Source organism: Lolium perenne, chromosome 4 (genome assembly GCF_019359855.2).
Source record: "Lolium perenne isolate Kyuss_39 chromosome 4, Kyuss_2.0, whole genome shotgun sequence".
Lineage (NCBI taxonomy): Eukaryota > Viridiplantae > Streptophyta > Magnoliopsida > Poales > Poaceae > Lolium > Lolium perenne.
This window is the reverse complement of record NC_067247.2, coordinates 72,193,423-72,265,511: the sequence shown is the minus strand read 5'-3', so window position 1 is coordinate 72,265,511 and position 72,089 is coordinate 72,193,423. Positions and strand designations below refer to the sequence as shown.

The 72,089-nt window shown below is 43.4% G+C and overlaps 2 protein-coding genes across 2 annotated transcripts; one reads left to right on the top strand and one right to left on the bottom strand.

The window, feature by feature from the left end:
* The first annotated feature begins 36,559 nt into the window (after positions 1-36,559).
* LOC127348446 (bisdemethoxycurcumin synthase) lies at positions 36,560-37,870 on the top strand. Its single transcript, XM_051374472.1, has 2 exons — positions 36,560-36,768; positions 36,847-37,870. The coding sequence occupies exons 1-2, from the start codon at positions 36,591-36,593 to the stop codon at positions 37,842-37,844; spliced, it is 1,176 nt and encodes a 391-aa protein (XP_051230432.1). The 5' UTR covers positions 36,560-36,590; the 3' UTR covers positions 37,845-37,870.
* Positions 37,871-52,400: 14,530 nt separating this feature from the next.
* On the bottom strand, positions 52,401-53,978 carry LOC127292955 (uncharacterized). Its single transcript, XM_051322506.2, has 4 exons — positions 53,496-53,978; positions 53,316-53,393; positions 53,086-53,185; positions 52,401-52,980 (listed from the first exon to the last, which is right to left on the bottom strand). The coding sequence occupies exons 1-4, from the start codon at positions 53,907-53,909 to the stop codon at positions 52,664-52,666; spliced, it is 909 nt and encodes a 302-aa protein (XP_051178466.1). The 5' UTR covers positions 53,910-53,978; the 3' UTR covers positions 52,401-52,663.
* Between the last annotated feature and the right edge of the window lie 18,111 nt (positions 53,979-72,089).

Here is a 72,089-nt window from a genome sequence, read left to right as displayed (position 1 = left end):
GATCGCATTTCGGATTTCTCGCTTTTGATTATTCTCAACTTAGACATCCATACCGGGACAACATGGACAACAGATAATGGACTCCTCTTAAATGCACAAGCATGTAGCAATGATTATTATTCTCATATGAGATTGAGGATATATGTCCAAAACTGAAACTTCAACCATGGTTCATGGCTTTAGTTAGCGGCCCAATGTTCTTCTCTAACAATTTTGCATGCTCCAACCACTAAAATGATAGACCTTCAGACAAGACGGACATGCATAGCAACTCACATGATATTCAACAATAGTTGATGGCGTTCCCCAGAAGCATGGTTATCGCACAACAAGCAACTTAATAAAAGATAAAGTGCATAAGTACATATTCAATACTACGATAGTTTTTAAGGCTATTTTGTCCCATGAGCTATATATTGCAAAGGTGAATGATGGAATTTTAAAGGTAGCACTCAAGAAATTTACTTTGGAATGGCGGAGAAATACCATGTAGTAGGTAGGTATGGTGGACACAAATGGCATAGTGGTTGGCTCAAGGATTTTGGATGCATGAGAAGTATTCCCTCTCGATACAAGGTTTAGGCTAGCAAGGTTATTTGAAGCAAACTCAAGGATGAACAAGTGCATCAAGACTCACATAAAAGACATATTGTAAACATTATAAGACTCTACACCGTCTTCCTTGTTGTTCAAAACTCAATACTAGATATTATCTAGACCTTAGAGAGACCAAATATGCAAATCAAATTTTAGCAAGCTCTATGTATTTCTTCATTAATGGGTGCAAAGCATATGATGCAAGAGCTTAAACATGAGCACAACAATTGCCAAGTATCACATTATCCAAGACATTTTTTTTTAGAATTACTACATGTAGCATTTTCCAATTCCAACCATATAACAATTTAACGAAGAAGAAACTTCGCCTTGAACATTATGAGTAAAGCCTAAGGACACATGTGTCCATATGCAACAGCGGAGCGTGTCTCTCTCCCACAAAGTGAATGCTAGGATCCATTTTACTCAAACAAAAACAAAAACAAAAACAAACCGACGCTCCAAGTAAAGAACACAAGATGTGATTGAATAAAAATATAGTTTCAGGGGAGGAACCTGATGATGTTGTCGATGAAGAAGGGGATGCCTTGGGCATCCCCAAGCTTAGACGCTTGAGTCTTCTTAGAATATGCAGGGGTGAACCACGGGGGCATCCCCAAGCTTAGAGCTTTCACTCCTCTTGATCATAGTATATCATTCTCCTCTCTTGACCCTTGAAAACTTCCTTCACACCAAACTTCAAGCAAACTCATTAGAGGGTTAGTGCATAATTAATAATTCATACATTCAGAGGTGACACAATCATTATTTTCACTTCTGGACATTGCATAATGCTACTGGACATTAATGGATCAAAGAAATAAATCCAACATAGCAAAAGAGGCAATGCGAAATAAAAGGCAGAATCTGTCAAAAACAGAACAGTCCGTAAAGACGAATTTAAAGCTGGCACCAGACTTGCTCAAATGGAAAAACTCAAAACTAATGAAAGTTGCGTACATATCTGAGGATCACGCTCGTAAATTGGCAGATTTTTTCGAATTTTCTACAGAGAACTGTGCCAAGATTCGTGACAGACAGCAATGCTGTTTCTGCGCAGCGATCCCAAATATAACATCAACTATGACATAGAAACTTTACTTGGCACAAAAACATGATAAGGAGAGGTTGCTACAGTAGTAAACAACTTCCAAGACTCAACAAAACAAAAAATTGCTGTAGTAAAAACATGGGTTGTCTCCCATAAGCGCTTTTCTTTAACGCCTTTCAGCTAGGCGCAGAAAGTGCAAATCAAGTAACATCGAGAGTAGAAGCATCAACATCATAACTTGTTCTAATAATAGAATCAAAAGGCAACTTCATTCTCTTTCTAGGGAAGTGTTCCATACCTTTCTTGAGAGGAAATTGATATTTAATATTACCTTCCCTCATATCAATAACAGCACCAACAGTTCGAAGAAAAGGTCTTCCCAACACAATAGGACAAGATGCATTGCATTCGATATCCAAGACAACAAAATCAACGGGGACAAGGTTATTGTTAACCGTAATGTGCACATTATCAATCCTCCCCAAAGGTTTCTTTTTAACATTATCGGCAAGATTAACATCCAAATAACAATTCTTCAATGGTGGCAAGTCAAGCATATCATAAATCTTTTTAGGCATAACAGAAATACTTGCACCAAGATCACATAGAGCATTACATTCAAAGTCATTGAATTTCATTTTAATGATGGGCTCCCAACCATCTTCTAACTTTCTAGGAATAGAAGTTTCAAGTTTTAGTTTCTCTTCTCTAGCTTTTATGAGAGCATTTGTAATATGTTTTGTAAAGGCTAAATTTATAGCACTAGCATTAGGACTTTTAGCAAGTTTTTGTAAGAACTTTATAACTTCAGAGATGTGGCAATCATCAAAATCTAAATCATTATGAGCTACAGCAATGGGATCATTGTTCCCAAGGTTGGAAAAATTTCAGCAGTTTTATCACAAGCAGTTTCAAATAGCTTTAGCAATTTCAGGCAGTTTTGTACGCTTTGCACTAGAAGTAGAAACATTGCCAACACCAATTATTTTACCATTGATAGTAGGAGGTGCAGCAACATGTGAAGAATTAGCATTACTAGTGGTGGTAATAGTCCAAACTTTAGCTACATTATTCTCTTTAGCTAGTTTTTCATTTTCTTCTCTATCCCACCTAGCACGCAATTCAGCCATTAATCTTATATTCTCATTAATTATAACTTGGATGGCATTTGCTGTAGTAGTAATCTTATTATCAATATCATTATTAGGCATAACTTTCAATTTTAAAAGATTAACATCAGAGGCAAGCCTATCAACTCTAGAAGCAATAGTATCAATTTTATCAAGCTTTTCCTCAACAGATTTGTTAAAAGCAGTTTGTGTACTAATAAATTCTTTAAGCATAGCTTCAAGACCAGGGGGTACACTCCTATTATTGTTGTAAGAATTCCCATAAGAATTACCATAACCATTACCATTAGCAGAAGGATATGGCCTATAGTTATTACCAGAGTTGTTCCTATAAGCATTGTTGTTGAAATTATTATTTTTAATGAAATTCACATCAACATTTTCTTCTTGAGCAACCAATGAAGCTAAATGAACATTATTTGGATCAACATTAGATCTACCATTCACAAGCATAGACATAATCACATCAATCTTATCACTCAAGGAAGAGGTTTCTTCAACAGAATTTACCTTCTTACCTTGTGGAGCTCTTTCCGTGTGCCATTCAGAGTAATTTATCATCATATCATCAAGAAGTTTTGTAGCCGCCCCCAATGTGATGGACATAAAGGTACCTCCAGCAGCTGAATCCAATAAATTCCGCGAAGAAAAATTTAGTCCTGCATAGAAGGTTTGGATGATCATCCAAGTAGTCAGTCCATGGGTTGGGCAATTCTTTACCAAAGTTTTCATTCTCTCCCATGCTTGAGCAACATGTTCAGTATCTAATTGCTTAAAATTCATTATGCTACTTCTCAAAGATATAATTTTAGCGGGAGGATAATATCTACCAATAAAAGCATCTTTACACTTAGTCCATGAATCAATACTATTCTTAGGCAAAGATAGCAACCAATCTTTAGCTCTTCCTCTTAATGAGAAAGGAAACACTTTCAATTTAATAATATCACCATCTACATCTTTATACTTTTGCATTTCACAAAGTTCAACAAAATTATTGAGATGGGCAGCAGCATCATCAGAACTAACACCAGAAAATTGATCTCTCATAACCAAGTTCAGTAAAGCAGGTTTAATTTCAAAGAATTCTGCTGTAGTAGCAGGTGGAGCAATAGGTGTGCATAGGAAATCATTATTATTTGCATTTGTGAAGTCACACAACTTAGTATTTTCAGGGGTATTCATTTTAGCAACGGTAAATAAAACAAACTAGATAAAGTAAATGCAAGTAACTAATTTTTTTGTGTTTTCGATATAGAGAGCAAGACAGTAAATAAAGTAAAACTAGCAACTAATTTTTTTGTGTTTTGTTTAGGTGCAGCAAACAAAGTAGTAAATAAAATAAAGCAAGACAAAAACAAAGTAAAGAGATTGAGAAGTGGAGACTCCCCTTGCAGCGTGTCTTGATCTCCCCGGCAACGGCGCCAGAAAAAGAGCTTGATGGCGTGTAACTCACACGTTCGTTGGGAACCCCAAGAGGAAGGTATGATGCGCACAGTAGCAAGTTTTCCCTCAGAAAGAAACCAAGGTTTAATCGAACCAGTAGGAGCCAAGAAGCACGTTCAAGGTTGATGGTCGCGAAATGTGATGCGGCGCAACACCAGGGATTCCGGCATCAACGCGGAACATGCACAACACAACCCAAGTACTTTGTCCCAACGAAACAGTGAGGTTGTCAATCTCACCGGCTTGCTGTAACAAAGGATTAAGCGTATCGAGTGGAAGATGATTGTTTGCAAGAAAACAGTAAAAACAAGTATTGCAGTAGATTGTATGCTATGTAAAGAATAGGACCGGGGTCCGCAGTTCACTAGAGGTGTCTCTCCCATAAGATAAAAGCATGTTGGGTGAACAAATTACAGTCGGGCAATTGACAAATAGAGAAAGGCATAACAATGCATATACATGATATGATAAATATAGTGAGATTTAATTGGGCATTACGACAAAGTACATAGACCGCCATCCAACTGCATCTATGCCTAAAAAGTCCACCTTCAGGTTATCATCCGAACCCCATTCAGTATTAAGTTGCTAAGCAACAGACAATTGCATTAAGTATGGTGCGTAATGTAATCAACAACTACATCCTTAGACATAGAATCAATGTTTTATCCCTAGTGGCAACAGCACATCACAACCTTAGAACTTTCTGTCACTGTCCCAGGTGTCAATGAAGGCATGAACCCACTATCGAGCATAAATACTCCCTCTTGGAGTTAAGAGTAAAAACTTGGCCAGAGCCTCTACTAATAACGGAGAGCATGCAAGATCATAAACAACACATAAACAATAGATTGATAATCACCATAATCATAGTACTCTCTATCCATCGGATCCCGACAAACACAACATATAGAATTACATATAGATGATCTTGATCATGTTAGGCAGCTCACAAGATCCAACAATGAAGCACAACAAGGAGAAGACGACCATCTAGCTACTGCTATGGACCCATGGTCCAGGGGTGAACTACTCACTCATCACTCCGGAGGCGATCATGGCGATGAAGAGTCCTCCGGGAGATGAATCCCCTCTCCGGCAGGGTGCCGGAGGCGATCTCCTGAATCCCCCGAGATGGGATTCGCGGCGGCGGCGTCTCTGGAAGGTTTTCCGTATCGTGGCTCTCGGTACTGGGGGTTTCGCGACGGAGGCTTTAAGTAGGCGGAAGGGTAGGCCAGGGGGCCACACGAGGTGCCCAGGGGGTAGGGCCGCGCGGCCAGGGCTTGGGCCGCGCCGCCCTGTCCCCTGGCTGCCTCGTGGCCCCACTTCGTTGACTCTTCGGTCTTCTGGAAGCTTCGTGCAAAAATAGGACCCTGGGCGAAAGTTTCGTCCAATTCCGAGAATATTTCCTTACTAGGATTTCTGAAACCAAAAACAGCAGAAAACAGCAACTGGCTCTTCGGCATCTTGTTAATAGGTTGGTTCCAGAAAATGCATAAATATGACATAAAATGTGCATAAAACATGTAGGTATCATCAATAAAGTAGCATGGAACATAAGAAATTATCGATACGTTGGAGACGTATCAACCATCATTATCAAGCACAGCAGAAGCATCATCACAATTATGAGAGGAATTTTCAGATTCAGCAGAAGTACCAGCATTTGAAGCTTGTGGTGGTGAAACAAGTTTACTTATCACAGATGGTGAATCAAGAGCAGCAGAGGTACTAAGAGTTGTACCTTTTCTTGTAGTGGATGGTAATATGGCAATCTTAGTATCGCGAGGTTTACCCATGATGGAGAATTTGCAGCGAACAATATCAATCCAAGTGAACTTCCAAATAAAGCTATGCTCCCCGGCAACGGCGCCAGAAAATAGTCTTGATGACCCACAAGTATAGGGGATCGCAACAGTCTTCGAGGGAAGTATTACCCAATTTATTGATTCGACACAAGGGGAGACAAAGAATACTTGTAAGCTTTAACAGCGGAGTTGTCAATTCAGCTGCACCTGGAAACAGACTTGCTCGCAAGAGTTTATCAGTAGTAACAGTTTTATAGCAGTAGAAGTAGTGAAATAACAGGGACAGTGAAATAAAGACAGCAGTAGTGATTATAGTAAACAGCAGGATTAAAATACTGTAGGCACAGGGACGGATTAACGGGCGTTGCATGGATGAGAGAAACTCATGTAACAATCAAAGCAGGGGCATTTGCAGATAATAATAAAACGGTATCCAAGTACTAATCAATCAATAGGCATGTGTTCCATATTTAGTCGTACGTACTCGCAATGAGAAACTTGCACAACATCTTTTGTCCTACCAGCCGGTGGCAGCCGGGCCTCTAGGGAAACTACTGGAAATTAAGGTACTCCTTTTAATAGAATAACGGAGCAAAGCATTAACACTCCATGAACACATGTGATCCTCACATCACTACCATCCCCTCCGGTTGTCCCTATTTCTGTCACTTCGGGGCCATTGGTTCCGGACAGCGACATGTGTATACAACTTGCAGGTAAGATCATAAACAACGAATATCTTCATGAATCAATAACATGTTCAGATCTGAGATCATGGCACTCGGGCCCTAGTGACAAGCATTAAGCATAACAAGTTGCAACAATATCATAAAAGTGACATCTACGGATACTAGGCACTATGCCCTAACATCTTATGACTATTACATGACCAATCTCATCCAATCCCTACCATCCCCTTCAGCCTACAGCGGGGGAATTACTCACACATGGATGGGGGAAACATGGCTGGTCGATGGAGAGGCGTTGGCGGTGATGGCGGTGAAGATCTCCTCCAATTCCCCGTCCCGGCGGAGTGCCAGAACGGAGACTTCTGGCTCCCGAGACGGAATTTCGCGATATGGCGGCTCTCTGGAGGGTTTCTGGCGACTTCGACTTCTCCCCGTGCGTTTTTAGGTCGAACCCGATAAGTAGTCCGAAGGGGGGCGTCGGAGGCCGACCGAGGGGGCCACACCATAGGGCCGTGATACGTCTCCAACGTATCGATAATTTCTTATGTTCCATGCTACTTTATTGATGATACCTACATGTTTTATGCACATTATATGTCGTATTTATGCATTTTCTGGAACTAACCTATTAACAAGATGCCGAAGTGCCAGTTCCTGTTTTCTGCTGTTTTTGGTTTCAGAAATCCTAGTAACGAAATATTCTCGGAATTGGACGAAATCAACGCCCAGGTTCCTATTTTGCCCGGAAGCATCCAGAACACCCGAGAGCCGCCAGAGGGGGGCCCTGTGGGCCCCAGATGACATGGTGGCGCGGCCAGGGCTGGGCCCGCGCCACCCTATGGTCTCGTCGCCTCGTTGACCCTCCTGCGCCGCCTCTTCGCCTATATAAAGCCCCTGCATCGAAAACCCTTACAGAGAAAGCCATGATACGAGAAAAGTTCCAGAGCCGCCGCCATCGCGAAGCCAAGATCTGGGGGACAGGAGTCTCTGTTCCGGCACCCTGCCGGAGCGGGGAAGTGCCCCCGGAAGGCTTCTCCATCGACACCGCTGCCATCTCCACCGCCATCTTCATCACCGCTGCTGCTCCCATGAGGAGGGAGTAGTTCTCCATCGAGGCTCGGGGCTGTACCGGTAGCTATGTGGTTCATCTCTCTCCTATGTAGTTCAATACAATAATCTCATGAGCTGCCTTACATGATTGAGATTCATATGATGATGCTTGTAATCTAGATGTCATTATGCTAGTCAAGTGGGTTTTACTTATGTGATCTCCGGAGACTCCTTGTCCCACGTGTGTAAAGGTGACAGTGTGTGCACCGTGTGGGTCTCTTAGGCTATATTTCACGAAGTACTTATTCACTGTTGAAGAGCGTAGTGAAGTGCTTATTTATATCTCTTGATGATTGCAATGTGTTTGTATCACAATTTATCTATGTGCTACTCTAGCAAAGTTATTAAAGTAGTTTTATTCCTCCTGCATGTGTGCAAAGGTGACAGTGCGTGCACCGTGTTAGTACTTGGTTTATGCTATGATCATGATCTCTTGTAGATTGCGAAGTTAACTATTGCTATGATAATATTGATGTGATCTATTCCTCCTACATATGCATGAAGGTGACAGTGTGCATGCTATGCTAGTACTTGGTTTAGTCTTTTGATCTATCTTACACTTAAGGTTACTTAAACATGAGCATTATTGTGGAGCTTGTTAACTCCGGCATTGAGGGTTCGTGTAATCCTACGCAATGTGTTCATCATCCAACAAAAGTGTAGAGTATGCATTTATCTATTCTGTTATGTGATCAATGTTGAGAGTGTCCACTAGTGAAAGTGTAATCCCTAGGCCTTGTCCCTAAATACTGCTGAGTTACTACTGCTTGTTTCTTGTTTCTTTGCGTTACTACTGCTGCAATACTACCACCATCAACTACACGCCAGCAAGCTATTTTCTGGCACAGTTGCTACTGCTCATATATATTCATACCACCTGTATTTCACTATCTCTTCGCCGAACTAGTGCACCTATTTGGTGTGTTGGGGACACAAGAGACTTCTTGCTTTGTGGTTGCAGGGTTGCATGAGAGGGATATCTTTGACCTCTTCCTCCCTGAGTTCGATAAACCTTGGGTGATCCACTTAAGGGAAAACTTGCTGCTGTTCTACAAACCTCTGCACTTGGAGGCCCAACACTGTCTACAGGAAAGGAGGGGGAACGTAGACATCAAGCACTTTTCTGGCGCCGTTGCCGTGGAGGAAAGGTAAAAGGTACTCACACTCCGGATCTTGGCTACTAAGCTATTCTCCGGCGCCGTTGTAAGTACTCGAAGCTATTTCCTTTAGACTCTGCAATTGCGACATTTGGTTTCTTGTTTACACTAGTTAGGCATAATGGAAAACAACAAAAATATGAGAGATCTTTATGAACTTTATCTTGAATTAGGACATGATGTGTTTGAAGAGAGAATTAAAAAACCCATGGAACTTTATATGCAAACTAATGGGAATGTTATTAATATGAATGCTTTGAACACTATTGTTGCTAATGCTATGGAAAATTCTAAGCTTGGGGAAGCTGGCTTTGATGAGCATGATATTTTTAGTCCCCCAAGCATTGAGGAGAAAATTTACTTTGATGATACTTTGCCTCCTATTTATGATGATTATAATGATAGTAGTCTTTTGTTACCACCTGTTATGGAGGATAAATTTGATTATGATTACAATATACCTCCTATATTTGATAGCTACTTTGTTGAATTTGCTCCCACTACAACTAATAAAAATGACTATGCTTATGTGGAGAGTAATTATTTTATGCATGAGACTCATGATAAGAATGCTTTATGTGATAGTTATATTGTTGAGTTTGCTCATGATGCTACTGAAAGTTATTATGAGAGAGGAAAATATGGTTGTAGAAATTTTCATGTTACTAAAACACCTCTCTATGTGCTGAAATTTTTGAAGCTACACTTGTTTTATCTTCCTATGCTTGTTACTTTGCTCTTCATGAACTTGTTTATTTACAAGATTCCTATGCATAGGAAGCATGTTAGACATAAATGTGTTTTGAATTTGCCTCTTGATGCTCTCTTTTGCTTCAAATACTATTTCTTATGAGAGCATTATCATTAAAACTGCTGAGCCCATCTTACTGGCTATAAAGAAAGAACTTCTTGGGAGATAACCCATGTGTTATTTTGCTACAGTACTTTGTTTTATATTTGTGTTTTGGAAGTTGTTTACTACTGTAGCAACCTCTCCTTATCTTAGTTTTGTGTTTTGTTGTGCCAAGTAAAGTTTCTATGTCAAAGTTGATGTTATATTTGGGATTGCTGCGCAGAAACAGCATTGCTGTCTGTCACGAATCTGGGCACAGGCCTCTGTAGAAAATTCGAAAAAATCTGCCAATTTACGAGCGTGATCCTCAGATATGTACGCAACTTTCATTAGTTTTGAGTTTTTCCATTTGAGCAAGTCTGGTGCCAGCTTTAAATTCGTCTTTACGGACTGTTCTGTTTTTGACAGATTCTGTCTTTTATTTCGCATTGCCGCTTTTGTTAAGTTGAATGAGTTTCTTTGTTCCATTAACTTTCAGAAGTTTTGTGCAATGTCCAGAAGTGTTAAGAATGATTGTGTCACCTCTGAACATGTGAATTTTTTATTATGCACTAACCCTCTAATGAGTTTGCTTGAAGTTTGGTGTGAAGGAAGTTTTCAAGGGTCAATAGAAGAGGGTGATATAATGTGATCGAGAAGAGTGAAAGGTCTAAGCTTGGGGATGCCCCGGTGGTTCATCCCTGCATATTTTAAGAAGACTCAAGCATCTAAGCTTGGGGATGCCCAAGGCATCCCCTTCTTCATCGACAACTTATCAGGTTTCTTCTAGTGAAACTATATTTTTATTCGGTCACATCTCATGTACTTTACTTGGAGCGTCTGTGTGCTTTTATTTTTGTTTTTGTTTTGTTATCTTAGTTCTCTGAATAAGTTCATCCTTGTGTGGGAGAGAGACACGCTCCGCTGGTTCGTATGAACACATGTGTTCTTAGCTCATAATATTCATGGCGAAGTTTCTTCTTCGTTAAATTGTTATATGGTTGGAATTGGAAAAATGCTACATGTAGTAATTGGTAAAATGTCTTGGATAATGTGATACTTGGCAATTGTTGTGCTCATGTTTAAGCTCTTGCATCATATACTTTGCACCTATTAATGAAGAAATACATAGAGCTTGCTAAAATTTGGTTTGCATAATTGGTCTCTCTAAGGTCTAGATAATTTCTAGTATTGAGTTTGAACAACAAGGAAGACGGTGTAGAGTCTTATAATGTTTACAATATGTCTTTTATGTGAGTTTTGCTGCACCAGTTCATCCTTGAGTTTGCTTCAAATAACCTTGCTAGCCTAAACCTTGTATCGAGAGGGAATACTTCTCATGCATCCAAATCCTTGAGCCAACCACTATGCCATTTGTGTCCACCATACCTACCTACTACATGGTATTTCTCCGCCATTCTAAAGTAAATTGCTTGAGTGCTACCTTTAAACATTTCAAAATTTATCACCTCTTATTTGTGTCAATGTTTTATAGCTCATGAGGAAGTATGTGGTGTTTATCTTTCAATCTTGTTGGGCAACTTTCACCAATGGACTAGTGGCTTCATCCGCTTATCCAATAATTTTGCAAAAAGAGCTGGCAATGGGATTCCCAGTCCCAAATTAATTAACAAAAATAGATACTCCTCCATGGTATGTGATTGTTGGACGGCACCCGAAGGATTCGGTTAGCCATGGCTCGAGAAAGCAAAGGTGGGGAGGAGTGTCAACATAATAAAACTAAAATAAAAAGGCACTCCTTCATGGTATGAGATTGTTGGCAGGCACCCGAGGATTCGGTTAGCCATGGTTTGTGAAAGAAAGGTTGGAAGGAGTGCCACCCAAAAATAAAATAAAATGGGAGCCGCTCTTTGAAGGTTTGTCTGGCAAGGGGGTTAGAGTACCCGCTACCATTCGTTGACAACAACAAACACCTCTCAAAACTTTACTTTTATACTCTCTTGATGTTTTCAAAATAAAAGCTCTAGCACAAATATAGCAATCGATGCTTTCCTCTTTGAAGGACCATTCTTTTACTTTTATTGTTGAGTCAGTTTACCTATCTCCTCCCACCTTAAGAAGCAAACACTTGTGTCAACTGTGCATTGATTCCTACATACTTGCATATTGCACTTGTTATATTACTCTATGTTGACAACATCCATGAGATATACATGTTACAAGTTGAAAGCAACCGCTGAAACTTAATCTTCCATTGTGTTGCTTCAATACCTCTACTTTGAATTATTGCTTTATGAGCTAACTCTTATGCAAGACTTATTGATGCTTGTCTTGAAGTACTATTCATGAAAAGTCTTTGCTTTATGATTCATTTGTTTACTCATGTCATTGCCATTGTTTTGATCGCTGCATTCATCTCATATGCTTACAATAGTATGATCAAGGTTATGATGGCATGTCACTTAAGAAATTATCTTTGTTATCGTTTTACCTGCTCGGGACGAGCAGAACTAAGCTTGGGGATGCTGATACGTCTCCAACGTATCGATAATTTCTTATGTTCCATGCTACTTTATTGATGATACCTACATGTTTTATGCACATTATATGTCGTATTTATGCATTTTCTGGAACTAACCTATTAACAAGATGCCGAAGTGCCAGTTCCTGTTTTCTGCTGTTTTTGGTTTCAGAAATCCTAGTAACGAAATATTCTCGGAATTGGACGAAATCAACGCCCAGGTTCCTATTTTGCCCGGAAGCATCCAGAACACCCGAGAGCCGCCAGAGGGGGGCCCTGTGGGCCCCAGATGACATGGTGGCGCGGCCAGGGCTGGGCCCGCGCTACCCTATGGTCTCGTCGCCTCGTTGACCCTCCTGCGCCGCCTCTTCGCCTATATAAAGCCCCTGCATCGAAAACCCTTACAGAGAAAGCCACGATACGAGAAAAGTTCCAGAGCCGCCGCCATCGCGAAGCCAAGATCTGGGGGACAGGAGTCTCTGTTCCGGCACCCTGCCGGAGCGGGGAAGTGCCCCCGGAAGGCTTCTCCATCGACACCGCTGCCATCTCCACCGCCATCTTCATCACCGCTGCTGCTCCCATGAGGAGGGAGTAGTTCTCCATCGAGGCTCGGGGCTGTACCGGTAGCTATGTGGTTCATCTCTCTCCTATGTAGTTCAATACAATAATCTCATGAGCTGCCTTACATGATTGAGATTCATATGATGATGCTTGTAATCTAGATGTCATTATGCTAGTCAAGTGGGTTTTACTTATGTGATCTCCGGAGACTCCTTGTCCCACGTGTGTAAAGGTGACAGTGTGTGCACCGTGTGGGTCTCTTAGGCTATATTTCACGAAGTACTTATTCACTGTTGAAGAGCGTAGTGAAGTGCTTATTTATATCTCTTGATGATTGCAATGTGTTTGTATCACAATTTATCTATGTGCTACTCTAGCAAAGTTATTAAAGTAGTTTTATTCCTCCTGCATGTGTGCAAAGGTGACAGTGCGTGCACCGTGTTAGTACTTGGTTTATGCTATGATCATGATCTCTTGTAGATTGCGAAGTTAACTATTGCTATGATAATATTGATGTGATCTATTCCTCCTACATATGCATGAAGGTGACAGTGTGCATGCTATGCTAGTACTTGGTTTAGTCTTTTGATCTATCTTACACTTAAGGTTACTTAAACATGAGCATTATTGTGGAGCTTGTTAACTCCGGCATTGAGGGTTCGTGTAATCCTACGCAATGTGTTCATCATCCAACAAAAGTGTAGAGTATGCATTTATCTATTCTGTTATGTGATCAATGTTGAGAGTGTCCACTAGTGAAAGTGTAATCCCTAGGCCTTGTCCCTAAATACTGCTGAGTTACTACTGCTTGTTTCTTGTTTTCTTTGCGTTACTACTGCTGCAATACTACCACCATCAACTACACGCCAGCAAGCTATTTTCTGGCACAGTTGCTACTGCTCATATATATTCATACCACCTGTATTTCACTATCTCTTCGCCGAACTAGTGCACCTATTTGGTGTGTTGGGGACACAAGAGACTTCTTGCTTTGTGGTTGCAGGGTTGCATGAGAGGGATATCTTTGACCTCTTCCTCCCTGAGTTCGATAAACCTTGGGTGATCCACTTAAGGGAAAACTTGCTGCTGTTCTACAAACCTCTGCACTTGGAGGCCCAACACTGTCTACAGGAAAGGAGGGGGAACGTAGACATCAGGCCGCGCGGGCCCCCCTAGGCCGCGTCGCCTTATGGTGTGGGGCCCTCGGGCCTCCACCTTACTTGTCCTTCTGGCTCCATCAGTATTCTGGGAAAATAGGGCCTTCTGCATAAATTCCGAGGATTTTCCCGAAAGTTGGATTTCTGCACAAAAACGAGACACCAGAGCAATTCTGCTGAAAACAGCGTTAGTCCGTGTTAGTTGTATCCAAAATACACAAATTAGAGGCAAAACAATAGCAAAAGTGTTCGGGAAAGTAGATACGTTTTGGACGTATCACAACCCTGGTGTCTCGATCCGCCGTCTCGTGACCTTGCTGTTGTGGTGATGTGCTGCTGGTGGTGGCATGGTGCTGTGATACTGGTGATGGTTTGTGGTGGTGGGACTGGCATGATGGAGCTGCTGCTGTTGCGACGCCTACATTTCCTTCGGCACCGATGGGACGGTTCTGCGACGCAACCCCGGCGTCAACTACTGCTCCTACTCTCGACTGAACTCACCGTGAGCTATACCTCTGCCCTCTCTGTCTATGATTACAATGTGGTGTTTTGACCTGTGAGCCATGGTACATCTTGTTGTGATACCTGGCATGATTTGCTTGTACAACTAGGTTGAAAATGGTCTGAACTAATCCCCTGTCTATTGTTGGAATTTAAACGGTAGTGATTGTGGACAGAAGATGATATCGTATTAGCACATGGCTCGAGATAGACAAAATACACATGTAGGGTTTATCTTAAGTAGTGTAGTTGTTTTTCCTTGATTTAGAAATCTGGTATAGGAATTCCTAGATGCTCTTTACAAGATATCCTTTCTTATTAATTTTTCATAGGAATATATATCAAGCAATGGTTATGTTTCTTTGAATTTCTAGTGATCATATGATCACATATGTGTAAGAAATATGCCTTATGATCACGGTACTCTGGTGCAAGGTGCTCCTTTAAAACTATATGCCCCTGACGTAGTGACAGTGGAGCTAAATGTTGTGATCTAGTTTATTATGTCCTGGTGGTTAAAGTTGCTTGGGCAGTCACATGATTCCTGTTGGTTGTGTGGTAATTACATGATGGTTTAAACACTGTTGCTACTAAGGTTACTTGGTTGGCCTGATAATAATACCCGGACCCTAAGTAAATTCCTATAGTATACTTAGTAATAACTGGCTGCTCTACAGGTTGCTATATATTGATGATGCCCCTGTTTGGATGATTCCTTCATCCAGGCATGCATTTTACTATAAGATGTACCTTTGATAAGAACAGATACTTGTGCTTGATTTGTTGCCTAGCCAGTGATCCATAAATTGAGGCACAGATTTAAATAAGAACAGATACTATGGTGCCTAAAGTTCTCTAGGATGAATCTTGCATAGCACTTATGTGCAGATCTGAGAGAATCACTTCTCATGACTTAAACTGATGATTTATAGTTCGATCTTTGTCTATTTCATTGCTTGCAAATACTACCCATGTGCTATCTACTAGGATTTAATACTTTCTGTGGTGCCTCCTAAGAGTGTGCACAGGGATGTTTATTACTTAGTAAGATTTGTGTTGTTGGTAGTTATGCAGGGTGATTTATTAGGCTTGGATCGTACTATGATCAGATGATGTTAAAATCATCACAACAATTTATGTTTGATGAACTATTTGATTTGGATGAGATGATGCTATTTGGGAATGGATCTAAATAATATGCTCCATGATTTTGGTATACCTCTCTCCTACTTCAGTATGTAGCTTTGCTTGATGTTGTTCTGATTTTTCTGCTGGTCCTGGTGATTAGAGCTTGTCCTCCCCTCCCAGATCCAGATATGCCCCTGATCTTCTTGCTTCTGCTTCTGATTTGTGGTTTGATTTGACTGTTGGAATTTTCTGGTTTATTTCCTGGAGATGATCTGGTGGTTTAACTGAAGAATATATGCTGTTCTTTGGTGTTCTGGTTCGGTCAGTGAATGTGAGAAACGTGTAGTGCTTAGCAGCCCTTTAATCTGCAAGAAACTTGCTTATATATGGTGTCCTAATGCTGCCTTTGGTCGACAGCACAACCATGTATTGTGTAAGCTGCCTGTGTGGCTGCTGGTTGCTTTGCTTCTAAGCAAAGTTGGATAGGCTTGGACGAAAAGATCTACTTCTACTTTACCTCTTTTATTTTTAATCCCCTGCCGTTTGGCATTACCATTTGTTTGACTTTTTTGTGCAGGTTTCAATTTGAGAAGAAGATGATGATCAAGACTTAGTTTAGGCTGTTACTTTTGTTTTTCAGAACTTGTAATTCTAGTTGTAATATTCTTTTATTTATTTATTTATTTATTTATTTATTGATTTGTAAAGACATTGTATTATTGTGTTAATATCAATAAAGAACTATTTTGCTTTTTGTATAATAACTTTATTATTGAATTGCTTGTCTTGTAAATATTGTATGACTATAAATGTATTCAAGTGTTAAGTATCTATTTCAAGGTTTATATTTTGTTTTGATTATATTATGTGGCATAATGGCTTAGAATTCAAATTCCAATTTATATTCTTATTTGAGTTTCTATCTTTCATATTCGAATTTGATTTCAAATTGTTTCCCCCAAAACACATGACTACACAAAGGTCATGCTGAAATTTGTCGCACTCACATCGATGACTAACTCAATTCCACCGATGCAAGAGAAACCTCGATCACTTTGACACTTTTAAATAAAAGCGCGAAAATTCCCCGGATTTTCTATGCATGAATGCAATGCACATATCTGTTTCCTCTATTTTTGTAACCCCAAATACTGGGATATTACACTAACCTATTAACAAGATGCCGAAGTGTCAGTTGCTATTTTCGGCTGTTTTTGGTTTCAGAAATCCTAGTAAGGAAATATTCTCGGAATTGGACGAAATCAACGCCCAGGGTCCTATTTTTACACGAAGCTTCCAGAAGACCGAAAGGGAAACGAAGTGGGGCCACGAGGCGGCCAGACACCAGGGCGGCGCGGCCCAGGCCCTGGCCGCGCCGGCCTAGTGTGTGGGCCCCTCGTGACGCCCCTGACCTACCCTTCCGCCTACATATAGCCTTCGTTGCGAAACCCCCTGTACCGAGAGCCACGATACGGAAAACCTTCCAGAGACGCCGCCGTCGCGAATCCCATCTCGGGGGATTCAGGAGATCGCCTCCGGCACCCTGCCGGAGAGGGGAATCATCACCAGAAAGGCTCTACATCATCATGCCCGCCTCCGGATTGATGCGTGAGTAGTTCATCCTTGGACTATGGGTCCATAGCAGTAGCTAGATGGTTGTCTTCTCCGCTTGTGCTATCATTGTTTAGATCTTGTGAGCTGCCTAACATGATTAAGATCATCTATTTGTAATGCTACATGTTGTGTTTGGCGGGATCCGATGAATATAGAATATTATGTTGAGTTGATTATCAATCTATCATATATGTGTTGTTTATGTTCTTGCATGCTCTCCGTTGCTAGTAGAGGCTCTGGCCAAGTTGATACTTGTAACTCCAAGAAGGGGTAATTATGCTCGATAGTGGGTTCATGCCTCCATTGAATCTGGGACAGTGACAAAAAGTTCTAAGGTTGTGGATGTGCTGTTGCTACTAGGGATAAAACATCGATGCTTTGTCTAAGGATATTTGTGTTGATTACATTACGCGCCATACTTAATGCAATTATCTGTTGTTTACAACTTAATACTGGAAGGGGTTCGGATGATAACCTGAAGGTGGATTATTTAGGCATAGATGCATGCTGGATAGCGGTCTATGTACTTCGTCGTAATGCCCTGATTAAATCACATAGTAATCATCATTGATATGTATTGAATCTTTATTTGTCAATTGCCCACCTGTAATTTGTTCACCCAGCATGTTAGTTATCTTATTGGAGAGACACCTCTAGTGAACTGTGGACCCCGGTCCATTCTTTTACATCCGAATACATTCTACTGTTTTTACTGTTCTTTGCAAACAAACACCATTTTCCACTCGATACGCTTAATCCTTTGTTTTCAGCAAGCCGGTGAGATTGACAACCTCACTGTTACGTTGGGGCAAAGTACTTGATTGTGTTGTGCAGGTTCCACGTTGGCGCCGGTTTCACTGGTGTTGCGCCGCACTACATTCCTCCACCAACAACCTTCACGTGCTTCTTGGCTCCTACTGGTTCGATAACCTTGGTTTCATACTGAGGGAAACTTGCTGCTGTGCGCATCATACCTTCCTCTTGGGGTTCCCAACGGACGTGTACATCTACGCGCAACAAGCATCTATTTTCTGGCGCCGTTGCCGGGGAGATCAAGACACGCTGCAAGGGGAGTCTCCACATCCAATCTCTTTACTTTGTTTTTGTCTTGCTTTACTTTATTTTATTTACTGTCTTGTTTGCTTCATATTAAAAAAACAAAAAATTAGTTACTTTACTTTCTGTCTTGTTTACTTGTTCTATATCAAAACACAAAAAAATTAGTTACTTGTCTTTACTTTATTTGCCTAGTTTAATTTATTGCTGCTATAATGGGTACTCCTGAAAATACTAAGTTGTGTGATTTCACTAGCACAAATAATAATGATTTTATATGTACTCCTATTGCTCCACCTGCTACTACAGCAGAATTCTATGAAATTAAACACCTTTCTTTTGAATCTTGTTATGAGAGAGCAATTTTCTGGTGTTAGTACTGATGATGCTGCTGCCCATCTTAATAATTTTGTTGAACTTTGTGAAATGCAAAAGTATAAGGATATAGATGGTGATATTATAAAACTGAAATTGTTTCCTTTCTCCTTAAGAGGAAGAGCTAAAGATTGGTTGCTTTCTTTGCCTAAGAATAGTATTGATTCATGGACTAAATGTAAAGATGCTTTTATTAACAAATATTATCCTCCTGCTAAGATTATATCTTTGAGAAGTAGCATAATGAACTTTAAACAATTTGATAATGAACATGTTGCTCAAGCATGGGAGAGAATGAAATCTTTGGTAAAGAATTGCCCAACCCATGGACTGACTACTTGGATGATTATCCAAACCTTTTATGCAGGATTGAATTTTTCCTCGAGGAACCTATTGGATTCAGCTGCTGGAGGTACTTTTATGTCCATCACCCTGGGCGCCGCAACTAAACTACTTGATGATATGATGATCAATTACTCTGAATGGCACACTGAAAGAACTCCTCGAGGTAAGAAGGTAAATTCTGTTGAAGAAACCTCTTCTTTGGGTGATAAGATTGATGCTATTATGTCTATGCTTGCAAATGGTAGATCTCATATTGATCCTAATAATGTTCCTGTAGCTTCATTGGTTGCTCAAGAAGAAAATGTTGATGTGAATTTCATTAAGAATAATAATTTCAACAACAATGCTTATAGGAATAATTATGGTAACAACAACTATAGGCCATATCCTTCTAATAATGGTAATGGTTATGGTAATTCTTACAACAATAATAAGAGTGTACCCTCTGGTCTTGAAGTGATGCTTAAAGAATTTATTAGTACACAAACTGCTTTCAATAAAACTGTTGAAGAAAAACTTGGTAAAATTGATATTCTTGCTTCTAAGGTTGATAGTCTTGCTCTTGATGTTGATCTTTTAAAATTGAAAGTTATGCATGAGGAAGTTAAAGATTCTAGGTTTGCTAAAACAAATGCCATCCAAGTTCGAATTAATGATAGTATTAGATTGTTGGCTGAATTGCATGCTAGGTGGGATAGAGAAGAAAAAGAATAACTTGCTAAAGAGAATAATGTAGCTAAAGTATGGACTATTACCACCACTAGTAATGTTGATTCTTCACATGTTGCTGCACCTCCTACTATTAATGGTAAAATAATTGGTGTTGGCAATGTTTCTACTCCAAGTGCAAAGCGTACAAAATTGCCTGAAACTGCTGAAACTGCCGTTTGTGATAAAACTGCTGAAATTTTTCGAAATATTGGTGACAATGATTCCATTGCTGTAGAACATAATGGTTTAGATTTTGATGATTGTCATATTACTGAAGTTATAAAGTTCTTACAAAAAGTTCGGGGTGATCAAGGGGCCCTCCTTGGAGAGCTGCCCACCCTTGGCCCGGCGGTGAAGTGATCGGTCCTGTGGGCGGCGATGGCGGGACAATTCGAGGGCACGGGGAAGGAAACAACGACGATGAATTCCCCTACTCTGGATCGTGGCTCGGTTCCCACGGACGGGCTGGAGAAGGAAAGGGGTAAGGCGTCGGAGGCATCAGCGGCGTTTGGGGCGGCGGGCTCGTCCATGTCGGGCGAGCAAGTGGAGCATATGATGGCGCGTCTGCGTCTAACTGCAGTGGAATCTGAGGCAGTGGTAATTGATAATACTGAAGATCTGAATCTGATTGATCCTGATAGGGCTTTTGTGGGCAAGGTTCTTGCCCCGAACAAGCTTCATATTCAGACAATCTCGGCTGCGATGCGGCCGGCTTGGGGGAATCCACCAGGTTTGGTGTTCAACCCTGCAGGTAACAACTTGTTTATTGCTGAATTTGGCTCAATGGCGGACCGAGATCGTGTGATGGAAGGTTTGCCTTGGACTGTGGGCAGACATGCAGTTCTTATGAAGAAGTATGATGTTGAGGTGCAACCACATATGGTCGACTTTGATCGTTTGGCCATCTGGGCCAGAATCCTTTCTTTACCAAATAGGTTGATGCATTCTACACGTGGGATGGAAATTGCAAAGCCAATTGGTTTGGTTAAGAAGATAGAGGCTGACGCCTTGGGCAGATGTTGGGGTGGTTTTATGCGTGTACGGGTGGAGGTCAAGGTCCATGAACCCCTACTTCGCTGCGTTACTGTTTTCTCTAGCAAGCTCCAAACCACAGAGACATATGCAGTACAGTATGAGCAACTCCCCTATTATTGTTTCTCTTGTGGGCTGCTAGGACACTCGACTTTGGCGTGTGCTACGCCAGCAGATCGTGATGAAAACGGTGATCTTCCATACACTGCTAAAAAACTGTCTGCTCCTGAAGATAGTAAGAAAAATGGAGGGTCAAAATCTGGAACTTCTTCTGCTTCTTTGGGAGGTGATCAACCTGCCCCAGGGTCCAGAGGCTCCACAGCCGGGCCGGGACGTGGACGCGGTAAAGGTGCAAATTTTGCGGCGAACAGGTTTGATGACAGTGAGAGGGCCTCCCCTCTGATGGAGGGTCGCGGTGCTGGCAGAGGGCGAGGCCGTAGCGCGGCACGTGGTCGTGGTAGGGTGAATGCTGCTGCACCTGGTCGTGACATTGTCCCGTCTACGACTGGCCAGAAGCGGAAGGCGTAGAAGAGCCAAAAATCTCAGGTTTTATCTTCTGAGCAACCGGAAAATGCTAACTCTCTTGCTCTTGTCATGGTGGAGAAAAATAGCGAGCTCCCTTTTGCTGATGAAGATGCTCAGGTTTCAGACGCAAACAAGAAACAGAGGACAACCCCTTTTCGATCGGCGGATCAGGCGGAGGCTGTGGAGCAGCCCCGCCCGACGCAATGAGTATTCTAGCATGGAACTGTCGCGGGTTGGGGTCTGACGCGACAGTGGGAGAACTTCGCTATCTAGTGAAGAAGTACAGACCTGCCCTCCTCTTCTTATCTGAAACGAAGATGTGGGATAATAAGGCGAAGAGTTTCATGTGGTCTTTGGGCTATTCTGGCTCTTTCGCTGTCAGTTGCGAGGGTCGTAGTGGCGGCCTTGCGCTTTTCTGGAAGCAACCATATTCTGTGTCCCTTGGCGGTTTCAACTCACATTGCATTGATGTGTCGGTGAAGTCCGAGGATTCAGCACGTTGGTATGCTACCTTTGTCTACGGGGAGCCGAGGCGTGAGTTGAGGCATATTTTCTGGGATCTACTTCGTCGTTTGAATCACGGGCGCAATGGTGCGTGGATTTGTTGTGGAGATTTTAATGAAGTTCTATGCCACGATGAACACTATGGTGTGAGGGATAGATCTGATGCTCAAATTGAGCTATTCCGAAGCTGCATGGAAGATTGTAGCTTGACGGACATGGGTTTCTCGGGACCAAAGTTTACTTGGTGTAACCGGCAGGATGCCCAGAGCAATGTACGTGTTCGTTTGGACCGTGCTGTGTGTAACAATGATTTTGCTGCCCGTTTTGATGCGTGCCATGTGGAGAATGTTATCACAACATCATCAGACCACTATGCTATTTTTGTAGATTTTGATGCTGCCAAGGATTCACAGCCGTGGCAGCCGGTTCAGCATTCCTTCCGGTATGAGGCCATGTGGTGCCGGGTAGATGACTACAAGGCCACGGTGGAGCAGGCCTGGAATAGTGGTCCAAGCGGGCCGAACCCTCAATACTCGGCCTGGTCTTCTTTAACCCAAACTGCTAGCTCCCTCCAAAAATGGAGCAGGGAGTCTTTTGGCGCTGTTCGTCGCAATATTTAGCGTTTGGAGAGGAAACTGCGTATGCTGCGCGATACCCCTATTTGTCCAGATATGCTGAAGAAAGAAAGGGAATGTGAGAAGCAGCTTTGTGAGCTTTTCGAGCGTGAAGAGATTATGGCTCGACAAAGATCTCGTGTGGATTGGTTGCGTGAGGGCGACCGCAACACCGCTTTTTTCCATGCACGTGCATCAGCGCGGAAGAAGAATAATCGTATAAATGTTCTTGTTCGCGATGATGGCTCCAAGTGTGATGATCAAGAGGGGATTAAGGGTATGGTGCATTCTTTCTATGAGAATCTATTTTCATCCGAACCCTCTCTGAATATGGACAAAGTGTTGGATGCAATACCGGCCAAAGTGGATGATCATATGAATGAGGAACTTTGCGCTCCTTATTCAGATGAGGAGATCCATGCTGCCTTGTTCCAAATGGGGCCTACAAAGGCACCAGGGCCAGATGGTTTTCCTGCTTTGTTCTATCAAACTCATTGGGAGTTGATACAAAATGAAATATGTGATGCTGTTCGAAGTTTCTTGAGTGGGGCTGATATTCCAGAAGGCTTTTGTGATTCTGTTATTGTCCTGATCCCCAAGGTATCTCGAGCTAAGCACTTGGCCAAGTTTAGGCCAATCAGCCTTTGCAATGTTCTTTATAAGCTAGCTTCAAAGGTTCTTGCAAATAGACTTAAGGTTTTACTCCCTAACATCATTTCGGAGTACCAAAGTGCGTTTGTTCCAGGACGGTTGATTACAGACAGTGCTCTTATTGCTTATGAGTGTCTGCATACAGTCCGCAAATAGAGGAACAAAAGTCCATTTTTTGCCTTGAAAATCGATATGATGAAGGCCTATGATCGTATTGAATGGGCATATCTTCATGGATGCCTAAGTAAATTGGGTTTTGCTGCTAGCTGGATTGCATCAGTGATGAGGTGTGTGACTACAGCTAGATATGCAGTGAAGGTGAATGGTGATCTAACTCCTCCTGTGGTACCATCTCGTGGTATTCGTCAGGGAGATCCTATTAGCCCCTATTTGTTCCTTATGTGTACAGAAGGGTTGTCATGCTTATTGCAAAAGAAAGAGGGCCTTGGTGAACTACAAGGGTTACGTAATGGAAGGCAAGGACCCCCTATATCCCATTTACTCTTTGCAGACGACAGCATCTTCTTCGCACGAAGCGATGAGAGGAGTGTTAGCACACTTAAAAACGCTCTTAATTTGTATTGTGAGGCATCGGGCCAGAGGATTAACTTGCAGAAGTCTTCTGTCTTTTTCGGTAAAAAATGTCATGAAAATATCAAACAAAAAGTTAAGGATTCTTTGGAAGTAAGCATTGAGATACTCCAGGACTCCTATTTGGGTATGCCCACGGAAATTGCACGGGCAGCTTCAGCCTCGTTCAAGTTTCTGCAGGACCGTGTTTGGAGAAGTGTGATGTGTGCGACAGACAGACCAATGTCCAGAGCTGGTAAGGAAACAAAGCTCAAGGCAGTTACACCATCCATTTCTAACTATGTTATGAGTTGCTTCCAAGTGCCAGTTGGGATTTGCAACAAGATGAAAACGTGTATTGCAAACCATTGGTGGGGTTTTGAGGATGGCAAAAAGAAAATGCATTGGAGATCCTGGGAGTGGATGACCACTCCGAAATCTCTCGGTGGCATGGGCTTTAGAGACTTTGTCCTCTTCAATCAAGCGATGCTTGGGAAACAATGTTGGCGGCTTTTGACTGAACCTGGTTCTCTTTGCGCAAGGGTGTTGAAGGGACGCTACTTCCCGAATACTGATTTTCTGTCAGCGGTGAAGCCCCGTTCGTCTTCTTATACATGGCGCTCAATTTTATTTGGCCGTGACCTTCTGGTAAAAGGTATCAGGTGGGGCGTCAGTAATGGAGAGAGCATTAAGATCTTGCAAGATAATTGGATTCCCGACTATCCAGCTGGTACTTTCACCACTCTTCAGGATCTGCCGGAAGGTGCCAAAGTTCAGTTTCTGTTGAATCATACTGATGACGGATGGGACATGGATAAGCTGCGTTTGTTCTTTACTGATCATATGGTGAAGACTATACAGCAAATCCCGATCAGCACTTTTGGAGGTGACGATTATGTCTCATGGCCTTTTGATAGATTTGGTATTTATCTTTGTCTGATGCATATAATTTGGCCAGGACTGAGAAGTTTTACTCAAAACGTGGTGCCAAGGGCTTTGGTGACAGCTCTGATCACGTTAATCAGGAAAAGAGCTGGAAAGCAATCTGGGCGATCACGTCTCCCAGTAAGATGAAAATCACTCTTTGGAGAATGGTTCATGACTGTCTCCCAACCGGTTTTCAATTACAGCATCGCAACATTTCAGCAAATGTTTGTTGTGTTTTCTGTGGACGTTCAGAACGAGTCGAGCATACTTTTCTGTTTTGCTCTTTTGCACGAGCTGTTTGGGATGAAGTGAAGGTGCACTTTCATCTAAAGCTCAGTCGCAGTTCGTTTTCAGATATGAAACAATGGGTCTTTGAGTTTCTTAGTAGGGCATCCCCTATTCAAGCTACAACGTTGGTGGTCACATGCTGGCATCTTTGGGAAGCAAGAAATGATGCTAGAAATGGATTTGATCAGTTGCATCCTGCTCGTCTTGCGGGTAAGATCACAGCCTATGTGAACAACATTATTCAGTATTGTTTCAAAACCTCGTCGACAAAAAGGTGTGATTCCTCTTCTTCTCCGTGTGGGTTTCCACCACCTGTTGGCTTGGTTTTTGTGAATGTTGATGCTGCTCTGTTCAAGGCTGAGGATCGGATTGGAGTGGGTGTTGTGGTGCGTGACCATATGGGGTCTCTCAAGCTGGCTTGCAGTGAGGGGCTTGCTGGCTGTGTCTACCCTGAACTGGCCGAGGCTTTGGCGGTTCGGAGAGCTCTTACTCTAACTAAGGATCATGGATTCAGGAGCATCATCCTCGCGTCGGATTGTCTATCCCTCATCCAGAAGATTTCTTCTTCCGTGAGGGACCGCACTCTTGTTGGTTCTTTGGTGGGCGATATCCAACGCCTTGCTTCAGAGTTTTCTATTTGTTCTTTCAAACATGTTGGACGTAAGCTGAATGGCGCCGCTCATATTTTAGCTCGTAGTAGTGAGCTGTCTAAGTGTAATCTTTCTTTTGATGTTATTCCGGATTGCATCCGTGATGTACTTTGTTCTGATGTTGTTTAATCAATAAAGCGCCATATTTCTCTCAAAAAAAAACTTGCTAGAAGTCCCAATGCTAGTGCTATAAATTTAGCCTTTACGAAACATATTACAAATGCTCTCATTAAAGCTAGGGAAGAGAAAGTAAAACTTGAAGCTTCTATTCCTAGGAAGTTAGAAGATGGTTGGGAGCCCATCATTAAGATAAAATTCAATGACTTCGAATGTAATGCTTTATGTGATCTTGGTGGAAGTATTTCTGTTATGCCAAAAAAGATTTATGATATGCTTGACTTGCCACCATTGAAGAATTGTTATTTAGATGTTAATCTTGCCGATAATGTTAAAAAGAAACCCTTGGGGAGGATTGATAATGTTCGCATTACGGTTAACAATAACCTTGTCCCCGTTGATTTTGCTGTCTTGGATATCGAATGCAATGCATCTTGTCCTATTGTGTTGGGAAGACCTTTTCTTCGAACCGTTGGTGCTGTTATTGATATGAAGGAAGGTAATATTAAATATCAATTTCCTCTCAAGAAAGGTATGGAACACTTCCCTAGAAAGAGAATGAAGTTGCCTTTTGATTCTATTATTAGAACAAGTTATGATGTTGATGCTTCATCTCTTGATGTTACTTGATTTGCACTTTCTGCGCCTAGCTGAAAGGCGTTAAAGAAAAGCACTTCTTGGGAGATAACCCATGTTTTATTTTATTTACTGTATTTTTGAGTCTTGGAAGTTGTTTACTACTGTAGCAACCTCTCCTTATCATGTTTTTGTGCCAAGTAAAGTTTCTATGTTAAAGTTGATGATAGATTTGGATCGCTGCATAGAAATAGCATTGCTGTCTGTCACGAATTCTCGCAGAGCTCCCTGTAAAAAAATCGAAAAAATCTGCAAATTTACGAGCTTGATCCTCATATATGTACGCAACTTTCATTAGTTTTGAGTTTTTCCATTTGAGCAAGTTAAGTGCCCCTGCCAGATTCATCTTTACGGACTGTTCTGTTTTTGACAGATTCTGTCTTTTATTTCGCATTGCCGCTTTTGCTATGTTGAATGAGTTTCTTTGTTCCATTAACTTTCAGAAGCTTTGTGCAATGTCCAGAAGTGTTAAGAATGATTGTGTCACCTCTGAATATATGAATTTTGATTATGCACTAACCCTCTAATGAGTTTTCTTGAAGTTTGTGTGGAGGAAGTTTTCAAGGGTCAAGAGAAGATGATGATATACTATGATCAAGAAGAGTGAAAGGTCTAAGCTTGGGGATGCCCCGGTGGTTCATCCCTGCATATTTTAAGAAGACTCAAGCATCTAAGCTTGGGGATGCCCAAGGCATCCCCTTCTTCATCGACAACATTATCAGGTCACTTCTAGTGAAACTATATTTTTATTCCATCACATCCTATGTTCTTTACTTGGAGCGTCGGTTTGCTTTTATTTTCGTTTTTGTTTTGAATAAAGTTGGATCCCACCATTCTTATATTGGAGATATTACGCTCCGCTTTTTCATATGTATCACTTGTGTTCTTAATTGTGCTTTAATGTTCCTGGCGAAGGCTGAAATTGCTTCGTTAAATTGCTATTTGGTTGGAATCAGAAAATGCTGCATATGGTTTGGCAACTTGGCAATTGTTTGAGCTCTCATAGATCATGTTTAAACTCTTGCATCATGTAGTTTAATCTATTAATGAAGAACTACCGTAGAGCTTGTTTAATTTGGTTTGCATGATTGGTCTCTCTAAGTCTAGATATTTTCGGGTAAAGTGTTTGAACAACAAGGAAGACAGTGTAGAGCCTTATAATAATATGTTCTTGTGTGAGTTTTGCTGTACCTGTTCATACTTGTGTTTGCTTCAAACAACCTTGCTAGCCCAAACCTTGTACTGAGAGGAAATGCTTCTCGTGCATCCAAACACCTTGAGCCAAAACCCATGCCATTTGTGTCCACCATATCTACCTACTATGTGGTATTTTTCTGCCATTCCAAAGTAAATTACTTGAGTGCTACCTTTAAAATTTCATTCCTTTACCTTTGCAATATATAGCTCATGGGACAAATAGCTTAAAAACTATTGTGGTGATGAATATGTAGTTATGTGTCTTAATTCTTATAAGTTGCTTGTTGAGCGGTAACCATGTTTCTGGGGACGCCATCAACTTTACCTTTGTTGGATATCATGTGAGATGCTATGCATGTTCGTCTTGTCTGAAGTAAGTGCGATTTCATGATCAAATGGTTTGAGTATGCATATGTTAGAGAAGAACATTGGGCCGCTAACTAAAGCCATGTATAATGGTGGAAGTTTCAGTTTGGACATACAACCTCAATCTCTTATGAGAATATTAACTGTTGTTGAATGCTTAAGCATTAAAAGAGGAGTCCATTATATGTTGTCTATGTTGTCCCGGTATGGATGTCTAAGTTGAGAATAATCAAAAGCGAGAAATCCAATGCGTGCTTTCTCCTTAGACATTTGTACAGGCGGCATAGAGGTACCCATTTGTGACACTTGGTTGAAACATATGTTATGCGATGATAATCCGTGTTTTCCGAGCTAAGTAGGACAAAGTGCGAGCACTATTAGTACTCTATGCATGAGACTTGCAACTTGTAGGAAGTATTATGCATAGCACATATGAATTATTACTACCGTTGACAAAATTGTTTCTATGTTTTCAAAACAAAAGCTCTAGCACAAAAATAGTAATCCATGCTTCCCTCTGCGAAGGGCCATTCTTTTACTTTATTGTTGAGTCAGTTTACCCACTTCCTTCTATCTTAGAAGCAAACACTTGTGTTAACTGTGTGCATTGATTATTACATGTTTACTTATTGCACCTGTTATATTACTCTATGTTGACAAATATCCATGAGATATACATGTTACAAGTTGAAAGCAATTGCTGAAACTTAATCATCCTTTGTGTTGCTTCAATGCATTCTACTTTGAATTTATTGCTTATGAGTTAGCTCTTATGCAAGTCTTATTGATACTTGTTTGAAAGTACTATTCATGAAAAGTTTTGCTATATGATTCATTTGCTTAGTCATTATCTTTGTTAGCAATCTTTTGTTCAGATCACTCCATTCATCTCATATGCTTTACAATAATGTTGATCAAGATTATGTTGGTAGCATGTCACTTCAGAAATTATTTGTGTTATCGTTTACCTACTCGAGGGCGAGTAGGAACTAAGCTTGGGGATGCTTGATACGTCTCAAATGTATCTATAATTTCTTATGTTCCATGCTACTTTTATGACAATACCTGAATGTTTTATACATACTTTACAGCATTATTATACATTTTCTGGCACTAACCTATTAACAAGATGCCGAAGTGTCAGTTGGTGTTTTCTGCTGTTTTTGGTTTCAGAAATCCTAGTAAGGAAATATTCTCGGCATTGGACGAAATCAACGCCCAGGGTCCTATTTTTACACGAAGCTTCCAGAAGACCGAAAGGAAAACGAAGTGGGGCCACGAGGCGGCCAGACACCAGGGCGGCGCGGCCCAGGCCCTGGCCGCGCCGGCCTAGTGTGTGGGCCCCTCGTGACGCCCCCTGACCTACCCTTCCGCCTACATATAGCCTTCGTCGCGAAACCCCCTGTACCGAGAGCCGCGATACGGAAAACCTTCCAGAGACGCCGCCGTCGCGAATCCCATCTCGGGGGATTCAGGAGATCGTCTCCGGCACCCTGCCGGAGAGGGGAATCATCACCGGAGGGGCTCTACATCATCATGCCCGCCTCCGGATTGATGCGTGAGTAGTTCATCCTTGGACTATGGGTCCATAGCAGTAGCTAGATGGTTGTCTTCTCCGCTTGTGCTATCATTGTTTAGATCTTGTGAGCTGCCTAACATGATCAAGATCATCTATTTGTAATGCTACATGTTGTGTTTGGCGGGATCCGATGAATATAGAATATTATGTTAAGTTGATTATCAATCTATCATATATGTGTTGTTTATGTTCTTGCATGCTCTCCGTTGCTAGTAGAGGCTCTGGCCAAGTTGATACTTGTAACTCCAAGAGGGGGTAATTATGCTCGATAGTGGGTTCATGCCTCCATTGAATATGGGACAGTGACAAAAAGTTCTAAGGTTGTGGATGTGCTGTTGCTACTAGGGATAAAACATCGATGCTTTGTCTAAGGATATTTGTGTTGATTACATTACGCGCCATACTTAATGCAATTATCTGTTGTTTACAACTTAATACTGGAAGGGGTTCGGATGATAACCTGAAGGTGGATTATTTAGGCATAGATGCATGTTGGATAGCGGTCTATGTACTTTGTCGTAATGCCCTGATTAAATCACATAGTAATCATCATTGATATGTATTGAATCTTTATTTGTCAATTGCCCGCCTGTAATTTGTTCACCCGGCATGTTAGTTATCTTATTGGAGAGACACCTCTAGTGAACTGTGGACCCCGGTCCATTCTTTTACATCTGAATACATTCTACTGTTTTTACTGTTCTTTGCAAACAAACACCATTTTCCACTCGATACGCTTAATCCTTTGTTTTCAGCAAGCCGGTGAGATTGACAACCTCACTGTTACGTTGGGGCAAAGTACTTTGATTGTGTTGTGCAGGTTCCACGTTGGCGCCGGTTTCACTGGTGTTGCGCCGCACTACATTCCTCCACCAACAACCTTCACGTGCTTCTTGGCTCCTACTGGTTCGATAACCTTGGTTTCATACTGAGGGAAACTTGCTGCTGTGCGCATCATACCTTCCTCTTGGGGTTCCCAACGGACGTGTACATCTACGCGCAACAAGCAAAGCCCCAACGGCTGGATTTTGGGGAGGGGTATTTATACCCCTCTTCTTCTTCCTTCCTCCTTTGCTCAATCATTGCAAGAAATATCTGCCAAGCTTCACCACCATTAGAACCACCTCAAGAACACAAGATTTGGAAGATCTCCTTCTTCCCCCAACCAAAGCTCTTGATCTTTTGAGATTCGAAGGAGAAGCCACCGATCTACATCCTCACCAAAGCGATTTATATTTCCCCCTCATTTGTTTGAGGGCCCCCTTGCTAGTGTTCCTCTTTGGATCCCTAGTTGATTTCTGTTGATGTATTGTTGTGTTGTTACAGATTTGGGAGCCTCCAATTCGGTTGTGGATGTGTGCCCCAAGAACTTTGTAAAGGCCCGGTTTCCGCCTCGAGGAAATCCCTTAGTGGAAGTGGGCTAGGCCTTCGTGGCGTTGCTCACAGGAGATCTGAGTGAAGCCTTCGTGGCTATTGGTTTGGCTTGTGTAGCAACCACACTCCTCCAAACGTAGACGTACCTTCTTGCAAAGGAAGGGAACTACGGGAATCATCTCCGTGTCATCGCGTGCTCCACTCTCGGTTACCTCTATCCTATTCTCTCTCCTATATATATTGCGTAGCTATATCTTGCTTAGTTGATAACCTTTTCATATAGGTAAATTCACTTAGTTGCATATCTAGAGAATTTACCTTTGTGTCAAGCCTAAATTGAAAAAGAACTTAAAATTGGTTAGCACCTATTCACCCGCCCCCCTCTAGGTGCGGCATACGATCCTTTCAGATGGGGATGATGAACAATGGTGGAGGTGAAACCGTGAATCTTCCTTGGGTGTGTTTCTGATGCAATCTGAAAATGGCAGCTCTCTGTGCAGCGTCTAGAGTCTTGAAATATAAAGGTGCCTTCACGAAAGTTGCTCGGTTTAACACGGTGAAGTCGGTCCTAGGTGGTACGGGCGGGCGGTACGAATGAGCCTCAACCATACGGCCATACCCGTGCTCGTTAACACCACTGGATACCCCAGTTGACTTGTGAGCTTTGACAGCTCATGATTCTTCCCTTTTTGCTCCAGATTTTGCCATAAAACATGATTTTATGTATCACATAATTTAAAACAAGGATGTGCACATCTTTACGATAATTATTCATTAGTCGCAAGGCTAAAGAGATATTTCATCAATTGCTTGACTTAATATATGAATGAAACACGAATAAAGACGTTTGTTTTCACAATAATCATTGGCTCATTTCTAGAACTGACTCCCGGACACCGTCGCTAATATTTTCTTTTCTACTCGTGGTTGTTCTTGACAACCAACTGTGCTCGATATTTGTTTATCCTACGACCATAAAATGTAAGACAACATGGATATGCTTATGTGATTTCAAGTTTACTATTTATATTTATATTGCATACTATATGATTTTAGTTTGTATGGTTTCTATTTCTATAATAAAAACATGCATTTCATCACACTGCACAGTTTAGTATTATGATTTCTTCATAATCCAATAAAACTTAATACGTTTAGAAGTTTTGAAAGGACTATGTAATTCCAAATAATATGATACTCTTTGAATTTCAAAATAGTCGAAGATGTTGCAAACTCTGAGCAACACTTTCCAAATAGTGGGTTTGAATCTATTTCTTGTGATGGATATTCTTTATCTAAAAAAATCTCAACAGTTCATTAGTAATAACGGTCAACGATAAACAAGTCTAACTACACCAGCCTCTTTCCAGAAATCACGTGCTTTGATTTGGGAAAAAAATGCAATGATGTTGCATGCGCACTTCTGCGTGGCACCCTGCTAGCTACTCCTACTCCTACTTGCATGCAACCAAAGTCGTACACACACACGGGAACTGGCTTTGCAGGCCGTGGCGCTCCGAGCGGTCTCGATCGGTAAGACAAGGCAAAGCCGAACGAAGAATTTAAACCAAAAGTTGCTCATTGCTATGAATAGGAGTTCACCGTATACATCACGGAGAAGAGTTTATGTGTTCCTGACACTGACAATGCATTCGTGTTTGCGTTTAATCGCTTTGTTAGAAACTTGACTGGAGACATTTCCGTGGTAGTAAAGGTAAAAAGGACCCTGACCGTGCAACGATCTGTGTCCACATGCACACCTGATTTCTCAAATTGGATGACTGCCCAATTCAGGTCACCCCATGACCATCCCATTGAGTCGACGCCCGCGTGCCGCAGCAAACGGATGCGTTAATATCCACAAATTGCAGAGGAAAATCAGCACGTACAACCCGATTTTCCTACAAAGAGCCATTTCAAAGGGTAAATTCTCCGTCAATCGACTTTGTAGTGCCCTAGTTCACTACGGGAGGGATGGAGTATGCCGACGGCTGCCAGCCGTCGACACAACACGGAAGGCCGTCGGCACAGGCTGTGCCGACGGTGACCGTCGGCGCAGCGTCATCGGTATAGTTTTGGTTGGGGACTGCCCAATCACCATCGGCACAGACTGGCCGTCGGCACAGACTGCTGTGCCGACAGTTTTACCGTCGGCATAGTATTTCAAAATATTCAAATTTATTTTTGAAAAAATATTCAAATTATGTTTTTTGAAAAAATTAAATATATTTTTATTTTTTCACTTTTATCCTTCTTGTTTTTTACATGTTAATCTTTCACAATCACACTTAGTACACCTAATCTTAAGTTAAATTGCACTTGTGGTCAAACTTTCGGTTGGTCATCGATCCTCACACTACTCCCGCCCCGGCACGATTAATTTCTTGGTTCTCTTTGGATGAGCTTCCATGAAAGAAATGACACTTTGTTGTTAATACTACCATATCAATCATATTAACTCTTTGACCGTGATGCCACACCTCTATATTTTTGAATTCTAAACAATTACTTAAGTAAACAACAATAAGTATATATAAATAGTAATAATATAGAATTTTAAAAACAATTAAATGATTTTTTGTTTTGTCTTTTTTATTTAATATGAAATAATTAATATCAGTAAATGCGAATTTGGCAAATAATATGTCTAAATTGATCAGAAATATGAGAGGAATACAAATATGACATCCATATCATATTTTGAACCTAAAAAGTTAATTTACCCAAAAATTATGAGCATTAGATCAAGTACCTCTAGTTTAAATCTGACTGACATTATCGAAAATGAGGTGGGAAACGGTCTTGGCATCACATAGTTTGCCGAAACGAGGTCATATTTGGCACATGTGTGGGCCCTAGGATGGGAAGCAAGACCCCGGATGCGGATTTCAAATCCGATCCACAGGCGACCACTTTTCATTTTTAGCGTGCACAAACGGTTTTTTTTTGTGAAGCAGCTACATGTGGCGTATTTTATTATGACGTGAAACCTCCGTGCGGTCATAGTAGACCACCTACGCACCACCTATCACATGCCATGTGCACGAGTTAGCTTTTTGGGACCCGTACGGCTTTCGACGGTGTCCCACCGAATCCGCTGGAAACTGACCGGATTTGTACTAGGGGTCAACTATCCGTCGCTCCAGAAATTCTGGAAAAATATTTTAGTTCTACGACGCATCACTATATGTGCTAATTTTTGTCCGTTTAGTTTGTTCGCGAATGGGTGCACCCGCACACCCGGTACCGCGATACCGCAATTTGAACGAAGTCAAAAAAATCTCACGGAGCCGCGTGGCGTCATTTTCTATGTCATATTAACTATTCCGTTTCTGAAAATTGGGATAGGGCAATTATTTTGAAAAACCCTTCACGAAAAGGGCTATCACGTCCGGAGTTATATGGATTTCAGGGGAAATGAGATGGGAAACAGCCTCGGCATGGCATAGTTTGCCAAAACGAGGTCATATTTGGCACGTGTGTGGGCCCTAGGATGGGAAGCAAGACCCCGGACGCGGATTTCTAATCCGGCCCATGGGCGACCATCTTTTAATTTTTGAGACGAACAAATGTGCTAAAGTGGGACACCGGGAGGTCAAGGAGCTGCAAACTAGGGCAGGTGGCGCGCCCTCCCCCTTTGGGCGCCCCACTTGGGGTCGTTTCCATCTCCAACACCAACCGACTTGCTTTGATCTAAAAACAACTATATATACAACCGTCGAGGGTTTCGTCGAGGCTACGGAGGCTTTCATCGCAGGCCCCCACACCGTCATCCGCTGGCCAACGACAACGAAGGTGGACTCGATGGACTGCAGCCGATGCTACCACACCATCCTCGCCCCGCAAGATCGCCGCCCCTCCTCCACCTCCAGCTGAAGCCGACGATGGATATAGGCGGGCCCTAGATCCAACAGCCGCCGCCACCATCCATTGCCGGCGAGGCCGTGAAGGGACAAGCCGCCGCCGCACATCTAGGGTCTCCGCCCTAAATGTCGTGCGCGCCGAATCCAGCAACCGCCGCCACCGCGGGTCGCCGCCACCACCAAGCCCCCGAGCACGTTTGGTGCCGGGGCCCGCCGCCGCAGTGGCCGGTACCGATGGCAGCGGCGGAGGGGGAGAGACCACGGGAGTGGGGCTGGCGGCGCTAGGCGTGATGCAGTGGTTGTACTAGATATATGAGTGCGCACATATGTCGGGGGATGCAAAAGGTTGTCACCGTTGCATGCATGTTGATTGGGAGAGGGACATCGGGAGTTGACAGAAACCTTGTCATAATTTTTAGATGCATGTTGTCTTAATCATGATTAATCAAACTGGAGGTATAACTATGAGGACCTTTAATCTTACATCGATGGTTGGACTTTACGTCTTAATAATTCCTTTGTTTGCTCTTAAGTGGCCTTGGGATCAATCACTAGGGTTGTACTTGCTCATATCCATGGCTACACCTATCTATGTCTCCTCTCTAGAAGAAACACTAAAATACTATAACGAGCTTCACCAATTATGACAACCACACAAATGAAATAGCAATTTGCCTGAACACTTGCTCCCTTGAGTTACTCCACTCCACTTCACTTCATCTCATTTTACTTTATTACACTTCACTTTTCTTGCATTAGTTTTACTCATTGTATTTTAATTTCAACACATATAGTTTCATAGTAAAAACCTCTTCACACACACACATCATATCTCCTAGCTTTGCATAGAAGGCCATATAAGTGGATTACAGGGCTTTAAAGAAATAGATAGTTTACCGTTAGCTCCTCGTGGGTTCGACACTCAAATACTTATCGAATTGTACTGCGGTGATCCCTGCACTTGGGGGTTATCAGTTGTGATTTTTTTAGGTCGCGTAATGGATGCTATATATATATTTTCCTTATTTTAAGTTAATACTTTTTTGTAATATAACGGTCTATTAATAATCATCAAGAGCAGTTTAAAAAACCTAAAAGTAACAAAATTACAAAATAGGTGCTTGGATCGGATCACGTAGTGAAAATTTCAAACACCAGCCATCCTCGCCTCTCCCCTGCTGTAGCCGTGCAAAGTTTGTCACGATAGAACTTATTGTAGTAGACAGAAAGTCATCATCTTAGCCAAAAAATCCCGCACAGTACAACAATAATCATCGTCAAAGAAAAGAACCATAAATAAAAAAGTTCAGACGTGCAACCATACCAACTGACATGAACACCGGCCAGATCCTAGGAAATCCACCGGGAAGACAACTCAACATGCATGTCCACTGCTAGTGCTATGCACACCGCATGAGCAGGATAGGGCAAGCTGGACTTTATTTGACTTCTAGATGTTGCCGCCACCTCACCATTGAGAACAAAACATTGGAAAATTACATACCTTTAGAAGAATAGAAAACCCTCCCGTCGGCGAGGGCCGGGCCGTGGCCGTTGTACCTCCAAGGCTCAAAACCCACCAAACACGAGGCGAACCTGACACCGGCGAGGGGGAGGTGCGAAACCCTAGATTGCTTGTTGGATCTTCCTCTCTGTCGCTCCGACCGTATGAGTCGGACTCAACCGGTAGCTTGTTGAATGTGTGTTACTCAGAATTTCAGATCCGAGGTATAAACCCTTTTCATTTGTATCCACTTGATTCAAAGTTTGAGTCAACAAAATCTCCTTTTTGTGAAGAAGAATAGTCTAGCTAGTCGCGTTAATATAAGACTTGGGCGGGGCAGATCGTGTAGGATAAAAAATACAACACTCGAGTCTCGAGAGCCAACAAGCTAGCTAGCTAGCTACAGTACGCCCTGCGCAGTGCCCAGCGGTCGACGTACGTACATGGCCACCGTCCACCAGATCCGGCGCGCTCAGCGTGCGGACGGCCCGGCGGCCGTCCTCGCCATTGGCACGGCGAATCCGGAGACCACCATGCTGCAGGGCGATTACGCCGACTACTACTTCCGCGTTACCAAGAGCGAGCACCACGCCGACCTCAAGGACAAACTCAAGAGAATTTGTAAGCTCATGCATGCACGGACGTACGCCTCGATGCATAAACATTTTTGCTGGGAGCTAACTATAGTAAAGTTTACAGGTAAGAAATCAGGGATCGAGAAGCGCTACGTGCACCTCGACGAGGAGCTCCTCGCCGCGCACCCGGACTTCAGCGACCGCACGTTGCCGACCCTCGACGCCCGCATAGAAATTGCCTCCGCCGCGGTACCCGCGCTCGCCGCGTCCGCCGCCGCGAAGGCCATCGCCGAGTGGGGGCGCCCGGCGTCCGACATAACCCACCTTGTCTTCAGCACCTACTCCGGCGGCAAGGCACCGAGCGCCGACCTCCGCCTGGCGTCGCTCCTTGGCCTCCGTCCCACCGTGTCCCGCACCATACTCAGCCTCAACGGCTGCTCCGGCGGCGGCAGGGCCCTGCAGATCGCCAAGGAGCTCGCCGAGAACAACCGCGGCGCGCGCGTCCTCGTGGCCTGCTCTGAGATCACCCTCATAGCGTTCTACGGGCCCCTGGAGGACCGCCTCGACACCATCCTCGGCCAGGGCATTTTTGGCGACGGCGCGAGCGCGGCGATCGTCGGCGCCGATCCCGTCGTGGTCGGCACCGTCGAGCGCCCGCTGTTCGAGATGGCCTTCGCCACGCAGACGACGATACCGAAGACAGAGGGCGACATCAGCATGCAGCTCATGAAAGGCGGCCTCGACTTCCACCTCTCCACCCGAGTGCCGAAGTTACTGAAAAACAACATCAAGCGCTGTCTGATCGACACCTTCGAGCTTCTTGGTGTCAGTGCTACGTGGAACGACCTATTCTGGGCGATCCACCCAGGGGGCCGTGTGATCTTGGATCACGTCGAGGAACTGCTCGCGCTGGACGACGGGAAGCTGGCGGCGAGCCGACGGGTGCTGAGTGAGTTCGGTAACATGAGTGGCGCGACGGTGATCTTCGTGCTCGATGAGCTGCGCCGGCGCATGGCAAGGGGAGAGGAGGTGGCCGAGTGGGGAGTGATGATGGCGTTCGGCCCGGGGATCACGATCGAGACGATGGTGCTGCACGCCTCATGCAACCTCCAGGAAAACTAGACGTTTATCTATATATACATGCACGCCACTTTGCCTCTATCTCAGTTTATTTCATACAAGTGTGAAAAATGCTTAAAGTCCTAATTTATTGTAGACAGCAGAGCCTAGAGACGTTGAGGGCTGACGCTAGATACTTTGCTAAACATATACGTGTGCACACTTCCATCTGTTGTAAGTGTATAAATAAATGAATGCTAGAGAGGAATCATGTTTAGAGTTAAGTCTATGTACCTTACAAGTTACAATGTATGCTAGGGAAAGCTTATTGGAAATAAAGTATTCTGTTCTGTATGGAAACTATAATGTCAAATTTTAAGTTTGTATTTGGTCAACACATAAATTCGTCATTGAAATAGGGAACCATTCTAAAGGTTGTGAAGTCATTTCTAACAGCTCCACTATGTGGGGAAGTGAGCTTCACGGCAGGTGGCTCCAATACATCGACATGTATTTTCTTTTATGTTTCATTGCTTTATCAGATTTTCCAACTATATTGCAACATGTCTCATGGGCCCCACATTTTTTATTTATCCTGGAACAATAATTTCCCAAATAATACTCACAATAGTTTGGAATCTTATACGACATTTTGATTAATACTGAGTTATGTGAAATTTTAGATGTATTTTTATATAAAAAATCAACAATTTAAATAAATTTAATTGTTTCAAATAGATTATTAATATATTCATAAATTATAGAAATTTCGGTTAAATTATTATTTAAATAAATACCATAAATATGTCATAGTGATTTCATATAACTTTCAATTTTTCCAATCATATTTTAATCACTTTCAAAAATATTTTGATGAAGGTACCAAAAATTTAATTATTTCACAAAAATATAGAAATATAATTCGTAATATTCCAATAAAAATTAAACGTACCGTAAAAAATCACGCAAACTCTACTTATTTCAGTCATGTTTTAGTAAACTTCAGAAACATTTCACAGATTTTACAAACATTTTAGTTACAGTAAGAGTTCAAATCATTTAAATTAAGTATAAAAATGGTTTAAAATCGTTACACAAAATTTAACTATTTAATTATATTTCATAAATATTCACCGATTATTAGAGGTGTGGAATCCACCTACATATTTGTTTTTATCCAACACATACGAAACAATATCTCTAATATTTTGGAATAATACCTAAAGGCCCTCACCAATCACACAGCAAGGATGTGTGTCTGCCATGTGGCGGTTCTCTTAGAAAATTGGAAATGTCTAGAGTCATCAACTAAGTTTCTATTACTTGGCCCGTAAGTATAAATTTAAATGGGTTCATTGCACTTGAGCTACGAGTAAACAATCGACCATTTCTAGATATATAAACACATAACAATAGTTGTGTATTCATTATAACAATAAATTTGAAATACAAATTAGAAACAAGCATAAACATATAAGACAAACGTTCTTTAGAACTATTATTGTATTTTCAAAAAAAAAAGGAAAAAATAAAAGGGAAATAAATAATTAATAAATCGTCATTTATCTTAAGACAAATGTTTGTGTATCCGAAAAATGATGTCATGAATTCAAATGGAATGTTTCTCTTAAATTTCAGATAAATGTTTATATCATTATGGTAGATAATTAATAAAAAGGAAATATTGAAAATGAAAAACTAAACAAGTAATTACTACATGAATATACACGAATATAACAAAAAATAAATCTAGAAATAACATAATATAAAGTTCAAGTACTAAATAAAAAATAAAAGGAGAATCAGAGGTTAATTTATGTTTAAAATAATTAACATAATAGAAAAGAGGATATGCTGAAAATCAAAAGAAATGAAACAGAAAAGGAATGAAATTAGAAACAATCAAATGGAAACGTATTCACGGTAGAAAACACACTAATGGATGTTCAAATAATGTTTTCTTGCCCAATGAGATTTGTGGAATGTTGAAACAAATTTTGCTGTGTTTAGTTCGGCTTCTTTGCATTATAGGAATTGAATTTTAAAAACTACTTTTCATATACGAAGTCACTTTCGATTATATGACTTGTATGACCAAATTCCTATTGGATCCACTAATATGTCCTAAATTCGATAAAATCTCAACACTATCACTCTATCTCTCTCGACTCACTTTCCCAAGTACTCTAAATTTTCCATTATTAGTTTTTGTGCACCACATATATACTAAATTGTTTCGATTTTATGTTTTCAAATTTTAGCTAACATATAAGATAAATAAGTACTATGTTTAAATTTATATGTACTAGTTAAATAAAATCAATATAAATGTTAGAGTATAAAAAATTAATGCTCATAAATATTTGAGAATACTAATCCACATTAGAAGAAATTACTAAGCTAGGAAAAAAGTAAAATCTAAAAACATAAGAAAATTAAAAATAAAGAAAACTAAAACTAGAAATGCTAATATTAAGAAAGAAGACGAATAAACACTACTAGTACTAACAAAACACACTAGCAAATGTTATTGGGCCGACGGTACGTGGACCTTGCTGCACTATTGGACGCTTCAAATATGAAATCGCGTGAAACAGAGAAGATAGGCCGTGTGAAAATGGCCGCAATAGCATACAAAAAATTGACCAACAAAGAAATGATTTATCCCTTGGCTATAGGTTGTTAGGTAGGATGAGACTCTCACAGCGAATGAACGCTAGGATGATAACTTGGTTTAAAGTTCGGCCTCCTTGAAAAATTACCGTGAGATGGGGATTCGAACCAAGGTGAACTGTCTGCGCACTCACTTGCCTTACCACTGAGCTAGCTAGAACTCAGTTCTGGCTGCAACAGCACACAGAACAACGGAACCCATCGGTCGCGCCAAATTCTGCAGCATGAGCTCCAGTCTCGGCCGTTCCCGTCTCCTCGCGCCAGGCAGGCTGCCCCTTCCCTCTCCTAAGCGGCAGCACGTCGGCGGTGGGCGGAGCAGAAGCCGCGCGCGTGCCAGAGCCAGCAAGAGCCGACGCCGCGGCGCCACAGGCACGGTTCACCGTCGGAAGCAATTGGCCGTCCATACAATTCCGTTGCGAGGACGTAGCCACTGGAATTTCTGGAGGCGAGGTGAAAGCACACCACGAGTTTTCTTTTTACGAGTCATAGGGAGCACGAGAACATGCTCCGAAGCGGGTCATGTATTTATTTCCCCTAGAAGATTTATTTACATGGCGTACAAGCTACACACCACTATGTCAATACTGCTACACGCAGTCACTGAAAAGTACATACGAAATTTCACAGGTTTTGGCTGTTTTCCTCTGGGGCAGCGCTGACGGTCGGTCGGCTGATCCGGGCCAGAAAATCGGTGACTTGGCCCCTCGGTTTTGTTTTTAAAATCAACCCACGTTCCTAGCTTCTTCACTTATAAAAACAAAAGAGTGTATCTGTTTGGCTTTGTCCATCCTGGTATTTACAACAAATATGCCACCGTGCAGATTTATCACTAGGATAGAAGGTGTTGCAACAAAAAAATGTTCACCCCGTATACAAGAAAATATACTATTACAACAAAACGCCACCCCATTTAGAAATAATAATGTGACAATAAAGTGGTTAAATCAACAAATTGTTTTGCTAGAGATCGATTTGCAACATAAGTTGCAAACATTATTAACAAAAACCCTAGACTCTTACAACAAAAATCCATATTTTGCAAAAAATGGAAAAGCAACAATTAATTTGCTACGTATTGAATTACAACAAAAGACACCAATTTTTTTTACAAGTCCTAAACGATTACAACAAAAAACAATATGTGAAGGCCAGAAACGTGAAGGCCAAAAAGGAAATGAATATGAAGGGAGCGCGCCCGGGAGGCAGTGATACGTCTCCAACGCATCTATAATTTCTTATGTTCCATGCTACTTTTATGACAATACTCACATGTTTTATACATACTTTACATCATTATTATGCATTTTCCGGCACTAACCTATTAACAAGATGCCGAAGCGCCAGTTGCTGTTTTCTGCTGTTTTTGGTTTCAGAAATCCTACAAAGAAAATATTCTCGGAATTGGACGAAATCAACGCCCAGGGTCTTATTTTTCCACGGAGCTTCCAGAACACCGAAGAGCATACGAAGTGGGGCCACGAGGGGCCGTCACCATAGGGCGGCGCGGCCTGCATGGGGCCCGCGCCGGCCTATTGTGTGGGGCCCATGTGCCACCTCCTGCGCTGCCCTTCCGCCTACTTATACCCTCCGTCGCGAAAACCCTATTACCGAGAGCCACGATACGGAAATACTTCCAGAGACGCCGCCGCCAATCCCATCTCGGAGGATTCAGGAGATCGCCTCCGGCACCCTGCCGGAGAGGGGAATCATCACCGGAGGGCTCTACATCACCATGCCCGTCTCCGGATTGATGCGTAAGTAGTTCATCCTTGGACTATGGGTCCATAGCAGTAGCTAGATGGTTGTCTTCTCCTCTTGTGCTATCATGTTTAGATCTTGTGAGCTGCCTAACATGATCAAGATCATCTATTTGTAATGCTACATGTTGTGTTTGGTGGGATCCGATTAATATAGAATACTATGTCAAGTTGATTACCAATCTATCATATATGTGTTGTTTATGTTCTTGCATGCTTTCCGTTGCTAGTAGAGGCTCTGGCCAAGGTGATACTTGTAACTCCAAGAGGGAGTATTTATGCTCGATAGTGGGTTCATGCCTCCATTGAATCTGGGACTGTGACAGAAAGTTCTAAGGTTGTGGATGTGCTGTTGCTACTAGGGATAAAACATCGATGCTTTGTCTAAGGACATTTGTGTTGATTACATTACGCACCATACTAATGCAATTGTCTGTTGTTTGCAACTTAATACTGGAAGGGGTGCGGATGCTAACCTGAAGGTGGACTATTTAGGCATAGATGCATGCTGGATGGCGGTCTATGTTCTTTGTCGTAATGCCCTGATTAAATCTCATAGTGATCATCATGATATGTATTGAATCTTTATTTGTCAATTGCCCACCTGTAATTTGTTCACCCAGCATGCTATTTATCTTATTGGAGAGACACCACTAGTGAACTGTGGACCCCGGTCCATTCTTTTACATCTAAAATACAATCTACTGCAATCTCTGTTCTTTGTTGTTCTTCGCAAACAAACATCATTCTCCACACCATACGTTTAATCCTTTGTTTTCAGCAAGCCGGTGAGATTGACAACCTCACTGTTAAGTTGGGGCAAAGTATTTTGATTGTGTTGTGCAGGTTCCACGTTGGCGCCGGAATCACTGGTGTTGCGCCGCACTACACTCCTCCACCAACAACCTTCACGTGGCCTTCATCTCCTACTGGTTCGATAAACCTTGGTTTCTTACTGAGGGAAACTTACTACTGTGCTCATCATACCTTCCTCTTGGGGTTCCCAACAGACGTGTGCTATACCGTCACAAGGAAGCTTCTACACGCTAGCAGTCAGCGACCTATCTTTCCCTCCCGATCGGTCACCGGATGGGAAGCATTTTCCTTTCCTCTGCTATTCCTAGTCTCGCTGGCATGAAAGAATGAATGGAACAGAGCGGACCATCTAATTACTAAACCCTATAATAACATATGTAAGACTGTATAGAACCCCGTGTGAATTTCCATTCTTGTAGAGAGACCTTGCTCCATTCTTCTCACGTGAAGGAGGTGCGCTTGCATCATTGCGGATGCACCGAGAGCTTGAACATGAGAAAAACACCAGGCGAGGATGCGAGCACCACCCCGGCGAAGCAGGCCAGCGACGAGCGTCACTCTCTTGAACTTCTCTAGGACGCCGGCCTAGAGTAGGAGCAGGATGGCGTGGCCCAGCCGAACCTTGACTTGGCCTCACTAGTAGAAAACAAACCTTTTCTTTGGAGCTGCTCCGAGCATTAGTCCCGGTCGTGTTTGGATCTGGGACTAATGTGTCCCGGTTCGAACAGCTAGGACGCCCGCACGGTTTTAATACCGGTTCAAACGAGACCTTTAGTCCCGGTTGTAGATACCAACCGGGACTAAAAGTGTTACAGCGGGCTGCCTCTAGTGCGAAAACCTTTAGTCCCGGTTGGTGTTACAAACCGGGACTAAAGGTCGACTATCCTTTAGTCCCGGTTTGTAACAACAAAACCCTAAACCCTAACACCAATCCAGACTAAAGGTTTTCTAGAGTTTTTTTTTGCCTCCACACGCCCCCTGATTCGCCTTTTTTAGATTTGTAAAATACAAAAGAAAATGATAGAAAATTTAAAAATAAAAATACTTTTAGATGTAGGTAGGTTAGGTGATCTAGTTATTATGAAAAATAACAAAAATGAATTTTGACTTATTGGAACTAATTTTTAGACTCTCAAACAGACAAAGGGAAATTTAAAAAAAATCAGGTTTTAGGTTTTGCAAAAAATTTAATTTAATTTATTTATTCAAGATTATTATTATATCATTATTTTTGTTTTTTAAAATAATTATTTGGAATTCAAACAATAAGGAAGTGTAACATCGTGACCAACAGGTTAATAGGATTGATACGATACTAATATCAATTAAATACGCGCAAAACACTTGGAAGCGGGACGGAAGGAATTGAGAAGTTAAGCATGCTAGTGTTGGAGCTTTTTGAGGATGGGTGACCGAACGTGAAGGTTGACCACGAGTAAGTAATCTGACTAAAGATTAACTGTACTTAGAGACTAAACTGGTCAAATAAATCAAATACTAGAAATTCTGGAAAAATAGTAAAAAAGATGAAGTGGAAAAAACTTAGAAAAAAATTGAAAAAAATACACGTGGAGGCCTTTAGTCCTAGTTGGTGTTACAAACCGGGACTAAAGGGCCTCCGTCTAGGTGCACCCGTAGCCCACGTGGAGGGCCTTTAGTCCCGGTTCGCATCATAACCGAAACTAAAGAGGGGCCTTTAGTCATAATTCCGTAGTCCCATTTGCAAAACCGGGATTGAAGGCCCTTGCCACCCGGGACAGAATCGGGTACGACTAAAAAAAGGGAAACCTTTGCAAAGGTTCATCCTGTGCGCGCCGCCTCCCAGCTGAATACGGCCGCGCGCCTCCGCGCGAGTATGCCGCACGTACGTCCTTCGCGAGTACGCCCGCGCGTCTCCACACGCGTACTCCACTTCCTTCCGCACGAGTACGGTTGCGCGTACATCACCTCCGTGCGAGTACGGGTAGCTACCGATCAAACTGCGAATACAGTTATTTACAACACACGAGTACAGTTGTGTACAACACACGAGTACAGTTGCACACATCACACGAGTACAGTTGCACACAGCACACGAGTACAAGTACAGTCACACACACAGGTACAGTCGTGCACACGAGTACCTACATGTACAAAAGTATAGTGGCGTACACGAGCAGGTACAGTAGCGCACACGAGTAAGTACAGTCGTGCACATGAGTAAGTACAGGTACAGTCACGCACACGAGCGAGTACCTTTACCGAGTAAAGGGAAAAAAACTGTACCAGCTGCACTAAAAACAGAAGTACTTATCAGTTGAAACACGAGTACAATTAGGTACACGACACAAGTACAATCATACTAGTATCGGAAGTACGGAAAAAAATCTCGGAACCTATTAACATGGGATCTAGTTTTAAAGATCTCGACGAGAGGATCTCAAAAGTGAAAATGGTTCATAATTTGGACTTACGGTTCTCGAGATATTTCATTTTGAAAAAACGAATCTAGGAAAAAAGGGCAAAACTGGCCTCTACTGTCTTCTCTCTCCTCCCTCATCACCACCTTGCTTCCCCTTGACATGTGGCGAGCAGAGAGACCACTTCCCAGGAATTTTCTGGCACCACAGCGCGTCACTTGTCACGCGCGGAGCGAGTTGTCTTCCCTTCACAAAGGTCGGCATTTTTCTAGAGTTTTCGAACATAATCCCTTTTTTCTACTGGTGCCTACACAATGGCCTGCAGCCTCGCTCCTTCCTTGATCTTGTGGTAAATGGGCTTCTGGATGATGCTATGGGAGCCGTAGTACATGCCGAACGTGAGTAGAGCGGTGTCGATCATGAACATGTTCGAAGAAGAGGAATTCATAAATGTGCCCCCGAATCAGTAACAGTCAAAATCATCTTTGAAGCGAAGTCCAAATGCTACACAGAACATCGTACATGCCTAGTACTTCAATGAGAAATGTTGAATATAAATGCACTGCCTAGTCTTTTTTTCATCAGTTTGGATTTTTGGTTAAATTGGCTAGTGCATCAATCAGTGGCTAATGCCACAACAGAGGTAATATTGATACAGTCATTACTTGAAGAACTTGGGTCCAGTTGATTCAACCACCATGTTTGTGGTGTAACAACATGGGAGCAACATATCTATCAGTAAATCCACTTTTTCATGCCCGAGCTAAACACATCGAGATAGATTCACTTTGTTCGGTTCTTAACAACGAGCTGGAGATTCGGTTTATTCGGATCAAGTCACCTATGGATTAATCGATTGAAGTACATGTACACACCATGTACATACCTATGGATTAACCGATTGCTGCAACAGGCATGTACACACCATGTACACCCAGAGAAGTACATGGTCTGTCGTACGAAAAACAGATTGTGCAACAGGCATGCACATGTGTACATTACACTCCGTCTAATAATATTAAGAGATACGAAGCAATCTCAATTGTTGATATGTTTGAATTTGGGAGAGAGGCACTGAAGCAAAAATGTTACTTTTGTAGGTACCTCAGTTCTTCAGTCTTCATTTCATCAAGTATATGGGATATATATCCATTCCGAAATGATCTATATGATTGCAGTATAAAGGGTTGCATTTTGCTAGAGGAGTTTGCTGAAGAATTAAGCTAGCTTGAATTACCTCGAGAAAGCATGCGACTGAACCGACAAGGGATCCAGCCACGCCGATGAGCGCGAACGACTGGCATCTGACTACGCCCTGATTATTTTGCAAATCCACATGAACTTTGTAACTAAGCATCTAATAAACTCACTCGTACTTGCTAGTTTAATTGTCAATACAAGGGACACCACCATGTTTCCGAGACAAGTGGTTTGTACCTATGCCAAGGACAGACTGCCAACAACTCAACATGGTGAGTATTGTTCCAAACACAAGATAAATAGTTCTTTCACTATTTACTTTATTTAAGTGCTCCAACGTTGTCGATCTATTGGTTTTGATTTGTTAATAATATTGCATTCATATATTGAGGGGACCGAGGATGGCTGGAAATAAAATTATGAAAATGATAATATAACTAAATAGGTTGACAAGACGATGCGAAGTTACACCGATCACGCGATCCATACAAACCGTGGAGGATCACATGACGTGGGCCTCAAAAGTTCCTTTGCGTCGTACTGTCGACGTGCTAGTGACATTGTGTGAGCCGTTAACAGCATCACCCTCAATGAAGAAAAAAGAAGTTCAGACTAAAAATGGATACATTTAAATATTTTTTTGATAGTTCAATTTTTGATAAATTTAAATATAAACAGTGAAAAAAATATATATCAGTATGTATTACTCGTTACGTACAAAGGTATAAATTTTTGTTGTTGGTACTCAAGCTTTTGCTTCTTCTATGTAGTGATCCTTCTTGATTGGATGTATTGTGGCTAGTTCCTAATGAAAGTTTAATTTCTGAAAGAAGTTTGAATGATGCATTTTTTAAGGCCAATTATCTATGTTGTCCTATAAGCTTTGTTTATCCTATACAACAATTCTTCATTTTCTAAGTTGTTTCTAGTTGCTAGTGTAACTTTATTTTAGGACATCTAGAAGAAGTAAGAGTGGTGTTTTATTTAGAGGGCTAACAGTAAGGTGTCCAATATAGCATTCTCATGTCTCAATTTCCATTAATGTCTATATTCTGGGTTACACATTGAGGAAGAAAATTTAGTTTATTATCTTCGGATTTTAAAATTTTCTTTCATATAGTAGACTCAACAGATTTCTAGGTCTGAATCATAAAGTTCCTTAGTGAGTTTTTCTGAATCTGATGACGAATAAAACTGGTTCTCCTTTAATAACGTGATCTCTTAGCCCAAGTCTTATCTCTATATTGTAGTTTTGAATTCTTTAGACAAGTCTTCTGAATTTCCTAACTTCAATGAAGAAGAAGAAGAAGAAGAAGAAGAAGAAGAAGAAGAAGAAGAAGAAGAAGAAGAAGAAGAAGAAGAAGAAGCAGAAGCCAAAGGAAAAGGAACCGGAGCCGGCGCCGGCACCAAAGAAGAGAAGAAGAAGAAGAAGAAGAAGAAGAAGAAGAAGAAGAAGAAGAAGAAGAAGAAGGCTAAGCAGAAGCCAAAGGAAAAGGAACCGGAGCCGGCGCCGGCACCAAAGTTAAAACCAACGGTACCAACTAAAGATCTTCCTTATTCTGACAGAATGAAGGTTGATCATAGTAAACACCTTTATGACACCTTTGTCGATGCTCTTGGTAGACTTTGTTTAGAACTTCCGTTAATAGATGCTATATTAGTTCCTACATACATTAAATTTCTTCGAGATATTCTCAACAGAAAAAGAAAGTAACTACAACTGTGGCCCTGATGACTAGCTATGGAGACAAACTCCCAGCTAAACTAGGTGATCCTGGCATACCTACCATTACTTGTGCAATAGGAAATACTAGAATTCATAATGCTCTTTGCGACCTAGGTGCGGGTGTTAGTGTTATGCCATATGACCTTTATAAGAAACTAGGCCTAGGAGATTACTCTCCAACATCTATTACTTTGCAAATGGCCGATAAAACACCTAAGAACCCTTTGGGGATGATAGAAGATGTTTTACTCCAAATAGATAAACATGTTATACCCACTAACTTGATAATCCTAGATATGCCTCATGATGATAAATTATCCATTATATTGGGGAGGCCATTTTTTAGTACTGCAGGAGCGAATGTTGATTGCCATGGGGGAAAGATCGTCTATATTTATGATGATCAGATTACTCGATGTATCCCTAGGAAACCAGAAGAGGAAAAGTATGTGCCGCACGGTAAGCGCACTCAAGAGGTAAATGTTTTTGATAGTGGACAATTTGTGGTAGGTTCCACTTATCAAAAATATACTTAAAGCACGAGTGAGCCTTTAATAAAATGCTCGATGGGAGTCAACCCATCTTTTTCTTTAGTCGTAATTTAGTTTTTCTTATAGTATTTTGATTATTTCTTTTATACATTAGGATTTCGCTAATAAATTCTACTTAGTTTTCATGATTTGCAGAAACTCTTGATGAATAAGACCCAACAAGAGACCAGGAAGAAAAGAGAACATGATTAATGAAAACAGTAGCTATGGCGGACAATGGTACTGCGGGGTACGACCGTACCACCTGACATAGGTATGCCTAGTGGGAATGCCGAATAAAGCACCTTGTTTATGCGAGGAGGACGTGAAGCCCACGGACCCGAAGAATTGGAGGCCCAGAAGCCCAGAGATCTTCGGATTTGGAAAGTAGAGTTGTAGTAGGAATTTTGTATCAATATAAGAAAGGCCCATTGCGCCTCTCGTAGTTTGTAACTTGTACGACACAAAAAGCCTCAGCTCCACCTCCTATATAAAGGGGAGCCGAGGGAGAAACAAGGGATCGAATCTTTGCCAACAGAACCACCGTAACCTAAGTCGTGCACCTTTGTTCGGCTGAACCTTTGAGATCTACTTGCCCTCTACTTCTTACAAAACCCAAGTCTACAATCTATAGGCATTGACGAGTTGATACCTCGTCAATTGGCGCCATCTGTGGGGACTGGAGGTCGCAAGGTCCTAATCCCGATGGCATCGTCAACATCATCATCAACAGCAAGCAACGCGATGGACGGAGGTAAATGAGTCCAACCTGATCTCGCCGATTTTGTTCCTCACCATCCCGCCTGTTTGCATGCATATGACGATCTAGAGGAGTCGACGGAGATGACGTTCGGGAGCTTCCGCTTCCTCATCGAGAAAGAAGGATCTCATCGTCTCGAGGCACCGATTTTTTCAGTACCGTTAGCGGTCGACTCTGATTTCTCAGGATCGTCTGCATCATCTGTCGAGTCAGGCGACGAGGATGTTTCGCCACAACGCTTCATCAAGCCCGCCGACGGCGGGGTACTCGCCGATCTATTCGGTGACATGTCCTTTATGTCAATAGACATGAGAGGGCATATTATCCCGAAGACAACGGAGGCAGGATATATAGCGACACATGCTTTCCTAATGGCATCTAAGCCACCTCAAGGAAATCCCAGGTCATCGATGTACCAGATGGCTATGGCAGGAATCGACGTTATGGGTGCAGCGATAGCAGGAAGAGAAGTTGCACCACAACCAAAACGTGCTCCACGCAGAAACATTCCAAGGCAAAATAGTCCCAGACCCACCGTGGTAGCGGCGCGAGATACTCCAAGAGAAGGCGACGCAAGGAACATGGTGGCTCAAGCTCGAGTCGACAGAGGACGTGAAGAAATGAGTCGCGAAAACAGAACATGCGAACATCGACATACACCAGAAGACAGTGACGAGGACTTGTGTGCACTCCTTTGCTTTACCCGACGAGTTCGCAAAACTCGAGTGCCTTCTAGTTTCAAATTACCTGACAACTATAAAAAGTTCGACGGGCTGAAAGATCTAGAGGATTGGTTAGTCGATTATCTGGAGACAGTGAAGTTGATGGGCGGAACCAGAGCAACGACCATGCAGAGCATTCAGGTTCACCTTAGTGGAGCCGCAAGATCCTGGATGAAGAAGCTGCCAGAAGGATCCATCGATAGCTGGGAAACTTTCGAGGACTTGTTCGTGAGGAATTTCCGTTCCACTTGCAAGAAACCATCATCGATTGAGCAGTTAAGGACCTACAAGCAGAAGTCAGATGAATCGATGAGGATGTACATTCAGCGGTGGAGTATCATAAAAAACTCGGTCGAGCACACGTGATACGTCTCCAACGTATCTATAATTTCTGATGTTCCATGCTTGTTTTATGACAATACCTACATGTTTTGTTCACACTTTATGATGTTTTGATGCATTTTCTGGAACTAACCTATTGACGAGATGCCGAAGTGCCAGTTCCTGTTTTCTGCTGTTTTTGGTTTCAGAAATCCTAGTAAGGAAATATTCTCGGAATCGGACGAAATCAATGCCCAATATCTTATTTCTGCACGAAGCTTCCAGAACAACCGGGAGGCACTAGAGGGGAGCCTGGGGGGGCCACCCCACAGGGCGGCGCGGCCAAGGGCTGGGGCGCGCCCCCCTATGGTGTGGCCCCACCAGGGCCCCTCCGAGGCTGCACTTTCGCCTATATAAAGCCCCTGCGTCGAAAACCCTAAAAATATAAGCCAGGGTACGAGAAAAGTTCCAGAGCCGTCGCCATCGCGAAGCCAAGATCTGGGGGACATGAGTCTCTGTTCCGGCACGCCGCCGGGACGGGGAAGTGCCCCCGGAAGGCTCCTCCATCGACACCACCGCCATCTTCATCACCGCTGCTGTCTCCCATGAGGAGGGAGTAGTTCTCCATCGAGGCTAAGGGCTGTACCGGTAGCTATGTGGTTAATCTCTCTCCTATGTACTTCAATACAATGATCTCATGAGCTGCCTTACATGATTGAGATTCATATGAGCTTTGTATCGCTACTAGTTTATGTGCGACTCATGTGATGTTATTAAAGTAGTCTATTCCTCCTGCATGGTGTAATGGTGACAGTGTGTGCATCGTGTGGTTCTTGTCGTAGATTATGATCATAATCTCTTGTAGGTTATGGAGTTGATTATCTCTATGATAGTATTGATGTGATCTATTCCCCCTTTCATAGTATAATGGTGACAGTGTGTATGCTATGTTAGTACTCGGTTTATTTTGCAAAGATCTATTAGGCTCTAAGGTTACTTAAATATGAATGCCGAATGTTGTGGCGCTTGTTAACTCCGGCTTGAGGGAGCTCTTGTAGCCCCACACAACGAATGGTGTTTGTCATCCAACAAAAGAGTGTATGTAGCACAAATGAGAGAAGTTATTATTTATCATGCGATCAATGTTGAGAGTGTCCACTAGTGAAAGTATGATCCCTAGGCCTTGTTTCCAATACTGCAAACACCGCTTACTTACTGTTCTGTTGCATGTTTACTCGTTGCCATATTTTATTCAGATTGCTATTACCACTCATATACATCCATACTACTTGTATTTCACTATCTCTTCGCCGAACTAGTGCACCTATACATCTGATAAGTGTATTAGGTGTGTTGGGGACACAAGAGACTTCTTGTATCGTGATTGCAGGATTGCTTGAGAGGGATATCTTTGACCTCTTCCTCCCTGAGTTCGATAAACCTTGGGTGATCCACTTAAGGGAAAACTTGCTGCTGTTCTACAAACCTCTGCTCTTGGAGGCCCAACACTGTCTACAGGAAAAGAAGCGTGAGTAGACATCAACATGTCTGATGAAAGAGAAATCGACACGTTTGTTGCAGGAATCCGAAGAAGAGATCTTATTGAAGAGTTGGCGAGGTGAAAGCACAGTAGCACACCACGAGTTATTTATGTTGCTAGTCACAGGGAGCACGAGAATATGCTCCGAACTCCGAAGTGGTGCCATGTACTCATATTTCTTTCCCCGAGAAGCTTTATTTATTTACATGGCGTACAAGCTATATACCGTTATGTCGATATTGCTACACGTGAGTGAAAAGTACATACGAAGTTTCACAGTTTTTTGGCTGTTTTCCTCTACTATTCCTAGTCTCGCTGACATGAAAGAACAAATGAACCATAGCTAACTAATCAAGTAGTTAAACCAACAAGAATAGTTGTAAGATTGTAAGAAAAGGGCGAATTCTGAATCTTGCAAATTCACGCGAAGGAGGTGCGCTAGCATCGCTGCGGACGCACCGAGAGCTTGGAGAGGAGGAAGACGCCGGCGGAGGAGGCGAGCACCGCCCCGGCGAAGCAGGCCATGTCGAGGCCGGTGACGAGCGGCACGCTCTTGAACTTCTCGAGGACGCCGGCCTGGAGCAGGAGCAGGATGGCATGGCCGAACCTCGACTTGGCCTGCACGATGGACTGCAGCCTCGCCCCTTCCTTGAGCTTCTGGTAAATGGGTTTCTGGACGGCGCTCTGGGAGCCGTAGAACATGCCGTACATCCCCATGCCGAAGGTCAGCAGAGCGGTGCCGATCAGGAACATGTCTGAAAACAGAAGAATTCATAAGCGTGTGCTCCCAAGTTAGCAACGGTACTTACTAACTAACGTTTTGCAAAATCATCTGTTCAAATGCTGGGTTGAACGCGTACCTAGTGCTTCGATGAGCAGCTTGATGATCTCGGCTTGGTCTACTACCTGGGACATGGCACGGAACTGCAAGAGGAACGACTCCACAACAACGCCACAACCCTGCAGTTACCGACACACGAAAGGTTTGATCAGTCTCCGTCTGATGCCCTGACTTCGAACAATGCTTGCACTATGAAAGGTTGCTTTTGATGGAGGAATTGGCTGAAGAATTAAGCTGGCCTGAATTTACCTCGAGAAAGCATGGGACTGAACCGAGAAGCGATCCGGCGACGCCGATGAGCGTGAACGACTGGCATGTGACGACGCCCTGATGCAGATCCAGATGAACTTTTGTTACTACTAAGTACTATGTAAACATTACTTACTTGTACGAGATCTGTAATAAGATGTGATTCGGTTAGTAAATTACCTGATGGATGACGGCCTCGATGACCTTGGCCCAGCATCGCCGAGGCAGCGCCAGCCACGTCGCCCCGAACTTCCTGAGCACCAGCCTCCTGGCGACCTCGTACGCCAGGGGCAGCAGGAGTTCTACGCTGTTCGCTTCTCCCGGCAGGCGCAGCCCGCGCCGTTTCTCCTCCACGGTGCTAGCGGTGGCTGCTCCCAAAGTGATCAGCGCCGCCCTCTGCTCGGCGGCACGGTTCATCTTGTGGCTCGCCGTCGTCTCCCAAAGGGACGGGAACTTTAGAGACGGGATGCGGCACGGCCGGCCGGTGGCGTGGCCGGAGGCCGCCGAGGACGAGGACGGGAGACGGCTGTCAGGGTGTAAGGCCTTGGCGGTGGTTGCTCTGAGAAGCCTGCCGCTACTCGCCCCTGCTGCCATTGCTGAACTCGGTGGTGGGCAGTCGGTCAGCGCCCCTTGTTTGCTCAAACACCGTTGCTTGCTCGAGCTGTGTGTATTGACCGTCTATGGAATGAGACCGTATAAATAGAACGCGCATTTTGAGCGGACCTTATGGCGCCCGGACCTTATCCCGCGCCGTCTATTTCATCAGAGGCGTCAAGATTGGTGAATCGTTTTTTGCGAAAAAGACCCTAGATTTGATCAGATTTATATTAGGTCGTCCTTGCTGCTTATGAAGTTCTTCAGACAATCCAATGTGGATCCACTTTTGCCGGTCTAAAGTTCTTCGCAAAATTGCAGAGTATCCACTGTTGCAATTCAAAGTAACATTTTTTCCATATGAAAAAAATCCATGGATTGTCATAAGGAACCACAGATCTATTGATTTGAAGCACAGATCTCTTTGATTAGAAGCACAGATCTTCATAAGAAAACATATTTGACCATGAATATCTAACACAAATTCAAAGGTATCTTTGAAACAATCTTCATAAGATCCATCAAAAACACAAATTGGATCCATTTGCTCAAACATGACCCAGCTAGATCCTAACAACCGGTGGATCCAGTAGATTCAACAAGAGATCCTAACAAAATCCTAACTAGATCCTAACAAAGAAAAAGAGGGAGAAAAGAAACAAAAAGATCCAGCTAGCCGCCGGTGTCCACCCGCGGCTCGGCCGTGCTGGCTGGCGGCGGCCTGGGTGGCGCGGGACGCTGCACCGCCCGTCCGTCGTCAGTGGCGGAGCACGCCAGATGGAGGCGGCGCCGCCCGACCACGGCTGCTCTCGCGCGGCGGAGCTCACGGAGCTCCTGCTCGGCGGCGTGGCAGAGGAGCCCGAGCGGTGGAGGCGCCTCGCCGCCCCGGCACCGTCCGACCACGCGGCGCGCGAGCGGCGAGGAAGCGGCCCCGTCAGACCACGCCGGCGCGTGGGAGGGGCGCAGGGGGGGGGGGGGCGACGCGGAGGGGCTCTCTTGCCGGGCGGAGCAAGGCGGCGGCGGCTGGCGGTTGGATTGTGGAGGATGTGGGCTAGGGTTTCCAGCCGATTTTCTTTATTTATATGACCAAATCTGAGGATGGCGCCCGGATTTTAAAGAAGTAGAGGGCTATTTTTGCAAAATGGTCGATCGCGAATCTCCGCGCGTATCTGACGGCCGGGATAAGGTCCGGGCGCCATAAGGTCCGCTCGTTTGTATATTCGGTATAAATACTAGAACGGGGGGCGTGAAGGTGAAGGCAGGAACAACATGGCACATGTGTAGCAACTAGCAAGTGGGGACGAAGGTGCGCTCCAAGCCTCCAAGAATGAACGGGCACGGTCAGAGGTGAACCGCGCCGGTGCAGGGGCGTGTGGAAGAGCGGACGATTCCAAGTTTCCAACAGCGTTTCCTGTGGCTGGCGAAGGTTTGTCATGGTGCTGAACCTCACCAACGGTGTATAGTCGTCTCCGTGGTTCCTTTGACGTGTTAGTCGTACCCGCGCGCTTTTTCCGTGATATTTAGCGCCACTACGTACAAAACTCCGGAGCATACTTAGGTTACCCTAATCACGCGAGAAACGACACGGGAGCTGGCGAAGAGTCGATGCATACTCAGAATAGCTCATTTCCGGGTGACCGTGGCCACGGTGAGGCGTGGACGGATCTAATCGTCTCACCCGTGGCCCCATCCCTCTCCTATAATTATCTCTTTTCATTCGACTAAGTAGCTCTCGTCGAAACAGGTTTTTGTTCTGCTTTATGAATTAAGTCACACATGTATGGTTGAACCGAATCAGAGCAAACTAAAGATAATAATAAAAAGATACAAGGAGAGCCCATGGTTACCACCCAAACAAGACCAAGAAGGGATCGAAACTCCACGACTTTTCACCTAGAGCGCTAGCGCGGCGAGGGTAACCACAACGGTGCCCTCGAGAGGGTTACGACACCGGCAAGCATCGTTATTGTTGGCATCCAAAGCTGAGCTTTAGCCCAGAAAAACCCTTGCATTCGCCCGATAACTAGGATCGCCCACAACCCTGGGCCCGCAATATCCCCATAACGTTATGGTAGAAGCCCTTGCCAAAGGGAAGTGAACTTCAGGATCTCCCGCCGTCTGTTCCTCGCCATCCACATGACCAAATAACCAGGCCACCACCACTGCCACATCATAAACGCACAAGCAGAACACCTTTCGAGGCTGCCACCCGGAGTTAATGTCGCCTCCTAGAGCCGCTAGGTCCACCACCGTCGCCACAAGGTCGCGTTGATGCCGTAGGTCATCACGCCGTCGCCGCAGCAACCATGTCGTCATGCCCCTGCTTTCGTGATTTCTTCTGGACCACGGCTCTCTCCTGATTATATCTTCCTCCCCAATCTCTCTTGTCCTCCTCTCTTTCTACTTCACCCGACCATGCCACCTCGCCTGGAATAGCCATAAGAAGAGGGGGGAAGAGGTGGTGTAGGCTTGAAATAATCTTAGAAGCAAGAGGTTCATGGTCACCGAATTTAGGGTTTAGGAGGGGACTGCGTGCTGTAGAAGTAGGTAGGGGTTAGAGGGATGGCCTAGGGCGTGGCGGCCCGCCGAAGGAGGTGATGTCGGTGTGGGGAGATGGAGGTGGTCTTTGGTTGTGCGGTGGTGCTCTCGTTCACCCTCCGCTCTGGTGTTGCGGCGGCAGTTTTCTTCTCCAGGGATGACAGGATTCTTTCCATCTCCACACCTTTCCAACAATAACAAAACTCTTTTTTTTCGAATGGACAATATAACAAAACTCGCCCTTCGGTTGTCGAAAAATTAACCGTGCCCACGGGGTGACCGTAATCTAGCAACGCCCGTTGCAATGCACACCTACTGCTCATACTAGTAGCACTAGTTAGAGAGGGAGAGTGCAACGTAACGTGGAGAAAGTAGAAAAGGGTGCCTGAACCTGCAACTAGGTGTGCGAATTTTTCTCCCGGTGGTCTTCTGGACCTGACAGGCCAGAAACAAGGATTTTTCGCTGCGCGCGAACGGTAGCTCGTCCGTCATAGCCTGGCCGTCTGGTAGCTAGGATCGGCCGGACGTGCACGCACGCGTCGACTCGTGTGATGCAACAGTAGGTACGACGAGAGAGCGATATGGCACCGGAAGGCGATACGGAATGAACGTGCGAGCCGCCGCCGGCCGCACGCGTGTGCGGCCGCAGCTCGTTCCTTGGGCCTCCGGCTTCGTCCGCCGGCACGTGACGCAAAACGAGCGTCGTCGTTCGTTGCCTCGCCGCCGGCTGACGACGTCTTCGATTTCTCCCAGGACGAGACGAGACACACTTGCGCGCTGAAAGCCACAGGGCGCGTAGACTTTGAACTTTGCAAGTTTTCAGCTTTTCGGGAAAGTGTATGCTGGGACGTACATTTGTCATTCCCCCGGTGTGGGAGCTGCATTATTTGGCCTCGGTACTTCTGGTGATTTTGTTCGCTGAGGTTGTTTTTGTTCTAGAACTTGGTACCAGCTGGAGCATATGGGAACGGCTCCTCCTCGGAAGTATCCTGACACTTATCACGGGAGATTGTGTATGCAGTACGTATGCAGGCTCTCACGCTTGTCGGTCAGTCTTGCAATTCGCCAAAGAGATGCGTGGCACTGGCATGTAAGCTAGCTGGTTGTTGTCTGCCACATCAATTATGGACACGGGTGTGCACCGTTGAGTGTTGAGTTTCACGCTAGAATCTACACTTCTTGTCCAAATTAACTTCAAACAGTTTGGCTTAGCTAGCTCTCGAACCTAGACTTTCAGATAATTTGGAATGGGGTATATATGGTGCAGTGCAACCGCTACTTGCTAGTTTAATCATCAATATTCTTTTTTTGAGGGAAAGTTTAATTATCAATGCTAGGGACACCACCACGTTCCCGAAACAACGGGTTTGTGCCTATGGGAAGAAGGGACTGTCAACACGGCGAGTTATTATTCCAAACACAAGATAAATTATTCTATCATCATTTACTACCTCCGTTTCGGTTCATAGGGCTTGCGCGTATTTCTAGGTCGTAAATTTTATCAACATAATTTAAAATATATATTATAAAATATATATATTATTAGAAAGCTTAGATGTCTACTTTTTAATAATATAATTTTGTACTATAAAATTGATATTATGTTAACTAAATAGGCAATCTAGTGATACGTGCAAATCTTGTGAACTGGGACGGAGGGAGTAGCTAAGTACTTCAACCTTATTGATCGGTTGGGTTTTGATTGGGTAGTAATGCTATATTAAAATATTGAGGGGGCCGAGGATGGCTTGAACAAAACTATGAAAATGACAGCATGACCTAATAGGTTGACACGACGATCGATGAGAAGTTACGATGATCGTGAGATCCATGTAAACCGTGGAGGATCGCCTGGCGTGGACCTCGGAAGTTCCTTCACATCATGGGGTCTAAGAGCATCTCCAGCCATGTCCCCGGAAGGGCCCCAGGGCCTCTCTTTTTTTCACCCGGACGGACGAAAATGGCCCAGTCACGTCCCCAGCTTCTCGTTTCGTCCGGATTTAGGCCTAAATCCGTCCGGACTGCCCATGCCATCCTCGGTTTCCCGGGGTGCTGCCAGGGACTCCGAATGGAGCAAATTTTGCGCTCTGGCCCGCGTGTCAGTGAATATTCCGCGCTTTGGTCCGTGCAAATTCCCCGGGACAGCTGGAAAATCGTTGCTCCCCATGCCAAAAATAGATCCAATCCGGACCAATTTCCATCCGGATTGTGGCCCGGAGGCCTCCAGCAGCTGGAGATGCTCTAAGTACTGGTGACATTGTGTGAGCCGTTCATGGCATTGTCCGTCAATAGAATTTAAATACTGAAAACATATACCACTTTGTATTTTTTTTTCCATATGTACAAAGCTTCAAATTCTTGTTGTTGGTGTTGAACCTTTTGTTTATTCTATGTAGTGATCCCTTCATTTGATGTAGTGTTGCTAGTTTGTGGTGAAACTTTATTCTGAGGACATATAGAAGAAATTAGGATGCTGGATTTTTAAGGAAAAATATTTTTTTGGACAATTATCTTTGTTACCGGCTGTTGCTTATTGCTAGTGCAACTTCATTTTGAGGACATCTAGAAGGAGTTACACTGATGTCTTATTTGGCACTTTGGATCCATTTCGGCATTCTAATATTTCAATTTTCATTATTGTACATATTGGGTGTGACACAATGAGAAAAAGAACTAAGCATATTCTATTTCAAATTTCTTAAATTATTTTCATGTTATAGTCCCACATACACTACTAGAAAACTAGCTATAGGTGGGATGCTATTCTGTGGCGCATCAGTTTTGCGTGCGCCACATAAACTATTTCTGTGACGAACGCACCAGAAAGGGTGTGCCATAGAAATATCGTATTTTTATGACGCACCACACACACATGAGCCACAGAAATATGGTGGGCCCCACCTGGCTAGACCCAATAATTGGTTCCACTATTTCTGTGACGTACAGAACAATGTGCACCGCAGATATAAGACATTTTGTGGCGCACCTTACCTGATGCGTCACAGAAATAAGACTTTCTGTGGCGCACATGGGTTGGTGCGCCACAGAAAATCCATATTTCTGTGGTGCACATGAGCTCCATGCGCCAAAGTTTTTTTTTCATGTGCGCCACAGAAAATCCATATTTCTGTGGCGCACATGAGCTCCATGCGCCACAGAAGTTTTTTTTGCTCCCCAGGCAACTCTACCACCCAACCCCCTCCCCCGATCGCCTTTTTACCTTTGTAAAATACAAAAGAAATACGTCAAAGTTAAGATTTTTTCCTGCAAAAATAAGAAAATCAAATTTTTTTTGTGGCGCACCAAGTGCTCATGCGCCACAGAATTCTAGTGCCGAAATTTAAATTTCGGTGGCTGCGTCCTCCTCCTCCTCCTCCACTTCTTCTTCTTCTCTTCTCCCCCTCCTTCTCCTCCTCCACTTCTCCTCCTTCTCCCTTTTTCTTCCTTTTCCTCTTTCTCCTCCTTTCTTCTCCCTTCTCCCCCTCCCCTTCTTCTCCCTCCTCCTCCACCCACACCCGATGACCTCCTCCGTCTCCGGTGACCACCTCCTCCTCCGGTGACCTCCTCCTCCTCCTTCGGCGACGACCACCACCACCTCCTCCTCCTCCTCCTCTGGCGACCACCACCACCTCCTCCTCCTTCGGTGAGCACCTCCGACGACGACGACCACCACCTCCTCCTCCTCCGGCGACCACCACCACCACCACGTCCTCCTCCACCCACCACCACCACCTCCACCTCCTCCTCCACCAACAACATCCGTGCGGCCTCCTCTCCCTCCTCCTCCTCCTCCTCCGCCACCCACCCCACCCACCGATGACCGGAAATTTTTTTTTAAAAAAATTCGAGCGAAATTCCGGCGGCCCTAGATCTAGATCTAAATCAGGCCGCCATTTTTTTTGAAATTCAAAAAAAAATTCTTGGGCGCACCACCGCTCGGTGCGCCACAGAAAGTTTTCTGTGGTGCACACCCGCTGGTACGCCACATAAATAATACTTTCTATGCCGCATGGGTCCGTGCGCCACAGAATTCTTATTTTTGTGGCGAGAATTCTGTGGCGCACCGTCCATGCGTGACAGAATGTGGTTTTTGGTGCGCCATTAATGAGCCTTTTCCTACTAGTGATAGAATTCTAGGTTTGAATCGTAAAGTTGCTTGGGGAGTTTTTTTGGATACGTAATGAAGAAGAAATTGGTTGTCCTTTAATGTCTCGTATGTAAGCTAACCAAGACATTAAAGTGATTTTTTTGCACAAGTGATATTGTCTTATCTTTCGTTTGAATTCTGTAGACCAGTCTTCTGAATGTTCCTAACTTTATCCGGGTTCGAGTTCCTTCTTAGGCCTCGTTTGGTACGAGGGTATTCGCGGGGATGGGCGAGTATTATCCCGGCCCATCCCCGAATCACCGTCAATCCCCAGAAGCCCATTTGGTGCTGGAGTTTTAGGCCAACAAATTCAAGCACATAACTGTAAACTTTAACTTCTAGGTGCTCTGAAGGTTCTCACTGTATCACCCTTTGTCAGTCTTGTCATTAACTAAAATTATACCCTATATAAAAGACAAACAATTTACCACACCTCTTAGTCATTTGGGAACTGTTGATGCACCAATTTCTCCTTCGTCCCTTCAATTATTTTGTGACACGTACCTCTTGAACTTTTTCATCTGATCAATTTCTTTCCATTTTCTTTTTTTTTCTAGCTTAAATTAGGCACCGGTTAAGCTAAATGTATTGGGCGAAACGTTACCCTCTCGTTTAGGGTTTCTGGCTCCGGCGGCGGCGATCCTTTTCGTTGCCCCGTGAGATCACGTTTTTTCTGAGTCCTGATCGGTTTCCACCATCGCTGGTTCCACCTTTTTTATTCCCTGATCCTAGTTATCTCTGCTGTTCGTCTCTTGTCTGCTTTTCTGGCCGTCAAGAGGAGTTCAGATCGTGACTTGCGAAGCTGTTTCGTGATGGCGGGCAAAGAACTTGCTGGTTCGTCGGGTACGGCGGCTGGAGGAGACGGGGAGATTGACGACATGCTCAGTCACCTAGAACTCAACGACGATGAGCTTGATGACGTGGTGATCGGAGCTGAGAAGGCCAAGGTGTACCAAGATGCAGCCCGCTGGCTTGCCATTGGGAAGGTCCTTACAAATCGCACTTTCAGTGCTGAATCTCTCTTCGAGAAGATGAAGGGGATTTGGAATCTCTCGCGAGAACCAGATTGTCGTGAGGCGGGAGAGAACCTTTTTATTTTCCAGATGCATTGCCTTGGTGATTGGAAAAAGGTTGTTCATCAGGGACCATGGATTTTTCGTGGCTTTGGACTTCTCGTGGAGGATTACGATGGGCTGAGCGCCCCTGAAAAGTTTGTGTTCAACGGCATGTACGTTTGGGCTCAGATTCACGGTATACCGGAGCTATACCGGAAGCTTGATATCGTTGATGATCTTTCTCGCAAAATTGGGAAGGTAAAGGAAGTTCAGCTAGCCCCAAAACTGTTCTTTGAAGGCAACTATGTGCGTGTTCGGGTTCGAATTAACATTGAAAAGGCTCTAATGAGGTTTGTCTCTCTTACAATCCCGGAGGGAAAGAAGAGGCTAATGGTGAAATACGAGAAGCTGCCATTTTTCTGCAAACGGTGTGGACTCCTTGGGCATGATCATGAGGAGTGTGGTGATGGCGTATGGGAAGAAAAACAGTTGCAGTGGGGATCTTGGATGTTGGCTACTCGACGTGCAAATCAGCCGAACCCAGGTCCTCGTCGTTTTACACCGAGCGCTCCATCTCGTGGAGGTTTTTCTGGTAGGGGAGGAGCGATGACTGGCTTTGCCAGGAAATGGTCTTCTGAAGAGGCCTCTCTTGATGATACTACTGATCTGACTGATACAGGTTCTAGCCCTATGAAGACCATACCTTCTGATTTGGAAACCGAGGAAGAGACAGGAGGGAAGGAAGCCACTGCCTGCATTAGTAGGAAGCTGGACATGAATTCAGTTGACATCACTATGGAAGATGGAACTAAGGTGTCTGGTACGCAAAATACAGACACGCTACAGTCTGAGACAGCGCCTCCACCACCCCCTGTATATGTCGACCCTCGTGATCGAGCGAAGCTGCGGAAGACGGGAGAACTCACAAATAATTTGGCAACATCGGCGGCCTCCGTTGAGGAGGACCGCCGGGCCCAATGACAACATTAGGCTGGAACGGCCGCGGAGTGGGGCAACCCGCGACCGTTCAAGAACTCGTCTGTCTCGTACAGACGTACAAGCCATGTCTAGTCTTTCTCTGCGAGACCAGACAAAGTAAGGGGCGAGTGGAGAATCTACGTTTCAGAATCGGAATGAAAGATTGTTTTCAGGTTAAGGGGACTGGGAAAGGAGGCGGTATAGCACTTTACTGGACGGAGGACGTTATTGTTGATCTCCTTTCTTTTAGCAACCATCATATTGATGTCCATATTAGTGGCGGCCCCTATGATCATATGTGGAGAGGGACTTTTATTTATGGAGAGCCGAAGGCTAGTGATCGCCATCATATGTGGACAAAGCTGCGGCAAATAAAGGATCGCTCCGACAAACCTTGGCTTATGTTGGGTGATTTTAATGAAGCAATGTGGCAGGAGGAGCATTTCTCCCAAACAGCACGATCGGAGAGGCTTATGATGGACTTTAGGGAGGTTTTATCACACTGTGATCTCCATGACATTGGCTTCATTGGTACACCTTGGACTTTCGACAATAAGCAGCGTGGGGAACGTAATGTCAAAGTCCGGCTAGACCGAGCTGTGGCCTCACCGGCGTGGTCCTCCCTATTCCCGGAACACCGGCTTCGACACCTAACGTCCTCCCGGTCAGACCATTGCCCGATTCTTCTTGCCGCTGATGTTTCCACCAATTGCCTGCCGAGTGTTCCATGTCGGAGATATGAAGTAGTCTGGGAGCGGGAACCATCTCTTCCCGCAGCGGTCGAGGAAGCGTGGTCTCGGAGATTACCGGGACAGGATCTGGGTGATGTGGCTGCCGCTCTTCGCTCTGTCATGGACAATCTACATAGGTGGAAACGAACTCATTTTAAGTCTGTCCCTAAGGAACTTCAGAAGAAGCGTGAGGAGTTGGAGCGTGTTCGCCAACTAACAGATGATGCGAGTGTTGCTGCACGTATTGGATTAGAGAAAGAGATGGATGAACTCCTTTATAGGGAGGAAATTATGTGGATGCAGCGTTCCAGAGTTGCATGGCTACGTGAGGGTGACCGAAACACAAAGTACTTTCACCGGCGGGCCTCATGGCGCAGAAGGAAGAACAGAGTTAGACGCCTGAAGCGGGAAGATGGCACATGGACCTCAGATGAGGTCGAGATGGGTAACCTTGCCACGGGGTTTTTCCAGTCTTTATACTCGTAGGAGGAAAACATCAACCCAAGTATCATCACTGACTGCATGCAGACGTGCGTGGACGATGATATGAACATTAAGCTCTGTGCTCCGTTTACTGAAAAGGAAATCAGCGATGCCCTTTTCCAAATAGGGCCTCTAAAAGCCCCGGGACCTGACGGATTTCCGGCCCGCTTTTTGCAGAGGAATTGGGACCTTCTCAAGGATGAGGTTTTACTAGCGGTTCAATGTTTCTTTGCAACTGGAACTATGCCCGAAGGAGTAAATGATACTGTTATTGTTCTAATTCCGAAGAAAAATGACCCGGAGGCCCTAAGAGATTTTAGACCTATTAGCCTGTGCAACGTCATTTTCAAGGTAGTTTCGAAGTGTCTTGTTAACCGGCTTAGGCCTCTATTCCAAGATATTATCTCGCCAACTCAGAGTGCTTTTATCCCTGGCCGACTTATTACGGACAATGCATTAATGGCGTTTGAGTGTATCCACTCTATACAGACGGGTTCAGCAGCCCGTAGGAAATTCTGTGCGTACAAATTGGACATGGCCAAAGCGTATGATCGCGTGGACTGGAGGTTTTTGGAAGGGGTTTTAGCGAAATTGGGCTTTCATAGTCAATGGATACGGTGGGTAATGGAGTGTGTTACCACCGTGCGATACACTATTCGCTTTAACGGACATTTGTTGGACTCCTTCACCCCAACTCGTGGTATACGTCAAGGTGATCCTCTTTCACCGTACCTTTTCTTATTTGTTGCTGATGGTTTATCCTGTCTCATTCGGAAGGAGATTGAGAGCAATTCTCTTCGGGAGTTGCATATTTGTCGGAGGGCACCCGGAATATCCCACCTGTTATTTGCGGATGACAGCCTCCTCTTCTTTGAGGGTTCTGTAGAACAAGCTACAGTGATTAAATCCATACTGGACCGTTATGAGCAAGGTACTGGCCAACTTGTAAGTTTGGGGAAGTGTTCGATTATGTTTGGTGATCAATGTACAGTGGCGGTACAAGCTGAACTAAAGAATATCTTGCAATATGATACTAATTGTTTTGAGGAAAAGTAATTGGGTCTGCCGGTACCTGAAGGAAGACTTAAGAAGGGGAAGTTTGTCTCAACCAAAGGAAAATTTGCCAAACACGCGAGCGATTGGTCTGAGAAATATATGTCCTCGGGGGCAAAAGAAATTTTAATCAAGGCTATACTTCAGTCTATCTCGACATATGCTATGGGTGTATTCAAATTCCCATTGGGACTCGTCGATGATCTTGAGCAAATCATACGCAACTTCTGGTGGGGAGATGAGCAGAATAAAAAGAAGCTCCATTGGCTAGTGATGTCTACGTTCCCCCTCCTTTCCTGTAGACAGTGTTGGGCCTCCAAGTGCAGAGGTTTGTAGAACAGCAGCAAGTTTCCCTTAAGTGGATCACCCAAGGTTTATCGAACTCAGGGAGGAAGAGGTCAAAGATATCCCTCTCATGCAACCCTGCAACCACAAAGCAAGAAGTCTCTTGTGTCCCCAACACACCTAATAGGTGCACTAGTTCGGCGAAGAGATAGTGAAATACAGGTGGTATGAATATATATGAGCAGTAGCAACGGTGCCAGAAAATAGCTTGCTGGCGTGTAGTTGATGGTGGTAGTATTGCAGCAGTAGTAACACAAGAAAAACGATAAACAAGCAGTAGTAACTCAGCAGTATTTAGGAACAAGGCCTAGGGATTACACTTTCACTAGTGGACACTCTCAACATTGATCACATAACAGAATAGATAAATGCATACTCTACACTTTTGTTGGATGATGAACACATTGCGTAGGATTACACGAACCCTCAATGCCGGAGTTAACAAGCTCCACAATAATGCTCATGTTTAAGTAACCTTAAGTGTAAGATAGATCAAAACGACTAAACCAAGTACTAGCATAGCATGCACACTGTCACCTTCATGCATATGTAGGAGGAATAGATCACATCAATATTATCATAGCAATAGTTAACTTCGCAATCTACAAGAGATCATGATCATAGCATAAACCAAGTACTAACACGGTGCACGCACTGTCACCTTTGCACACATGCAGGAGGAATAAAACTACTTTAATAACTTTGCTAGAGTAGCACATAGATAAATTGTGATACGATGCACATTGCAATCATAAAGAGATATAAATAAGCACTTCACTACGCTCTTCAACAATGAATAAGTACTTCGTGAAATATAGCCTAAGAGACCCACACGGTGCACACACTGTCACCTTTACACACGTGGGACAAGGAGTCTCCGGAGATCACATAAGTAAAACCCACTTGACTAGCATAATGACATCTAGATTACAAGCATCATCATATGAATCTCAATCATGTAAGGCAGCTCATGAGATTATTGTATTGAACTACATAGGAGAGAGATGAACCACATAGCTACCGGTACAGCCCCGAGCCTCAATGGAGAACTACTCCCTCCTCATGGGAGCAGCAGCGGTGATGAAGATGGCGGTGGAGATGGCAGCGGTGTCGATGGAGAAGCCTTCCGGGGGCACTTCCCCGCTCCGGCAGGGTGCCGGAACAGAGACTCCTGTCCCCCAGATCTTGGCTTCGCGATGACGGCGGCTCTGGAACTTTTCTCGTATCGTGACTTCCTCCGTAAGGGTTTTCGATGCAGGGGCTTTATATAGGCGAAGAGGCGGCGCAGGGGGGTCAACGAGGCGACGACACCATAGGGTGGCGCGGGCCCAGCCCTGGCCGCGCCACCATGTCATCTGGGGCCCACAGGGCCCCCCTCTGGCGGCTCTCGGGTGTTCTGGATGCTTCCGGGCAAAATAGGAACCTGGGCGTTGATTTCGTCCAATTCCGAGAATATTTCGTTACTAGGATTTCTGAAACCAAAAACAGCAGAAAACAGGAACTGGCACTTCGGCATCTTGTTAATAGGTTAGTTCCAGAAAACGCATAAATACGACATATAATGTGTATAAAACATGTAGATATCATCAATAATGTAGCATGGAACATAAGAAATTATCGATACGTTGGAGACGTATCAGCATCCCCAAGCTTAGTTCTGCTCGTCCCGAGCAGGTAAAACGATAACAAAGATAATTTCTGAAGTGACATGCCATCATAATCTTGATCATACTATTTGTAAACATATGTAATGAATGCAGCGATCAAAACAATGGTAATGACATGAGTAAACAACTGAATCATAAAGCAAAGACTTTTCATGAATAGTACTTCAAGACAAGCATCAATAAGTCTTGCATAAGAGTTAACTCATAAAGCAATAAATCAAAGTAAAGGTGTTGAAGCAACACATAGGAAGATTAAGTTTCAGCGGTTGCTTTCAACTTATAACATGTATATCTCATGGATATTGTCAACATAAAGTAATATAACAAGTGCAATATGCAAGTATGTAGGAATCAATGCACAGTTCACACAAGTGTTTGCTTCTTAAGGTGGAGGGAGATAGGTAAACTGACTCAACAATAAAAGTAGAAGAATGGTCCTTCAAAGAGGAAAGCATCGATTGCTATATTTGTGCTAGAGCTTTGGTTTTGAAAACATATAGAGAGCATAAAAGTAAAGTTTTGAGAGGTGTTTGTTGTTGTCAACGAATGGTAGCGGGTACTCTAACCCCCTTGCCAGACAAACCTTCAAAGAGCGGCTCCCATTTTATTTTATTTTTGGGTGGCACTCCTTCCAACCTTTCTTTCACAAACCATGGCTAACCGAATCCTCGGGTGCCTGCCAACAATCTCATACCATGAAGGAGTGCCTTTTTATTTTAGTTTTATTATGATGACACTCCTCCCCACCTTTGCTTTCTCAAGCCATGGCTAACCGAATCCTTCGGGTGCCGTCCAACAATCACATACCATGGAGGAGTGTCTATTTTTGTTAATTAATTTGGGACTGGGAATCCCATTGCCAGCTCTTTTTGCAAAATTATTGGATAAGCGGATGAAGCCACTAGTCCATTGGTGAAAGTTGCCCAACAAGATTGAAAGATAAACACCACATACTTCCTCATGAGCTATAAAACATTGACACAAATCAGAGGTGATAAATTTTGAATGGTTTAAAGGTAGCACTCAAGCAATTTACTTTGGAATGGCGGAGAAATACCATGTAGTAGGTAGGTATGGTGGACACAAATGGCATGAATATTGGCTCAAGTATTTGGGTGCATGAGAAGTATTCCCTCTCGATACAAGGTTTAGGCTAGCAAGGTTATTTGAAGCAAACTCAAGTATGAAATGGTGCAGCAAGACTCACATATAAACATATTGTAAGCATTATAAGACTCTACACCGTCTTCCGTGTTGTTCAAACTCAATACTAGAAATTATCTAGACCTTAGAGAGACCAAATATGCAAACCAAATTTTAGCAAGCTCTATGTATTTCTTCACTAATAGGTGCAAAGTATATGATGCAAGAGCTTAAACATGAGCACAACAATTGCCAAGTATCACATTATCCAAGACATTTTACCAATTACTACATGTAGCATTTTCCAATTCCAACCATATAACAACTTAACGAAGAGGAAACTTCGCCATGAATATTATGAGCTAAGAACACATGTGTTCATACGAACCAGCGGAGCGTGTCTCTCTCCCACACAAGGATGAACTTATTCAGAGAACTAAGATAACAAAACAAAAGCTAAAATAAAAGCACACAGACGCTCCAAGTAAAGTACATAAGATGTGACTGAATAAAAATATAGTTTCACTAGAAGAAACCTGATAAGTTGTCGATGAAGAAGGGGATGCCTTGGGCATCCCCAAGCTTAGATGCTTGAGTCTTCTTAAAATATGCAGGGATGAACCACCGGGGCATCCCCAAGCTTAGACCTTTCGCTCTTCTCGATCACATTATATCACCCTCTTCTATTGACCCTTGAAAACTTCCTTCACACCAAACTTCAAGCAAACTCATTAGAGGGTTAGTGCATAATCAAAAATTCACATGTTCAGAGGTGACACAATCATTCTTAACACTTCTGGACATTGCACAAAACTTCTGAAAGTTAATGGAACAAAGAAACCCATTCAACAAAGCAAAAGCGGCAATGCGAAATAAAAGGCAGAATCTGTCAAAAACAGAACAGTCCGTAAAGACGAATTTAAAGATGGCACCAGACTTGCTCAAATGGAAAAACTCAAAACTAATGAAAGTTGCGTGCATATCTGAGGATCACGCTCGTAAATTGGCAGATTTTTTCGAATTTTTTACAGAGGCCTGTGCCCAGATTCGTGACAGACAGCAATGCTGTTTCTGCGCAGTAATCCCAAATATAACATCAACTTTGACATAGAAACTTTACTTGGCACAACAAAACATAAAACTAAGATAAGGAGAGGTTGCTACAGTAGTAAACAACTTCCAAGACACAAATATAAAACAAAGTACTGTAGCAAAATAACACATGGGTTATCTCCCAAGAAGTTCTTTCTTTATAGCCAGTAAGATGGGCTCAGCAGTTTTAATGATGCACTCGCTAGAAATAAGAGTTGAAGCAAAAGAGAGCATAAAGAAGAAAATTCAAAACACATTTAAGTCTAACATGCTTCCTATGCATAAGAATCTTGTAAATAAACAAGTTCATGAAGAGTAAGGTAACAAGCATAGGAAGATAAAACAAGTGTAGCTTCAAAAATTTCAGCACATAGAGAGGTGTTTTAGTAACATGAAAATTTTTACAACCATATTTTCCTCTCTCATAATAACTTTCAGTAGCATCATGAGCAAACTCAACAATATAACTATCACTTAAAGCATTCTTATCATGAGTCTCATGCATAAAATAATTACTACTCCCAACATAAGCATAGTCATTCTTATTAATTGTAGTGGGAGCAAATTCAACAAAGTAGCTATCAAATATAGGAGGTATATTGTAATCATAATCAAATTTATCCTCCATAACAGGTGGTAACAAAAGACTACTATCATTATAATCATCATAAATGGGAGGCAAAGTATCATCAAAGTAAATTTTCTCCTCAATGCTTGGGGGACTAAAAATATCATGCTCATCAAAGCTAGCTTCCCCAAGCTTAGAATTTTCCATAGCATTAGCAACAATAGTGTTCAAAGCATTCATAGTAATAACATTCCCATTAGCATGCATATAAAGTTCCATGGGTTTCTTAATTCTTTCTTCAAACACATCATGTCCTAATTCAAGATAAAGTTCATAAAGATCTCTCATATTTTTGTTGTTTTCCATTATGCCTAACTAGTGTAAACAAGAAACCAAATGTCGCAATTGCAGAGTCTAAAGGAAATAGCTTTGAGTACTTACAACGGCGCCGGAAAATAGCTTAGTAGCCGAGATCCGGAGTGTGAGTACCTTTTACCTTTCCTCCCCGGCAACGGCGCCAGAAAAGTGCTTGATGTCTACGTTCCCCCTCCTTTCCTGTAGACAGTGTTGGGCCTCCAAGTGCAGAGGTTTGTAGAACAGCAGCAAGTTTCCCTTAAGTGGATCACCCAAGGTTTATCGAACTCAGGGAGGAAGAGGTCAAAGATATCCCTCTCATGCAACCCTGCAACCACAAAGCAAGAAGTCTCTTGTGTCCCCAACACACCTAATAGGTGCACTAGTTCGGCGAAGAGATAGTGAAATACAGGTGGTATGAATATATATGAGCAGTAGCAACGGTGCCAGAAAATAGCTTGCTGGCGTGTAGTTGATGGTGGTAGTATTGCAGCAGTAGTAACACAGTAAAACAGTAAACAAGCAGTAGTAACTCAGCAGTATTTAGGAACAAGGCATAGGGATTACACTTTCACTAGTGGACACTCTCAACATTGATCACATAACAGAATAGATAAATGCATACTCTACACTTTTGTTGGATGATGAACACATTGCGTAGGATTACACGAACCCTCAATGCCGGAGTTAACAAGCTCCACAATAATGCTCATGTTTAAGTAACCTTAAGTGTAAGATAGATCAAAACGACTAAACCAAGTACTAGCATAGCATGCACACTGTCACCTTCATGCATATGTAGGAGGAATAGATCACATCAATATTATCATAGCAATAGTTAACTTCGCAATCTACAAGAGATCATGATCATAGCATAAACCAAGTACTAACACGGTGCACGCACTGTCACCTTTGCACACATGCAGGAGGAATAAAACTACTTTAATAACTTTGCTAGAGTAGCACATAGATAAATTGTGATACGATGCACATTGCAATCATAAAGAGATATAAATAAGCACTTCACTACGCTCTTCAACAATGAATAAGTACTTCGTGAAATATAGCCTAAGAGACCCACACGGTGCACACACTGTCACCTTTACACACGTGGGACAAGGAGTCTCCGGAGATCACATAAGTAAAACCCACTTGACTAGCATAATGACATCTAGATTACAAGCATCATCATATGAATCTCAATCATGTAAGGCAGCTCATGAGATTATTGTATTGAACTACATAGGAGAGAGATGAACCACATAGCTACCGGTACAGCCCCGAGCCTCAATGGAGAACTACTCCCTCCTCATGGGAGCAGCAGCGGTGATGAAGATGGCGGTGGAGATGGCAGCGGTGTCGATGGAGAAGCCTTCCGGGGGCACTTCCCCGCTCCGGCAGGGTGCCGGAACAGAGACTCCTGTCCCCCAGATCTTGGCTTCGCGATGACGGCGGCTCTGGAACTTTTCTCGTATCGTGACTTCCTCCGTAAGGGTTTTCGATGCAGGGGCTTTATATAGGCGAAGAGGCGGCGCAGGGGGGTCAACGAGGCGACGACACCATAGGGTGGCGCGGGCCCAGCCCTGGCCGCGCCACCATGTCATCTGGGGCCCACAGGGCCCCCCTCTGGCGGCTCTCGGGTGTTCTGGATGCTTCCGGGCAAAATAGGAACCTGGGCGTTGATTTCGTCCAATTCCGAGAATATTTCGTTACTAGGATTTCTGAAACCAAAAACAGCAGAAAACAGGAACTGGCACTTCGGCATCTTGTTAATAGGTTAGTTCCAGAAAACGCATAAATACGACATATAATGTGTATAAAACATGTAGATATCATCAATAATGTAGCATGGAACATAAGAAATTATCGATACGTTGGAGACGTATCAGCTAGCTTGGGATAAAATTACACGTCCTAAAGCGAAGGGAGGCACAGGATTCCGAGATCTACGTGTCTTTAACCAGGCCCTTCTGGCACGTCAAGCCTGGCGACTTTTACAATCTCCAGATAGTTTGTGTGCTCGGCT

Bases quoted from the DNA above. Each gene is read 5' to 3' on its own strand.
- LOC127348446 (XM_051374472.1), top strand. From the start codon at position 36,591: ATGGCCACCGTCCACCAGATCCGGCGCGCTCAGCGTGCGGACGGCCCG. The intron at 36,769-36,846 runs GTAAGCTCATGC...TAAAGTTTACAG, and splicing joins GGACAAACTCAAGAGAATTT to GTAAGAAATCAGGGATCGAG.
- LOC127292955 (XM_051322506.2), bottom strand. From the start codon at position 53,909: ATGGCAGCAGGGGCGAGTAGCGGCAGGCTTCTCAGAGCAACCACCGCC. The intron at 53,394-53,495 runs GTAATTTACTAA...GATCTGCATCAG, and splicing joins TCGAGGCCGTCATCCATCAG to GGCGTCGTCACATGCCAGTC. The intron at 52,981-53,085 runs GTACGCGTTCAA...TTCTGTTTTCAG, and splicing joins GCTGCTCATCGAAGCACTAG to ACATGTTCCTGATCGGCACC.